At 40.2% G+C, this 72,089-nt stretch overlaps 1 protein-coding gene across 1 annotated transcript; it reads left to right on the top strand.

Moving 5' to 3' along the window:
• The first annotated feature begins 15,040 nt into the window (after window positions 1-15,040).
• lrp5 (low density lipoprotein receptor-related protein 5) lies at window positions 15,041-68,553 on the top strand. The gene is made up of 29 exons (XM_080874365.1): window positions 15,041-15,309; window positions 31,548-31,748; window positions 31,912-32,128; window positions 34,652-34,720; window positions 34,888-35,016; window positions 37,625-37,821; window positions 37,962-38,093; window positions 45,133-45,221; window positions 45,307-45,525; window positions 45,889-45,977; window positions 46,329-46,500; window positions 53,723-53,939; window positions 54,044-54,197; window positions 55,461-55,596; window positions 55,757-56,001; window positions 56,718-56,902; window positions 57,820-57,968; window positions 58,555-58,732; window positions 59,140-59,336; window positions 59,554-59,759; window positions 61,270-61,460; window positions 62,295-62,504; window positions 62,593-62,718; window positions 63,175-63,411; window positions 64,747-64,857; window positions 64,958-65,197; window positions 65,287-65,429; window positions 65,509-65,606; window positions 65,882-68,553. Exons 1-29 carry the CDS (start codon window positions 15,225-15,227, stop codon window positions 66,201-66,203), a joined length of 4,944 nt encoding a protein of 1,647 aa, XP_080730491.1. The 5' UTR covers window positions 15,041-15,224; the 3' UTR covers window positions 66,204-68,553.
• The last annotated feature ends 3,536 nt before the right edge of the window (window positions 68,554-72,089 follow it).

The following is a 72,089-nucleotide window of genomic DNA, read 5'->3' as shown; positions in this document are numbered from 1 at the left end:
CTCCGGCAATAGCCGGGCCTGGTCTTACCTCAACACCTAACCAGCCTGTGCCTCATGGGATTGGTGGTGCCCCTGCCCAAATAACTCTCTCCCTAACAATGGGAATCCCCCCACCCACCAACTTTTCCTAACCCTAACCCCTTTGACCCCCCTCCCCTCCTCCCCCCTCCTAACCCTCACCTAAGGGAACCCTATAAAACTTAGAAAAAAATTTAAAAAAATTAAAAAGATGGAGAAGAAAGTCACATTAAAGACATAAAGAAAGTTAAGACAAACAAAGAGGGAACAAGTGACACAAACAAAGAAAAAGAAAGTCACGTAAAGAACACAAAGAAAGATAAGAACACTTAAAGAGAATAAGGAAGTCACGTAAAAGACACAAGATAATGAATAAGAAAGTCACGTAAAAGACAAGAAGGAACAAGTGACACAAACAAGAAAAACTGGAAAGGATATAAAGGAAGGGGGTGCCATTAAAGAGAACATAAGAACACAGGACGGGATGTCTAAAATGCAGGGGGTGCCATGTAAAAGAAAGAAAAAAACATAGAGAAAAAAACAAATGAACAAGGGGTAAAGTTGAAAGACGAAACACAGAGAAAGATAGAAAAAGGGAGAGTCACGTAAAAACTGAGAAACAGAAAAGACAAAGAAAAGAATTAGAAAAAAGAAATGTCTGAAAAAAAAGGGGCGGAGACAGCCCAGTATAAAAGGCACTGAGTGGCAACAGAAAGACAGAAACAGAAAAGAACACAGAGAGACGTTGGGCCAGCCTGAGGAAGGCTATACCCAGCCAAAACGTCGCGATGGCCCAACGGCAGTGCACTACACCCGCTAAGGGTAATTTTTTGAATAGGGGGCACCGTTCCCAATCCCATTGATGGACCGTGCACCTCAGGCTCCGGCAATAGCCGGGCCTGGTCTTACCTCAACACCTAACCCTAACCCCCTAAGGCACAATACAGCCGAAACGTCATGACCAATTTAAGACGACACAGCTACAAGATGCAGCAGGACTTTCATGAAAGCCTCCACTCTTTGCTGCTGTGGCTCGCTCACGCAGAGAGCAGATGCTACGCAGTGGACATCGGCCACCCAGACACGACTCTCACAGCGCTGCAACAGCACAGCAACACCCTCACTGCTCTGCAAAAGGAGCTGCAGGACAGGCAGGCTCATCAGGCCTCCCTTCAGACTCTGTGGTCTCAGCTCCAGCCTGAAGACGGCACAGAGGAGAGCAACGAGGCCCGGGAGAAACTCCACGTGACGGGGAGCAAGCTGAAGCTGCTCCTGAAGCAGGTGGACGGCGACCTCAGCAACCTGCGGCAACGTCTGGACTGTGAATCTGCTACAGCCGCCCAGTGTCAAAGTGTTTCTCAGGAGGCTGCAAATTCAAAGAAAGGCTCCTCCACTCAAAGAGAGAAGCGGGAATCGTCTCCCCCTCGATCCTTCTTCTACCGGGCCCTGCGTGCCGCCTTCCCTCTTCAGCTCCTGCTGCTGCTCCTCCTGCTCCTGCTCCTGCCCTGCCTGATTCCAATGTCGGAAAGTGACTCCAGCTGCACTCTTACCAATAACTTCGCCCGGTCCTTCTACCCCATGTTGCATTACCCCAACGGCCCACCGCCCACTTGATTGTAATATCCCTCAGGGCTCTATACTGGCCATTTGTGGCCACTTTGCTGCGACGGCTCATTGAAAACTCAACCCAAGACATGGGTAATTTTTGGAAACGCCGGGCAGGGTCTCCACCTCCCGGCAAGAACCCTCGGCCCCCATTGATGGACAGTGCCCGTCAGGTCCATTGTTGGCCTGTTTCAACCCAATCCCTAACCCTAACCCTAAACAGAAAAACAAATAAGAGGGGAAGAAAAACAAATAAGAGAAACAGAAAAACAAATAAGAGAAGAGGAAAAACAAATAAGAGAAACAGAAAAACAAGTAAGAGAAAGAGAGAAAAGAAAAAACAAGTGTGAAACTAAGAAAGAACAAGTGAGAAACTAAGAAAGAAATTTTGAAAAAAACACAAACAGAAAACCTAAAAGTGGGAGGAGACAACACAAGTATAAAAGCCAAGAGAGGCACACAGAGAACAAACAGACAGAAACATATTGGGCCAGCCTGAGGAAGGCGAAACTACGCCGAAACGTCGCGAAGGCCCAATAAAGTGCACTGAACCCAAGATATGGGTAATTTTTTGAACCAGGGCAGGGACACCACCACCCAGCCCCATCGATGGCCCGTGCACGCCAGGCTACCAGCTTGCTGGTGGCCTGTTCCTTACTTAACCCCTAACCCTTCCGGCATAGCCGGGCCTGCTCTTTCCCACACCCTAACCCTAACCCCTAACCCCCCTAACCCCAGGGGGGGTCCCCTAAAACACAAAGAAAAAGAAACAAAGTCACGTAAAAAACCAAGCAGGAAACAAGGAAAGGACATAAAAGGAAGGGGGTGCCAAAATCATAAATATGAATAAAGATCAAAGGACGGGATGTCAAAACAGCAGGGGGTGCCATGAAAAACAATAATACAGAAAACAAGTGGAGAAATGAAGAAAAGTAGACAAAGAGAAAGTCACGAAAAAACAAACAGAGAAAGAAAAGTAAGAAACAAAGATAAAGACAAAGAAAGACAAAGAGAAAGTCACGAAAAAGAAACAGAGAAAGAAAAGTAAGAAACAAAGATAAAGAGATGAAAAGTAAGAGAAAACATAAGTACAGTAAGACAAGGAAGTCACGTAAAGAGAAAAACAGTAAGAAAAGCAGTAAGAATTTTTAAGAAACATAGTAAGACAAGAAAGTCACGTAAAGAGAAAAACAAGTAAGAAACACAAGTTGGAAACCCAAGAGTGGGAGGAGCCAAGAAAGAGTATAAAAGCCAAGAGAGGCACAGACAAGACAGAAGTCAAACAGACACAAGAGAACACACATTGGGCCAGCCTGAAGAAGGCACAGATATGCCGAAACGTCGCGAGGGCCCAATGATGTACAATGCGCATACACCCAAGATGGGTAATTTTTTGAAACAGGGCAGGGACATCACCACCCAGCCCCATTGATGGCCCGTGCACTTCAGGTTGCCAGCTTGCTGGCGGCCTGCTTATTTACACAACCCTAACCCTACCCTAACCCTTTGCCCCCCTCCCCTTCTAGCCCTAACCCTAATGGAGCCCTAAAAACCTAAACTAAGAGAAAGAAAGACAAGAAAGGTCAGAAAAAAAGACAGAGTACATAAAGGAAAGGATTTACAGGAAGGGGGTGCCATAAAAGAAAAATACAGAACATAGGACGGGATGTCTAAAGAGTAGGGGGTGCCATTTAAAGAAATATGTGAAAGAATAAAGAAAAGAACAACAGAAAAACAAAGAGAAAGAATAAAGAACAACAGAAAGAATAAAGAAGAACAGAAAGAATAAAGAAAAACAGAAAGAACAACAGAAAAAGATAGAAAAAGGGAGGGCTAAAGCAGAAAAAACTGAGAACAAGAAAAAAACTAAGAAACAGAAAAAGTTAAGAAAAACAGAAATGAAAAAGAAGAGTATAAAAGGCCCAGAGTGGCAAAACTGAACACAAGAGCGGGTGGGCCAGCCTGAAGAAGGCTAAATTGAGCCGAAACGTCGCGATTGGCCCACCACAGTGCACTACACCCGCTTAGGGTAATTTTTTGAACAGGGGGCACCAACACCAGTCCCAGTGATGGCCCGTGCACTCAGGTTCCGGCATAGCCGGGCCTGCTCTTTACCCAAATCCTAAAAGGTAAAAACACTAATTTGGCTTTCTAAAACTAAATTCGAACTGAAAAAAAGTGGGAGGGTATAAATAGAAGGGGAAGGCACTCTGCTCATTCCACTCCAAACCATCGGACAGAGCAGACCTCTGAGAGCAAGCCTGTTTTTCATTTTTTCTGTGTGTGCCTAGGCCTGAAGAAGACCTTCACAGGTCGAAACGTCGCCACATAGGCACACAAATTCGTATTCATTTGGCCTATTATAATTTAAGAGACTAATCCGAAGTACTTACTTTTAGTCTTTTAGTGAAACACGAGGAGCTTGTACCACAGTCTCAAGTATGACCAGACACATTTATTGATAAAGTATGGTGGATCGATGATAAGGAGTGATCTGAGTCGGACTCGGTCAATAAATATACCACCAACATTTATTGTTTACTGTTAAGGAGTTTGGTCTGATACAACTTTATTTTAAATGTATGAACCATTTAGTTTAAGTATATATTTTTGTTATGGATCATTCTCAAAAAAGAAAAACTTCCCTTTGATGAAAATCCTTTAGCAGTTGTTCAGTTCATGTTGAATTGTCTGAATTTAAACCCACAGACAATTCAACAGGTAACCATCTCTGTATGAATCCTTCTCTTTTCTTCTGTACAGTTTCTATGGTTTGTCTTTTCTCTCTCTTTTTTTTTTTCATTTTGGAAAGTACCTTGTACTTTTTGAGTCAGCACCCCAGTCATGATTCTAAGTGAGCTGAGCTGATACTTAAGACTATGATGCAGAATGCTGATTGGTTGGAAAGAAGTGGCATTAGAACTGTCCTATATGCAACACGACATCAGTCATGGCAGTTTTAAATGGCTAGACTGGCAGTGCCAACTGTGCCAAGCAGCTATGTACAAATATAAAAAAAACATTGGCTCCCTATGCATCAGAGATGTTTCAAGCAGCTCTTCTATGATCAGCACTATCTACACAGGAAGTCGCATTTGCAGTGGAAAACAAAGCAAACAAAATAAACTGGTACCAAGAAATTAGTCAAGTTACAGCAGTGGAGTTGAAATATGCTCGTTGAATAATGAATTTAAATAATAATGTATTTTAATTACAATTTTGTCAGTCTTATACCCAAGTTTCTTTTGTCTTTGTTTTTCAAAAACTTTTTCAAATTACATATACCATCTTAAATGATTATGGAATGGTGGCCCTGGATAAGGAGGGTGTATGGATCAGACTGAGGTCTAAAATAACTTGCTTTTTTTCATTTTTGTTTTAATGTGCATACTTTTCAGAGTTGTCTGAGTGGCATGATGTTCTGCTGTGAGCTGAGTGAGAGTCTGAGTAAAAGATACCACATGTGAAAGAGTTTTATTTAGAAAAGTCAGTGTTTACCTCAGCCAGCTGGGAGCCTCACCTGTTCCTTGTTACCCACGGAGAAAGCGAGAGGTATTTGTTAGACTCAGCTATATTACTCCTAAGCCTTGGACTTGGGCAGAAAGAAGAATGCAGACCTATGCAGAGACTGTTTTGATATTTGTAGAGCAGTGTGAAGTCAGGCCAGCGGCTGTGAGTTGCAGGTGACTGCTGAAAGAAAAAATATTTTATTACTGCATTCCAGCACCAGGGTGGGTGCATAGAAATGGAATAAACTAGATGGGATGCAGTATGCTTTTTAAAATTACTATGCAGTACGAGCTGTCAGCATTTACAAGGTGACACTGAGTGCCAGGTGACTAAAGTGCTGAATACCCCACATACTGTTTACATATAGGGAGTTTCACTCGATTCAGAATTTCTTTGGAACTTCATTTTTCTTTTTGGATAAAAAAAAAAAGTTTAATGAAAACATACAGTCAAGCAATCACAAAACCAAACTAACCCACATTATCCCAGCTTGATATTACAATGTTTCAAAGTTTCTAATATGTCAAATATTTACCTTTCTTGCCTTTTCTCAGACACAAAACGTTGAACATGATAAAAATTTCTTTTTTTTCTTTTTTTTATAGTGATAGGAAAAGCTAGCTGTGGCTGCTATAGGCTGACACATTTTACTCACTAAAGAATAAAATCCTAATCCTTATTACCCAAGACCTGTTTCAGTTCCAAAAATGCGTCCCTTTGTCCCAAAAGATATTCTGTTCATGAGGTCATTCATTTGTCCCAGACATTTCCCAACAGATTTGTATATCTTGCTCATACATGATACTCTGAGTTACCTGGCTACACTTGAATTAATAACACGGGGGCTCTATAAATAAAGATTATTTGTATCATATTAAAATGATGATCGCAATAAATTTTAGGTTCGCCACATCTTAGTTTGCACTGGTTATGTCTGTTGCTGTACAACAGCCTTTAAGATGATCATTAATTCATTTGACTTCAGAGATGGAAAGTTAATAAAGACAAGAGTTGAAATGGTCCTTCTCTCCAACAGAGGAAACATATGAGTGGGTAGGACAGATTAATCTAATCTCAATATGACAAATATTTATCTGTAATGAAGGGAAATTTGCAAATGTGGTTCCCTTTAATATGAAAACAACAATGAGAACATGTCAAGATATGCTTTTTCTAAACCATCGTTGTACAACAAAGCAACACCAGCATTTGATGTGACATTAGGAGCCTTGCCTGGAGTTGGATTCTTTGAGTAAGTCCTTATAAATTCTCCTTAACGTGTTTCCTTCACCTCATGATGTTTTCCATCAAGGTCGAGGCAAAGTTATTAAGAAAAGATCCATCAGGGACTGTTTCTCCTCCGCCTAGGTGTCTTCAGGAGCACCTCAGGGATGTGTCCTCTCGCCACTGCTCTACTCCCTCTACACTTCAGACTGTGTGGCCACCCATGGCTCCAACACCATTGTGAAGTTTGCTGACAACACAGTGGTGTTGGGTGCCATCTCCAACAACGATGAGGCGGCCTACATGGACGAAGTGAAGAATCTGGCATCATGGTGCCAGGACAACCACCTCCAGCTGAACGTCGGCAAGACCAAGGAGCTGGTGGTGGACTTCAGAAGGAGTCAGCACAGAGACTACAAGCCCAAGACTATAAGAGGGTGCAGTCCTTCAAGTATCTCGGTGTCCACATCTCCTCAGACCTGACATGGGCTGCCCACATTCAGGTCCAGACCAAAAAGGCTAGGCAGCGCCTGTATCACCTACGACAACTGAGGAAGTTCAGGGTCTCTCCAAAGATCCTCAGGATTTTCTATACAGGCGCTGTGGAGAGCATCCTCACACAGAACATGACATCGTGGTTCGGGAACAGCTGTGTGAAGGACCAAAAAGCTCTCCAGAGAGTGATCCGTACAGCAGAACGCTGCTGCAGGATTGCTCTCCCCCCGCTTCAGGACACCTACACCAGGAGATGCCGGACTAGAGCAGCGCAGATACTGAAGGACCCGTCCCATCCAGGCAACAAACTGTTCCAACTTCTGCAATCTGGTAGAAGGTTCCGCATCTTCCGGGCAAGGACAGAGAGACTCAAGAGGAGCTTCTATCCCCAAGCCATCCGTGCCCTAAACACACACACCCGCCCTCTCACATCATCTATAATTGACTGAGACAGGACTCTCTTCCAGACTCTCTCTATCTATCTATCTATCTATCTATCTATCTATCTATCTATCTATCTATCTATCTATCTATCTATCTATCTATCTATCTATCTATCTATCTATCTATCTATCTATCTATCTATCTATCTATCTATCTATATCTATGAATATGAATGTAAGAAGGAGGGAAAAATGAATTTGAGAAAACAAATGAAGCTTTTACCCACTGACACAGGAGATGCACAGGGGACAAAAGACACAGTGGAAGACAAATGTATGTACATGGGGGACACATTATGACACAGCTGTGAACAGGGCACAGGTACTACCTACTCTGTATTCCATATTCTATGTTACGAAAGCTGCCAGCCTCTCTACATGTGCTTGGAAAGACAGAGGAGAGAAACATGTGTTTTGAGTTTTCAGAGCCTTTAAAGTGAAGAGCCAATTGGAGCAGAGAAGCAAGGTACTGAGAAAATAGAGAAGAAATGAGAGCGTGGCTTAGGTTTAGGTGTGTTTGAAAACCGAGAGCTATTCTATTGTTTGGAAAACAATATGTCCCCAAGTTTCCTTCTCCTCTTGTCTATTTTACTGACGCAAAGACCGTATTGACCAGAATAATTCATCATTTATTTGAGATTTTTCATTGTTGGACTGTGTACTCCTCCTGGAAGATGTTAGGGAATGTCATTATGTTGTGCAGATATACAGTATGCATATACAGCATGGCTTTGGGGCCAATGAGCAATGGATGAGAAGTTAAGACATATAAAGCTCCATTCGCATTATTTCTTTTTTCTTTTGCAGTACAAACACTGACACACACAGTTTGTAGTTAAATGTACAGTAATCTGAGGGCACATGCACGATTCATGAACATCAATGCTGCTGTCACAAAGGTCCATTCTATTGCTTTCGATATGAAATAGAAAAGGCTGGAATTTGTACTCCTTTTCTTGCCTCACCGATGATAATAAAGCTTTAAATTGTAAATGAACAGTGTAAATACAGTACTTTTCTATTCTTAACTTCAAATTTATATTGAGAATTTGAGCATCAGCGCATCTGCCATATTTCAGTCATGACAGATGGCTGCCCCTCCCTGAGCCTGGACATGCCGAAGGTTTCTTCCTGTAAAAAGGAGGGTTTTTTTCTTTCCACTGTTGCCAAGTACTCTATCAAAGGAGCTAGTTTGATTGTTGTGGTTTTCTTTAGTATTATTGCAGGATTTCTACCTTACATCATAAAGCGCTTTGAGGCAACTGCTGTTGTGATTTGGTGGCATATAAATAAAACAGAATTGAATTGTCTACTGACGGTTCCCATCTATCCTATCAGAGTCTGAAACAAATCTACAGAGAAAAACATAAAAACTGCAACTATTCAATTATGTGATATTTCAATTTTTCCTTTTAAATGGGACTGCAATTTTGTTTCTGCATGATTATTTGCTATTGTGTTTTAAAAAAATTTTTGTTTTGCCAAAATATTGCAAAATTTAAGAATCTGCTACAGTAAAGTGTACACTTTACTGTACATGTGTGTCCTCTGCAAGAGTGTGTGTGTGTGTGTGTGTGTGTGTGTGTGTGTGTGTGTGTGTGTGTGTGTGTGTGTGTGTGTGTATTAACAGTTTTTTAACAGTTGCAGTATATCCGCTTGTAAAGCGATTACAGTTTTAGTTTAGTGTAACTAAATGTTGAATGTTAACCTGTGCAATGTTTTTGTTTTGTAGACTTGTCATCCAGCTGTTTGAAGTTGTTTTTTAAAGTCATATATAACTAAAAAATAAAAAATAATCTTTGACAAAGAGAATAGCAGCCACGCTCTATGTTACAGATTTGCCAGCCTTTTGGAATTACCAGATACATTTTTTAAATATTTGAGATCTCAAATATTAAAATGCAAAGTGTATGTTTGCTGGGGTTTTTTTTATCTTAGCTTTTATGGCTTAAAATCTGATTTGGGGGTTTAACATTAACTGGCATTAAAACAGCATAACAAAGAAGCCTGACAACTTTACTCAGTCATGTTTCTATACAGCCTGATTTTGATACTGAACTCCACTTAGCAGATTTTTTAGAGTGTACTTTGCCCTTATCACAGTATAAACATCTACTCAACCAGAATAACCTGCTGGTGCCAATGTACAGATAACAAATGTTAGCTACGTATCTTAAATGGGATTTTGTAACAAAGAAACACTCAGAACTTACTACTACTAATATTTACATTTGTTTGAAGATCTGAAACATTTAAGTGTGACAAACACTTAAATGAAAGGCAGGATACTCTCACAGAATTGCACGTAGTTCTTTTTGTGTAATCTTTGAAGGAGCTTTTCTAAACTGTCTAAAAGAAGTTCTTTGAGAGTTTGCTTTTCTTTATTCATCATTTCAAACTACAAAAAAGTCAGCTACTTAGAAATGCTTTTGGAGTTCTTTCTGCATATTTATAATGTTTGTTTGTTTTTTTTAGGGTCCATTCTAAGTTGTTGTGATTGTATCGTGGTTCACATCTACCAGATTTTACTAACAAGAATGACTTTGTCAGTAACTAAGCTATATGCCTGTATTTGCTGGGAGGGGTGCCTCTATGGGCTATAGATCCAATGTCATGTCCTAAATTAAAACATCTGACTCTAAGTTGCATAATGGAAGGAGGCTAAGGAGCTTGCAAAGAAAAGCGTCTGGACTTCTTTAAGTTACTTGAAGACGTTTCACCTCTCATCCGAGAAGCTTCTTCAGTTCTAAGGTCAAATGGTGGAGAGTCCCAGATATAAACCTAGTGGGAGTATCCCCCCACAGAGGGACAAAAGGACCCCCTGATGATCCTCTAATCGCCTGAGCCAAGGTGTGAAACTGGGTGTGGGTCCCAATCAGCCGGTGTGGCTTTTCTTTGCGAGCTCCTTTGACTATGATGACCTGGATGACTGAGAACCTTCACAGACATACTGGAAGGGAGCCATTTACACAATCTCCACTATTCTTGTGTTTGTGTTGTAGATGAAATTTAGACCACAGTTCATAAACAGTGAGTGCCGAAATCCTATTGAGTGACTACTTCAGGAAGTATTTTTTTGCATTTACAATAGTGCATGCTATTTGCTGTGGTATAATAATAATTGTTTTGGAGGAAGGAAGGTTCAGGGTTTAAGTAGTCATCATCATGGGCTCATCCGATTAGAATGGGAATAAGCAGTCATCTATCATTTGCAGGTTTTGTCGTTTTATTGAATAAAGGGGTAAAGGAAAGACACACATGGACTGCTATCTCTCAGCTGCCACCCCATGTGGGAGTGAAGAAAGAGTGAGGGGTAGGTGAGTGCAGCCCTTATATAACGAGTGACAGGTGAGTGCAATTAAGGCCAAGCACCACACCCAATCAAAGGTGAGGAAAGAAACAAGGTGCATCTGGTGAAGTGAATGTGCTGAAAGGTGAGCCTTTACAACAATAATAGTAATGTATACTTTATTGATCCCCGTGGGGAAAATCCTTTCCGCATTTAACCCATTCACTCAGTGAAGCAGTGGGCAGCCACTGTGCACCTGGGGAGCAGTGTGTAGGGACGGTACCTTGCTCAGGGGTAACTCAGGGTAGCCGTTCAGTGGATTCAAACCCCCGACCTTCCAATCCTGGGTCCACCACTCTACCTACTGAGCTATCCCTCCCCCGGGGATGCCAGTATGCCAGCTAACAACAGCTGCACAACACAAGAGAACCGTCCAGTATCTACAGACACATAATGTATAATGTTGTATACAGCCTTTATCTGTTTTTTTTACATTTCTTAAGAAACTGATATTGCACCTTTTTTTAGTGTGATCTGGAAATGATTTATTGTCTACTTCACTGATTTGACTGAATAAGCAAATCCATTATTAATGTAATCAACAATCAAAGACATTATTTAGGGGGCACACAGTTTTCATCTGTCTCTGGTTTGGGTGGCTAGTAACAGCAGCACACAGTACAAATGCCAAGAACTGATAATAATACGAATAATTGTCACACTCTTTTATGATCACATTTGCTGATGATTGTTTCATACAGCAGTATACCATATAGCACAGGCATTTTTACATGTATTTTTTAATGAAAATGACCTTGAATCTAATCAAATAGGATGTGTAACATGGGCCTTATCAAAAACTGTCTGCTTCCACTCACTTTTTATGTGACTTGAAAACATGGATTTTATTGGTTAAATGCTACAAGTCTTGTTTGCAAACTTTACAACAGACCACTGGAGGATTTGGTCTGGATTGGTATTTGATGTTTCTTTTTTTTTTTTTTTTCACATCAAGAAGCCACCTTCGTCTTTATTAATAAAATTGTTTGGTTAATACAGATGCTGTAGCTCAGAGGGAGTCAGTGAGCTGAAGTGGATGAACACTCCATGTAATCTTAAACACCAAGCTGTGTGACTGCAAAAAACAAAACAAAACAAAGCAAAAAAAAAAAAAATTAAATAAAAAAACAAGAACAAGAAACCTTGTGTAGAGCTTGGGTTGGGAAGAAAAAAAAAGGGAAAAAAAACAAACAACAAACATCTGTAGTGTGAAATCTTTTCCATATTTTGACATATGTTACATTTCTTTTCATTTACAAAAGTGCAAACAGATCACGTTCAGATCTACTCAATATAAGACATGGCGCGTGGGACTCAAACAGCCGCATTCAGAGTAGCAAAATTTATGTCATGGACCTCGGTGCCATCAGTCCAGCTACACAGTAACAGGAAAGGGAATTTAAACATTTCTGTTTTGTTTTTTTCCATATAATGGGAAGATTCGCAATACAAGTCCTCGGCAATGGATATTGTTATGATTATGGCACACACTTTTTGGTCCATCCTCAGACACAGACATTGTTTTTTGCTAAATGTTTAAATAGTTGTTTTTTTCGTGTGTGTTGATATACAATGTGTACCGGTGTGCCTCCTGCTCCACCCCAAGTCTCTCACCCTCCCAGTTCATGTTGTCATCAGTTGAAAGTCATACTGTACAAATGTCAAAGGGCAATCAATAATCAGAGTTTACAGGAAGTAGTCTGGGGTGCGGCGAGTGACGTGGGGCTCCCCTCTGCGAGGCGCTGGATCAAACTGCAAGAAAGAGTATTTTAGGGTGTCGTCTAGTTCCATGATTGCCGCCTGGTTGCCGCAGCGGTAGCAGTAGTTGGGAGCGAATATTTGATGTTTCCAAGCCATAAGTAATAATCTCAGGCTCAGTGTATTTTTTTTTTTTGCATGATTATTTGTTATTGAGTGATTTCCATAATATTTTTAGATAAATATTATGGAAATCACTCAATAACAAATAATCATGCCGTTTCTGAAGTTAAATGTCTTTTTTTTTTTATTACTTATGGCTAATAATCTCAGAAATTACAGAGTAGGTAGTACCTGTGGCCTGTTCACAGCTGTGTCATAATGTGTCCCCCATGTACATACATTTGTCTTCCACTGTGTCTTTTGTCCCCTGTGCATCTCCTGTGTCAGTGGGTAAAAGCTTCATTTGTTTTCTCAAATTCATTTTTCCCTCCTTCTTACATTCATATTCATAGATAGATAGATAGATAGATAGATAGATAGATAGATAGATAGATAGATAGATAGATAGATAGATAGATAGAGAGAGAGAGAGAGAGAGAGAGAGAGAGTCTGGAAGAGAGTCCTGTCTCAGTCAATTATAGATGATGTGAGAGGGCGGGTGTGTGTGTTTAGGGCACGGATGGCTTGGGGATAGAAGCTCCTCTTGAGTCTCTCTGTCCTTGCCCGGAAGATGCGGAACCTTCTACCAGATTGCAGAAGTTGGAACAGTTTGTTGCCTGGATGGGACGGGTCCTTCAGTATCTGCGCTGCTCTAGTCCGGCATCTCCTGGTGTAGGTGTCCTGAAGCGGGGGGAGAGCAATCCTGCAGCAGCGTTCTGCTGTACGGATCACTCTCTGGAGAGCTTTTTGGTCCTTCACACAGCTGTTCCCGAACCACAATGTCATGTTCTGTGTGAGGATGCTCTCCACAGCGCCTGTATAGAAAATCCTGAGGATCTTTGGAGAGACCCTGAACTTCCTCAGTTGTCATAGGTGATACAGGCGCTGCCTAGCCTTTTTGGTCTGGACCTGAATGTGGGCAGCCCATGTCAGGTCTGAGGAGATGTGGACACCAAGATACTTGAAGGACTGCACCCTCTCCACTGGAGCTCCATTGATGATAATGGGCTTGTAGTCTCTGTGCTGACCCCTTCTGAAGTCCACCACCAGCTCCTTGGTCTTGCTGACGTTCAGCTGGAGGTGGTTGTCCTGGCACCATGATGCCAGATTCTTCACTTCATCCATGTAGGCCGCCTCATCGTTGTTGGAGATGGCACCCAACACCACTGTGTCGTCAGCAAACTTCACAATGGTGTTGGAGCCATGGGTGGCCACACAGTCTGAAGTGTAGAGGGAGTAGAGCAGTGGCGAGAGGACACATCCCTGAGGTGCTCCTGTGTTGATGGTGATGCTGTTGGAGAAGCACCTGCCCACCCTCACCACCTGAGTTCTGCCAGTGAGGAAGTCCAACACCCATGCACACAGACGGCTGTTAAGTCCCAGATCCCTCAGCTTTGTGAACAGTCTGCAGGGCACTATTGTGTTAAACGCTGAACTTTAATCACCAAACAGCATTCGCACATAGTTACCCTGTTTCTTGTCCACGTGGCTGAGGGTGGTGTGCAGGACGTGGGCGATGGCATCCTCTGTGGATCTGTTGGATCGGAAGGCGAACTGCAGCGGATCTGTGGTGTCTGGGAAGGAGGAGGAGATATCGTTAGACTGGTGTACGATATTTCTTTAACTAGTCGATGATTACATGGCTTACTTGCTTTTGCGTTTAAAACCAAGAACATTTGGGGACGACTGAGGTATGCTGCAATACATCCTGGAAGTCAGTTTGATTAATAAAAAAAAATGCTTGGAGTCCAGACAAAAACAAGCTAGAGTTCTTGCTTAATTTGAATGGTTGTTTGGTTACTTTAATTTACAAGGTTATCCTGTATCAACATCAGTGTATTTAAGAAGGGCATCATATTCTGTCATGACTGACAGGGTGAGGTTTGTTAGAAGGTTTTGCTGTCACTGTCCCTACTAAGGACACATTTAATGATTTTTATTACTTATTAACTGGATAATTTATTACTTATGAATAACAAAATCGGCAAATCCATTAAAAATTCCTGTAAGTGTAGGCTAAAATGACCTGTTGCAGCATGTCTTTTTGCAAACCTATGAAAAAAAGTCAGCTTTATTTCCAAAAAAATCAGTTGCAGCTGATATTCAATCAAGTGATTTTTTCATTTGCTATCATCTTTAATGACGTGGATTATTAGCATACACAGAGAAATCCAGGTTATTTTAAGTGTCTCGCCCCACTCGACATAAACAACAAGTGGAAGGAGTCTCTTAACTAGTAATTTCCTTTGTTTCATCCTAGTTTTACAGAGGTTCACTTCATTTAAAAGTCATACTTTACATCTTGTTTTAGAATTTCATGTGCAGGGACATAAAAGTCTGTCCTTAAAGCAACAGAGCAGCGTTTACTCTAACTGCTGTCCAACATCTGATATTTCTGACATTTACACAAAAGTCAAATTAGTAAGAATAAAAAATGGGACAGGCTCGTGTTGAGTGACGTAATTCCACGCCCGCCTGCCCTTTCTCTCAGTGCGCGAGCTCGAGAGTCCAAAGTATAAAGTAGCGCGAGCGCCTTAAGTGGGACGGGGTGGGGGGGAATGTAGTCGATAGCGGAGGACACACAGAAGCGCACACTCCTGCATGCAGCCACATCTGGCGTTACAGTGGAACACAGACCATATGTGTACATGTGAGCACTGAGGAGTGGAGGGCTTCACAACTCGACTGAGGAGTAAATATAAGAAAATGGACCCGGAGTTATGGATTTAAAGTGCAGAGGACTTGAAATGGGCGGTCTACTGCTGGCGTTGCTGCTCTGGAGTTGCCTTCTGTCGGCGGTTGACGGTACGTTTACTTTTTGTTCACAACATGGATCCTCAAGAAAGGTGGAAGCACGAAAGCTGATAAGAACACTGGTGAACACGGTCCGAGCCTGCCGCGCATTTGTGCACTTCACTGCCCTCAAATGTTACCACATTTGGTCAGTCTGAGTCTAGCAGCGATTTCTTGTGTCAAACTTTAGATTTTTATATCCCAAGGGCAAACCAACACAATGGAAGTCTTTAAACTTTGAATTGGTGTTGGCGACACGCTCTATGAGAGGGATTGTGTAACCAAACGGACCCCTGCTTTCCCCCTCAGTTTTACAGCCGTCACAGTTACAGGAAAATAAATTAACTTTAAAGTCAGCCTGGCTGTTTTGTCGGGCCTCGGTAGCTCCATTCGTGCTCGGTGTCGGATGTCAGCCAGTCTTTCTTCTGTAATGGTGCAAATACGCCGGTATGTTTATTTGAGAAAGAGCACACCAGAGAACCAGGCAAACATTTTCCAATGAGGATCGATGTCTTTATAAGCATTCCCTTCTCCACCGCCTGAATTGCGCTATTACTATTTAATCGCCTGAAACGGCTCAGCGAGAGGCGGAGCTTAGTTTTCTCTCATATGGATACATTTTTGCAGGTCCTGGTGCTTTCTATGCGGCCACTTACAGCTCAGGCATATTATTTCATGCTCCAATACTTCATATAAAATTAACTTCTAAAAACTCTAGCTCCCTTTAAGCTCACTCAATTGTTTTTTTTAAGGTACAGATAAGACCAATTCCAGATTTGTTGATGAAAGTTGCAATCTTTGATTTTCTACTTTCCGTCAGTGTCACCGGGCCACTGACTCAAAGCTAGTTATAACTTTGCATAACAATAATTTACATAAGAAGAATGACCAAAGTGGAGGCTATCTCTGACTTCATTCTAACTTAACAGTTTGAGCTATATGCCGCACCTACTCATCTATTTTATCATTACAATTTTACTGAGTCAGCTACTTCATGTCGTCACTGAGCTGGTTAGCTGGTCAATTATGTGTTAAAAGAATCTTACTGGTTTTACTACTCAAACAAAGAGCATGAAGTGTAGTTGCTGACTGTGTAAATGTATATTATGAGGTTCAAAAAAACAAAATGTGTCCACAGTATTTGTGTTTGTTGGATTGTGTATAGCCCTCAAGCACACAATAGTGACATTTCTTAAGAACTTATCGTTCTTAATCCTTGACTAGATAGTAGATAATAGAGAACCGACTGAAAGGCACTGTATTACTGACTCTTCAGATTTCATCATTCCTTTTTATGATCGCTAAGTAGCTCATACGCTTTCTCTGAGTTATTTTTGATAAACCTTTAACCAAACACAGCCAGAGAAAACGCAGTAAATACTCACTCATTACTTATTACTCCAACTACTGCCAACCTTCTAGTAGTAAGTCCTTCATGATTACTTTACAACTGTGGTATTAGGTAAGGAACAATTCTCAGCTTGAGAGCTGGGTGAGTAATTTTCTTTTCTTTTAGTTTTCACTTCACTTTAACCGTAGAGAAAGCACAGTGCTTTTTATTTAATGACATGTAGCTAACAGCAATAATTATTTTAAAGGTTAGGGACTAAAAAACAATGTCGTGGTTTAATAGTTGATAGAAAATAAAATAAATTGCGGCAGTATATAAAACATGCATTTTATATTATTCATCTGCAGCACTTAAATACTACAAACTTGTTAATGCATCCAGTAAACTGCTAATGAAGCCTAATTTGTGAGCAAAAAATAATTCTTTAAACACATTTTTTTTACTAATATTTACATCGTTTTCATTCAGTAATCTTTCAACAGAGGTCCTCTAATTCTGTTCAAGTATGTTTAAGTTGTATTTTGCTACTTTTTGCCTGAGCACCACTGTGTCATTGTTATAATTTAACTGTCCTCTTATTTAAAGTGAAGCATGTTTTGTTAGGACTTCAGTTTTTTCTTAACAGTTTTTTTTCTAACAGCACAGTAGGCCAGTTGAAAAATTCCTTAGGCCTGTTGTACTATTTTCAAATGAAATCTTTCACACACTTTCAGCTGTGTCATAAATGGTAACAAAGTCCAACAAGAACCTGTTGCTCAAAGTAACATATTTATCTTGTACCCTTGAGAAAGCATGACACTATTCATTATCACTTACAGTTGAACAGAGTAATGTCAAATTAACCATTAACCATAAGAACATTCATCCAAGTCATGTATATGTTTCCTACAGATCCACATCTAGGATGTATTTGTATGTGCATGAGTCTATGCCTTTCAAGAAAATCTCTCATCCTGAACTCAGTTTCTCCGGTTTTGGGCTTCAACTGTCCTTGTTTAGCTCTTTACCCTTGGTAACCATGAACCCCTTCACCACCTGCCGCAGGTTCTTCTTAGTGTGGTGCTTAGCGGATTTCCAGAGGAAAACAGTTGGAGCTGACATACACAGAACCACAGGATGAGATCCTTTCTGGGAGGCCACTGAAAGACATAGAGGACTGCCACAATAGCAACATTAGCTACAGATTATGTAAGATAATATACCTGGCTGGCCACCCAGGCATAATAAGTACACTCCAAGTGTAGGAAACACTGAGATAGCTTTGCCTGTTAGGAACATAACTATTAATATGGTGATTGACAATAGAATATAGCAATATTTATACAGAGTATCAAGCATTCCATAGTTAGCATTTTGCAGCACAGCAGTGATTGTGTATTAATTCAGTTCAATTTTATTTATATAGCACTAGATCACACCTTGATAATGATGAATTACAGTAGTAGTAGTAGTTGGGGGCAGGGATAGCTCAGTAGGTAAAGTGGTCGCCCCATGATCGGAAGGTCGGCGGTTCGAATCCACTTAACGGCTACCCTGAGGTACCCCTGAGCAAGGTACCGTCCCTACACACTGCTCCCCGGGCACCTGCTTAGTGGGCTGCCCACTGCTTCACAGAGTGAATGGGTCAAATGCAGAGAAAAACAAGTAATTTCCCCATGGGGATCAATAAAGTATCCATTATTATTATTAGTCCAGCCTAAAACTAGTTTTTCCGCATCGCCCTGAGAGAGGAGATTTCTAATGTTAGAGATATTGCACAAATTGAAGAAAGCAGTCCTACATATTGGTTTAATATGTGCAATGAAGAACAAATCCTGGTCAAAAGCTACTTTCAGTCTTTTCCTCACAGTGTTACTGGAGGCCAAGGTAATGCTGGCCTCCAGTAAGCATGTGGTTAGACACCATGTTTCTAAGATTTTTAGGGACAAGTACATTAACCTCAGTTTTATCTGAATTTAGAAGCAGGAAATTAGAGTCTATCTAGGTCTTTATGTCTTTAAGACATTATTTCAATAATTGGTGGATGTTATCAGGCTTCTTGGTTGGGTATCATCTGCATAGCAGTGAAAATGTATGCATTGCCTTCTAATGATACTACCTATGTGAAACATGTATAATGTAAACAGAATTGGCCCTAGTGCAGAACTCTGTGAACTGCATAATTAACCTTAGTATCTGAAGAGGATTCTCCATTTACATGAACAAATTGGAGTCTTATACATACGTATAATTCCGATCACTGTGGTGCATTACCTTTAGTCCACTGTAGGTGCAATACCATGCAAGTGTGTGTATGCTGACAGGTATCCTTATGAAACTGTAAGAAGAGATGAATGGCACTCATATCTGATGTTTAAAATGTTTTAGTACGGACCTCTGCCTGCGCTGAAGCAATTCAGTTCAAATCAAATCAGTTTTATTTATAAGGTGCCAAAACACAACAGCATTCGCCTCAAGGTGCCTTATATTGCAACGTGAAGACCCTACAATAATACAAACCAAAAACAGCTAAATCCCAGCAGCAACAATACAGCTACATTTATAATACTGTTGTTCTCATTCACATGTTTTTTGTGTTTCTGTTGTCAGACATTATGACAATATTGGATGGAAAATGAAATGCTGCTGTAATTGAACCTCATAAATGCCACATGCTAACAAGTTACTGTGGCACAACATCGAAACTGTTTTATGCTTAAGTTGTGAGGATAAAAAGCGGATGATCACAGTTGAAAACAGCTAGGCTGTGTGTTTTGCCAATATTCACAATTAATATAAAGAAGCTTTCAGGCAACAACTTTGGGACCTCTCTGGTGTGGCATACATCAGGGTTTTGCAAATCCACACTTTAACACCAAACTCATGTTCTGAGATTTACAAGTTAGGATATGCTTGATCTGTTACTACTAAAAAGTTGATGTGATTTCCAGCCTTGCAAAAACTCACTGAATGAGATGCATTAGAATATGAGAAGGGAAGGGAAAATGGTTTAAGGGTAGGAAGGGAAATCTGAGGAGCTAAACGTGAGGAGAAGGGGTATGGTAACAGCACTGAGGAGGAATGAAAGTACTGGGTTTATAATAATAAACTTTATTTATAAAGCACACTTAAAAACCAAGGGTATGCCAAGGTGCTTAACAAGTAAAATAGAGTATAGGAGGAGGATAATAGAAATAATAGAAATTAGAGATGGACCGATCCGATATTACGTATCGGTATCGGTCCGATACTGACCTAAATTACTGGATCGGATATCGGAGAAAAATAAAAAATGTAATCCGAGCCATTAAATATCACGAAAGCACCTCGCAAAACTTGCAACACGCCGTAACTCACCTCAGAACGTTAGCAGTCGGAGCAGTATGCATCACGTGATAGAGCAGCTGTGGCATGCCGGACCTGTTGGTGGTCTGGATAGCATTTGGAGCTTCGCTAGCAACCTGGCATTTCATCTCCGACAAAGTTATCCCCGAGAGAAGTAAAGCAAGTGTGTAAGTCCATCTCTGAATGTTTGTAAAGCATTCCCACGTTAAGCTTAACAAGCGACTGCCTCTCGCTCTCCGGCTGCTACTTCAATCGTGAAACTGCTTAAATGATCAGCTGATCGGCTTTTCTGTCGCGAGTCCGTCTCTCTTGTTTGTTTTTGGCCCACTTTGCACCAGAAAGAGGAAACCAGCGGCTGAACAACAGCAGCACGTTTAAGCTTGATAAGCTGTTGTTAGAATTTATTTAATATTACTTTCTACTCGAGGATCTTTTTCTACGTAGCTGACGCTGGTAACTGTGCAGGGGCGGATCTAGCAAAGTTTAGCCAGGGGGGCCGATAGGGCATGAACAGGGAAAAGGGGGCACAAAGACATACTTTTCTTTCTTATTCTCATTTAAAATGTCGAGCTTTTAATAAATAATTATCTGACACCCAAAGTTTTAATTTGATGTAAAATGAATAGAAGTCAATTACTGTATATAGTGACTATTAAGTCTAATATATACCCTAGTAAGCTATAGTACTTTTTACTTTGGGAAGGTACCATCTGTGCAGTCTGCAATTTTGTTGAAGAAAGATGTTGAATCTATTTAATATTTCTTGAAAAATAATTGATTTCTGTGCATTTTTTTTCACACTGCATCAAATTAAGGTTGATTACGTCGATTAAGCATCATGAGGTGGCGCGTGAGGGGTGGTTCCTTATTTTTTATTTATTTATGTTTGTTGTTGCTGGGAGTTGGAACCCTATTAGTTAGGTTGCTTAATATTTACGCTAAGTACTCTTTAAAATACCAGAATAGGGAGGATGGTGTAGGTTTAAGTTTATTAGATTGATCAGTATTGCTGAACTATGGAATATTTTTTTTGTATACAGGTATAACAGAATAGCTTTAGTGTAGTTGTTGTTTTAAACTTGAGTATGAACTTGCAGACTTGCAAAATGCAGCAAGATATTTTAAAAAACAGTTTTGTTGATTAAAAAACACTATATCGGATTCATATCGGTATCGGCAGATATCCAAATTTATGATATCGGTATCGGTATCGGACATAAAAAAGTGGTATCGTGCCATCTCTAATAGAAATAGGACCAAAGCAAGTACTAAATATGCAAGCAGATAACTGTCACTAATACATAGGAAAGCAACAGGTACAGAGCAAACAAGAATTTAAATGAGCATAAAAGTGCGTGATATAAAATCATAAAAGAAATATTAACTAGAGGGAAAGGCAAGATTGAATAAGTGGGTTTTTAATCGTGATTTGAACAGTGCAATGGAATCAGATGCGCGGAGGTCGAGAGGAAGGGTGTTCCACAGTACCGGGGCAGCCAGAGCAAACGCACGGTCACCCCGAGACTTCAGTCGAGATCTGGGTTGGGTCAGAAGTAGTTGAGTGGCAGATCTGAGTGTTCTAGCAGGAGTATGTGGTTTGAGAAGTTCACTAAGATAACTTGGCGCTAATTTATTAATAGTTTTGAAAGTAAGAAGTAATATTTTAAATTGAATACGGTACTTTATGGGCAGCCAATGCAGGCTAGCTAGGACAGGGGTAATATGGCAAAATTTCCTGGTACCTGTTAAAAGGCGGGCTGCTGCATTTTGGACTGTTTGCAGTCTAAGAAGAAGAGAAGAGGGAAGACCGTAGTACAAGGAGTTACAATAATCCAACCTGGAGGTCACAAAAGCGTGAATAAGCTTCTCCAGGTCCTCATGCGGAACATAATGCCTAGCCTTAGAGATAAGGCGCAGTTGGTGGAAGCTAGATCTCACTACAGCAGACACTTGCTTATCGAGTTTGAGCGAGCTATCCAGCAGTACACCCAAGTTACTGACATAGTCACAAGAAAAACTAGCAAAGGAACCCAGGGCAGCACAGAGTTGGGCACGAGGGATTTTACTGTTGAACACCACAATCTCAGTCTTCTTATCATTTAAAACGAGGGAATTACTCAGGAACCATTCTTTGACCTCCCGCATGCATTCTTGAAAGTAGTGCAGGGACACAGCAAGGTCGTCAGTAAGTTCAAAATAAATCTGTATGTCATCGGCATAACAGTGGAAGGCGATATTGTATTTTTCAAAGATTGCACCTAGAGGGAGCAAATACAATGAGAAGAGAACAGGGCCTAAAACTGATCCTTGAGGCACACCACAACAGACCGGAGCGGAGGAAGAGGAGAAGGTGCCTAAGTTAACTGATAAGGATCTATCAGCGAGGTATGATTTAAACCAGTCGAGGGCAGTGCCTCTAATACCCACAGTGTGCTCAAGTCTTAGTAATAAAATGTTATGGTCTACCATATCAAAGGCCGAAGAGAGGTCCAGTAAAACTAGGACCATAGAGCGTCCAGTATCAGTGGTTACAAGAATATCATTAAGAACTCTAAACAACGCTGTTTCAGTGCTATGCAATGGCTTAAAGGCAGATTGAAATTTCTCAGCAATATTGTTTGTGTCCAAGTACGCCTGGAGCTGGGAGAGAACTAGTCTCTCCAGGATCTTGGACAAGAATGAAAGCTTAGAGATCGGTCTATAGTTTGAAAGGTCATAACAGTCAGAATTTCTTTTTTTAAGAATCGGGTGGACTACAGCATGCTTTATGACTTTTCGTGTTTGCATTAGCCTGGTTGGAGACTCTATGCTGTTTGGATTTTGTAAAAGCCTGATGTAACAAATGGAGAGAAAAGAACAGCGGGAGAAGTAGGTAGGACGAAAGAATGAGAGAGAAAATAGGAAAGAACTCGCACAGGTGGAGACAGAGGAAGTCTGTGGCAGTCTACCTTGATTTCTCTGGGGTCCACTCTCTAACACACATGCACACACTAACCATGTTCCCCACTCTTATCATGCACATTTTTCTCGTCCCGATTGGGGAGGTGTGAAGAAAATCTCTTCCTTCCTTTTAGCCCTTCACCAAACACACAGACGCCTTTGTTGAGATGGGTTCTGATAAGAAGTAAAGTGAGGGGGGCCTGCTGGCTTTCTCCAGGCAGAACAAAACAGGAGAGCTGAGAAGTTGTGTGTGTTCATTTGTGCATGAGCGTGTATGCATGGAAAAGAGTTCAGCAGTGCATTGCCTACTCCTTCAAAACTTCTTTTGGAGCCCTTCTTTGTTTTCAAGCCCCCACCCCCAACACACACACACACACACACACACACACACACACACACACACACACACACACACACACACACACACACACACACACACACAGGCATACCCTGTCTTTCTCAGGACTTCTATGACTTGACTGACACTGGATTCATAATGTACTGATTCAGACTTAACACACACTGCTGGCTGTAGGATCACAGAGAGACTTGGTCCTTACTTGGAATCTGCCACAGGGCGTTGGCATCTTATAATATAAATAAACAGTTTTCCAGTGATGGAATCATCAGGAGATTTTTGATGCCCTGCACCTTTAGTTTGATCCTACTACGTAAAGTCATGGTGTAGGATCTTTCAGAACTTTTTATTAGGGGTGACAGTATAAAAGATGTATGTAGCTTTTGGGCCTGAAAGGTAAAGCTAGTGCAGAAGTACCTTAAACCTGCCTGTTGTATAGAAAAAGTTAAATAGAGGTCTTTGGGAAAATAGATCTTTAGAGACTTTCCTGATGAGTTTACGGGCTGATTTGCTGTTTCGGAGGAGGATTATCTGGGGTAAAAATTTAGTCAAGATATAGCGTGGTCATTACATTAAGTGTTCTTCTTTGGGTTTTGGCTGCTCGCTTTAGGGATCAATACGGTGGATTCATTAGATCCTATTCATAGCATCCTCCTCTGTTACACCAACCCTCTGCATAACATCCTTTACGACATCCACAAATCTTTTTTTTTGGTCCTCTTCTTTCCCTCCAGCCTGGCAGCTCTGTATTAAAATTCTTTTCCACACATGTCCAAACCATCTCAGCCTTGCTTCTGGAATTTTGCCTGAATCCACTCAACCTGAACTGTCCCTATGACATCCTCATTTCTTAACATTAGAGGTGGCAAAAGTACCTTCATTCTGTACTTAAGTAGAAGTACAAATACTAGTTTTAAAAAAATTACTTTAGTAAAAGTTGAAGTAATGTTCGTTACTCAAGTAAAAGTAAAAAAGTACAGGCTGTGAAATGGACTCAAAGTAAGAAAGTAGTATTGTAGGCAGCTTGAGTCAGAAGAAAAAGAAAAACATATTTTCTGTTGCCTACATTATAGAGGGTGACTTTGCCTCTAAACAGGAAAATGAGCACAGTCACGGGTTACAGTGGGATTCAACCCTAAAATCAATTGTAGTGGCTCAGCGCAAAGAAAAGAATCACTACTCACAATAATAAAAACTGAGAGCTTCAGTAGATTTTGTTAGTGTACAAGCTGTGATCAGCTGACCTGCTGCCCTTTGTGGATTTATAAACTTGAACCAGATGTCAGCAGATGTTTCATGAGTTGTCCTGGCCAATTTCCATTCTATGTACTAACAGTACACTGTTTATGCTGTCTTCATATTAGACAGTATACAGCTGGTATGAAGCATCATCAGCTAAAGTTCATATTAGCCAATGCTACATTTCATGTAATCAAACTTTAACCACGACCGCACAGCCACTGTGCACCAGTCCAACACACTGTTGTTTACTTTAAACCCATCACAGTACAGCAAACTAACCTGTTCATTCTGCACTAACCTGCAGAGTATATTCATGCAATCTTTAAATAATACAGTTAGTCTGCCTTACTGTTTTGCAACATGTTTCACAATATGAAAAAACACAATTTCATATATACAGATGCAATATCTGATTTACCGATCACAACCACATTGACTTCCTCTTACAATCATGAGCTCTTCACAATAAAACAGAATACTTCAAAAAGTGAACCATATGTAATGCAAATGCTCTTTTAAACTTATTAAACACATTATACTAATATTAAAAAAATATCCCCAAATTTTTCAGAATGTAAAAACGCCTGAAAGGAAGCAACTCGAACTGACCTCTGGCACATCTGGGCCAAAACTTGGCATTAGTATCCCTCTCGCTCAGTGATTCTGCGGGTTAGGTTCACCTCCCATTTATGAAGCACATTGAGGAAAATAAACAGCTGAATCAGGAGTTCATTCCAGAAATGTACCAGGATGTCAGGAATTACATGTGGGGCGATCGTGGCTCAAGAGTTGGGCGTTCGCCTTGTAATCGGAAGGTTGCCGGTTCGAGCCCCGGCTTGGACAGTCTCGGTCGTTGAGTCCTTGGGCAAGACACTTCACCTGTTGCCTACTGGTGGTGGTCAGAGGGCCCGGTGGCGCCAGTGTCCGGCAGCCTCGCCTCTGTCAGTGCGCCCCAGGGTGGCTGTGGCTGCAATGTGGCTTGCCATCACTGATAGGTGGATGACTGGATATGTAACGTGCTTTGGGGTCCTTAGGGACTAGTAAAGTGCTATATAAATACAGGCCATTTACCATTTTACACTAGTGGACCCTGGTGGCAGATCACTCAGACAGACACAGCTGCAGTGAAGGCAGGTTTATTTACAGTGAGGATGAAATGATAAACAGAACACTGGAATGAGAACGAGAAACTCGAACTGTTTGCCACATGTTTACTGCAGTCTTGGGCGAGGTATGTAAGGATGGAGACTGAAACGGGGACGGCTTGGACCAGTGGCAGTGCAGGTGAGCAGGGAGGCTGAGGTCTGGAAGAGAGGAACTGAGGTAGTACGGAAAGGTAGGCAGAGATCACAGGCTGAGAATAGCTGGGCAGTGAGCGTCACGATCCGTGAATGTCCTGCTAATCAAAGTTCTACATAATAGACAGTTGACGTGTTACCACTTAAGACTGAGACAATAATCCAACACCTGAGAGCTGTCCAGCTGCTCCTCAAATAGCCTGCTAGATGACGCATCGGAGAAACCCCCGATTTGTTTATAAAAAAAAGAGACTAACATAGTTAACAGTGATAGACAGACAAATCTCACAACTCACTATCAATATTGCTGTTTTTTTCTTTTGCTGTCAGTCGGTTTTTGGTTGTTGTTTTTTTTCTTGTTTCGCAAGTACTTTCAGCTAGCAAGAACTCTCCTTAGAAAATCCAGTTTTTACTTTTTACTATTTCTTCTGACTTTTGAGAATCAAGATTGTGAATGCCACTCAAGTTCTTCCAAATTAAACTCACTTATCCATGTCTTTGTGGACCTTGTTTTGTGTACTGGTGCACAGTCATGTTGGAACAGGAATGGGCCATCCCCAAACTGTTCCCACAAAGTTGGGCGCATGAAATTGTCCAAAATGTCTCGGTATGCTGAAGCATTAGGATTTCCTTTTACTGGAACTAAGGGGCTGAGCCCAAATCCTGAAAACCAACCTCATACCATTAACACCAAGCTTTACAATTGATACTATGCAGTCAGACAAGAAGACAAGTATCATTCTCCTGGCGACTGCCAAACCAAGACTTGTCCATGTGAATGCCAAATGGAGAAATGACATAAAACATAAGTTTTACTTGATATTTATTCATAGATCCACTGACCTTTGTTTCCAGTAAACACAATTCAGGATCTAATGGAATATTAATCCCCATAATATTGGTGGTACTATAAAGAGTGCAGGAAAGAGTGTACCCTTGTACAAAGCCAGATTCAGTGGTGGAAGGAACCACCTTCTACATCACATCTAAAACACATTTCTGAGATTCCAGGTTTGGATCTGGATCTACAGTTGGTGAAGGAAGTTGTAATGTGACAATTCAGCTATTCCAGCATAAATCTGATCACAGATGGTCATCAGTTCTTATGCTTAAATCTTTGTTTAAATCTGACATTGCATGAACCTGTTTAGGTTCATGCAAACAGAGCTTTGGACTCTATAATAGAGAATATGCTTTGGGAATACATTTTTGTTCTGTCTCCAGTTGAACAAGTTTACTTGCTGGTTTCATGCATCCAGAATTTCCAGTCTAAGCATTTTGTGAATGTCATACCAGATTTGAATTAAGTGCAACAGATGTTATGATGATGTTATCAGATTTTCTAGGTATTTGTCAAGTACGGTCCTGTGGCAGTCAGGATGAGGACCCAAATGCAGGACTCAAAACTTAAAATAATTAACTAAGGGAGGCAGCTTTAATTAAGGGACCATGACACTATTAACCTAGATATTCATTTATAAACAAATTCACTGCCAACTTTCTCTTTCAAAGAATCCTGATCCATCTGAGTCCACACACGGATCTATCAGCCTAAAAGAAAGATGAGATAAATTTCAACTGAGCAATTAAATAAACTTTTTTAAAGTTGGGTAGTTGAAGCCTCCCCATATTTATGATCCCAAGTTAACTTTTCAAGGGAGACTCTTAATGATTTACCCTTTCATAGAAACTGTCTGACATAATTATTGATTCTTTTGAAAAAAAAGAAAAAAACCTGACTAAAAAGAATTTTACAGTCTTGGTAAAATTTAAATTTTGACACAATTAACCCTTCCAATCAAGTTAATTTGCATTCTGAAATACCAGTGGAGGCATTAACCAATGTCTGTAGCCTAACGAGGAACTTACCAGGGTAAGTGTTTTTGTTTCTGTGATCTATTTCAAAGCCTTTTATATCAGGATCCCATCTGATTGACCTTATCAAAGGCTCAACAGCTAAAACAAATAGTGCCGGAGACAGAGGACAACCCTGTCGACTTGACCTGTTCAGCTGAAATCTGTGCATTAGTGGAAGCCTTCGCCCGGGCCTGAACAAATATGGCCACTCCAGTCTGTCAGAGGCTTTTTGGCATCATGAGTTACTGCTGTACTGGGCTGTACTGGGATTTTGAAAGATGGACACTGTTAAAAAGGTTACATAAATTGTTAGATAGTGAGCGATTATAAATAACTACATTTTGATCCTGGTATATCAGGCGTGGCAAATACTTACCAAGCCTGTTAGCCAGTGCCTTAGAAGTGAATTTATAGTCTGTGTTCATAAAGAAATAGGCGATATGATGTGCATTTTGTTGTGTCAGCAGCCAGTATGTTGAAATTCCTTTACAGGTTTAGACATTGCTTTGTTCAATTCTTCTATTGTTTGCATTTGCATTATATATTTTTAATACTTTTTGTTAATGATATTATTTGACCTTTCAAATATGCTTTTAATGTGTCTCATAGTATAAAGCTGTTGGGAGCGGAAATGCGATTCATTTCACAGATTATTTTAATCTGATTTCTAATTAATTACAAAAAAACAGGTTTTTGGAGAATTGTGGGATTTTAAGGCTGTCTGTATAAAACAGCTGTTTTTCCTGGAATCACGAGCTGAGTGGTCAGACAGGATCCTGGGCAGCTGTGGATTATCCAGTGTTCTGTGGAATAGTTGTGTTGACACAAACAAAAAAACGATCTATTCTAATATGGGAATTACGCAAACAAGAGCAGAAAGCCACAGTTATTTGGAATAGTTTTAAACTGGATACAGTTGTAGTTGATTTGTCCAAAATATGAAGTAGAAAAAAAGTTATATCATTCCGTACCAGTATGTTTTTCTGACCTTCTGCTATTATCAGAAGAATATCTTGAAAAAGGAACTATGATCATAACTGGGTTGTATTAATTTAGGGGGGGGGGGGGGGGGGGGGGGGGGGTGTCCATTGTTCTGAATAAATTTCACAATTAACTAATCAACCAGAAGGGTCAATTAAAGTTTCTTTTATTGTCACTGGAATATTTTTATTCATCAGTATAGCCAGTCCTCTGGCTGTAGAATGAAATGAAGATGACATAACATGGCCAACCTACTTTGTTCTATTGCAGTAAGATGGGTTTCTTGCATAAAGGCAACATTAATTTACATTTTTCTTAGCTGGTTTAAAACTTTCTTTCTTTTAACTGGTCCATTCAGCCCGTTTACATTAATACTAACAAAGTTTATATTCTTATTCATCAATAACAAAAATGAAACTCCTCAGAGTATAATAAGCTCTCTGAGAGTCCCCCATAAATGTAAAAAAAACATCTCCTTTAGCAAAAAAGCAACAGTAGGAAAAAACAGCACTCACTCATAGGATTATAAGAATGGCACTCTCATTCTTACGGCTCAGCCCTGTGTGTTTTGAGGAAAGAATAAACACTGTTATAAAAATTACTTCAGTTGTTATTTCAGCATGTATAGATAATTTTCCAGCACATTTCTTTCACTGAGGTTACCAAACTGGAAGTTGGTCTTTAAGTTATTGTTTTGGTTTTCTTTGTGCAAAATAAATATGTGATAGAGAAAACACAGTTCAATGAAACTGTAGGAGTAACCTGTGTTAAACTTTGTGTTGCTTAACATTCATTTCATTCATTTCCAGGTTTTATTCCAACTAAAAAACTGCCAGTGTGTTGAAAGTCACTTAAATGTATCAGCTCTCTGATTCCCAGAGTTATCCCTGTCCTCGTCCATCTGGGGGGCCTCGCTCTGCTTAGGTGTTTTCATACATGAAATCCTACCTCTGTTAGGAGAATCGCTTCTGGACATTATCCACAGTTGTCATTTCTGACATGTAGCAAACAGCACCGCTTCAGACTTGTTTTCAGTACTGGAAGCACACTGTTTATGTCAAGGGTGTAGCCTGAGTGTGGATGAGCATGGACACGTGATGCCCACTCACTTGATGTGAATTGCTGTAATTTCCTGTCATTTTGTTTAATGTATCTGTTTCATTACTGTTACAGTAAAGCTACCTATTTCCTCTCTAGTAACATAACAACGTTGTGTTTGAACTGAATATTTTAAAGAATTATTGGTTTGATTAATCAGCAGTGTGTTTCAGCATGAATGATAGGACAGGTCGCCAGCCTGTCACAGAGACAGACAACCATTTACACTCACATTCACACTTATGGGGAATTTAGAATCATCAGTTAACCTAACCTTACTAACTGCATGTCTTTGGGCTGTGGGAGGAAGAACCCCCGCAAACATGGGGAGAAACATGCAAACTCCACACAGAAAGGCCCTGAACTCGAACCCGAATCTAACGCAGACCTTCTTGCTGTGAGGCAACAGTGCTATCCACCGCACCACCGTGCTTGCTTTTACCTATGTAATTTGATTTCAATAACACCAGTAGAGACTACGTTCAGCGCTCACTTTGGGGCGCCACAACAGGTAGAGCAATATGTTTGACTTGGCAGATTTTTACATCAGATACCCTTCCTGGTGCAATCCCTGCTCGTCCTGGAACTGAGAGCTTTAGCTTGCTAAGTGAACGTTTAAACCATTGCCTTATGGAGACACTATGTTTAATAAAAGCAGTACCATGTGTCTTTTAGGGCTTGGGTATTGTTTCTGGGCAGCGTTCGTACTAACAGAGGCAGACTGGCTTCGTTCTGTGGGATTATAGGAGGCACGGTTGTGCCAAACCACAGCGTAGTAGCTCTGCCACCCTGCCTGGCCAAAACCACAGGATTCCCCAGAGGCTCTGTGGCAGCTGCTGTGATCACTACTGGCTTCAACAGTGGGAGGACAACATCTCTTGAGTTACTGAACCGCGCTAACAAAGACATGGGTTTATGGAATCTGGACCCTGACATTTGCATACTTACCGCATGGTTGGGACAGAGTGGGAATGCTTTCTTGTACAAACATTTTTCTTATATTGCCCTGGTTTGTTTTATGTTCTATTGTGAACTTGACTGTGTGTGGGTCTAGAATCAGCACTGTGCTCAGTGTCAGTATTTATCTGAGAATAGGTTTGTTTTTTATGTATATTTAATTCTGAGCTCAGAAAAGGATTGTAGTTCACTGGGCATGTGAAAGACACCACTGTGTGTGTGCCGTGCAGAGAGGAGGAGAGAACAGTCAGCCAGTTTACACATATAAAAGCAGACTGATTAGAGAGTCAGTAGAACTGTAGGTACAGAGAAAAGGCTTCCGCTGGTGTAACACGTGCTGGAACTGCAAAATAACCCCCAGGTGTGCGTCTCTGCATTAGAGAAGGTGGAGAGTGGTACCGTAATAATTGCATAATGCATTAATTTCCCCCTCTGCTGATCTTATAGGAGACACGAAAGGTTAGAGTATGGAGACTCCAAAATGCATTTTTCCCCCAGTGCAGTAACTCCCTGAAATGAGTGTTTGTCAGTCTTTTGGATATGTTTCCCACATATTTCCAGTCTGTACTTGGTAAAAAGACAAAAATGAGAATATTCAGAAGAAATAAAGCAGCATTTTGTTTGAAAAAGTTTATTCATTTTTTGAGAGAATTGCCGTGATATCAATTGAAAGCTTTAGTCAGATTGCTAGAGGCAGATCCAATAGCTGTTTTGTTTTTTTAGCAAACCAGTGAAATTTAATAACTGTTCGAATATAAGCATCTTTGCGTCTCTGTATGAAATAACATTGTGAGAAATCTGAGTGATGTATGAAATGTTACATAAAGGATCTTTTCCATTCCAGGGTCACCGCTCCTTCTTTTTGCCAATCGACGTGACGTGCGATTGGTAGATGCAGATGGTGTCCGAGGGGAGTCCGCCATCATCGTGAGTGACCTGGAAGATGCAGCAGCTGTGGACTTCTTGTATTCTGAACGCCTGATATTTTGGACGGATGTCAGTGAAGAAGCCATCAAACAGACTCACTGGAATCAGTCTTCTAACTGTAAGACTAGACACTGTTTACTTTTAATTTTTCTACTTGGTGAGGACTTTCTCGTAAAAAGCTAAAATAACTATTGCTGCATGTGTTAATGATTTATTGAAATATACACCCTTTTTCATGTAACAGTTTCAACTGAGTTTGTTGGGGTTTTTTTTACCTACAGCCCTTAAAGAGGCACTGGGAACAGGCCAGACTGTGGTAGTATCAGGGTTAGACAGTCCTGATGGGCTGGCCTGTGACTGGTTGGGTAAAAAGCTCTACTGGACGGACTCAGAGACCAATCGCATTGAAGTGGCCAACCTAGATGGAACCTCAAGAAAGGTGTTGTTCTGGATGGACTTGGACCAGCCCAGGGCTATCGCTCTCAACCCTGGCCAGCGGTAACAAAATACACACAGAAATGTGCAAAGATGTGTCTGACACCATTCATTTTTTGTTATTGAATGGATCAGATATTGGGTGGGGTGTAGGCTATGTAAAATATCCTCACAATCAAACCACAGACCAGATTCTACATCAAATTAATAATTGGGTGTAAAACTGATATGGATATCAAAAATCTTTTTTTTTTACATTTTATAACCTAGTTTCTAGTTTCTTGGCTCTACTGATTCTGCTGATTTGATCTCTTATAGCTCATGTTGTCCTCAATGAAACTGGAAAGCTCACTAATTATTATAAATGCCAGTAGAAACACTTCAAAATGTAACTACTGTTGTTGTTACAGGAAAAAAAAAAAGCTGTACTATTTTTTATGATTATATTGACCTTACAATCAGTGATGATGGAAAATGAGTCTGGCTGGCTGAATGAGTGACAGGGCAAGCTGAACACAGAGATAAACATGTTTAGGGCACTAAGAAATAGCAATTCATCTAAAAAAACAAACCCTAAAAACACTGATACAGTGACAGTGACACAGTTTTTATAATTTTATATCTATATGCTACCACAAATATTCCGAGAAGATGAGGATCATTCTTTAACACACTGGGTTACTGAACAATTGAGCTAAGGGCAACTGAAAATGTTGCTGGAAATGCTGCACATACCCAGATTAAAAAAAAAAAAAAAAAAGACAGGTAGGCAAAGCTTTCTTATCCAAAGAGTAAAGAGTAAAATTGTCAGAAGCCAGTGGGGTCCCAAATGTACACAGAAGGTGTTCTTCGCCTTTGTTCTTTGGCTGTAATGTAAGAAGTCACAGGGTTTCCAACCCAGACAGGTTGTGTCCCATTTAGGAGCTTTATGGTTTGCACTTTACTTTCACTGTTTTAATAGGGTTAAGAACCAAAACCCTTGTACATTAGACATTGAGTTTCAATGGAAATACCTGTATAAATAAAGGTTAAAAAAAACCCCTGCTAAACGGCGCCTTGTACATACAATTAGGTCCTTAAGTGTATGGATAGTGACACTGCTGTTTTGTTTGTTTGTTTTTTGCTTTTGCCTTTAATTCAAGGGGTTAAGAACATTTTTTATGAACTACAGCCATTTTTATACAAAGTTCCCTTTTCAGAGGCTTGTTTTTAATTTTTTTTAATTTTTTATTATGACTAAAAAAATGAAAAGCTGCCGTGGTCAGTTTTGTTTGCACCTGAGAACATCAGACGACACATATTATGTTGCAGGTAAATTCAGCCTGACTAGAACAGTGGTGTTTCTGTGTTGGAGTTTCAGGCCAATGTTTTTCATTATAAAGAAAATAATCATTGGTGGTGTGAGAAAAGATGAAACTCAAGCAGGTCGATTAAATTCTTAAGAAGCATCTGCATTCACATTACAGTGCCAGTGAAATGTTACTACAGGTGGGGTCATTGAATCTGTAGTATATATACAGTATATATATGGAATCATATTTAAAAAAACATAAAAGACAACATTGAGATGCAAAGACAATATTGTATATATACACATTATTCCCAGATTTCTCATTTCAATTCTTTAGCTACAGTTGCAGGAGTTTAAGAATAGTTTTTGCACAAATGGACTGGCTTTTATAATGCTTTCCTAGTCATACTGACCACTCAGACTTCTTCAGACTGCAAACCACATTTAACCATCGATTCATACGTGCCTTTTAGTTATTATTACACTTTATCTACCTCGCACCCAAGGCCATTTTAGAATAACCACATGACCTAAGATGTATTCCTTTGGAGGGAACCCCACATTGTCTCAGGCAGAACATGCAAACTGCAGATTCAAACCCAGGACCTTGTTGCTGTCAAGCAGCAGTACCAGCCGCTGCGCCACCATACCACCACTGTGAGTAGCATATAGATATCAAGTCAGTATAATAAGAACAATTACTAAAACAGATGAAAAGTACAAATTTAACTTTAGTTACTTAACTTTAATTATCCAGTATTACTATCCAGTATTAGTATTAGTATCTGTGAAAGGGAAACTATACAAAACTTGCACCTTTCCTGAAATTTTTCTTTATGTAACTTAAAATGTAAAACTTTGTTCCATCAGTGGTGGTTTAGATTAAGCAAAATAACTCCAAACCCTGACACTAAAAACATATTTCAAAGATGGGATAAGGTCCTGATGGAGCTCAGGATTTTCCTGTTACCAACAGAAAGTTTATCATTTAAACCAAAAAGTTATATTTGATATCATCCACCAACAAAAACACTTTTCCACAGCCTTCTGGATGACCTGTGTACTACAGGAGACTGGGGAATAGATGCTAATAACCTCTAGCACAGTACTCATTAACTCGTATTACACAGATAAAACATCACATGTTGAGAAGTTGTATAAACGTAAAAACAAAAAACAAACTAATTAACTAATTAACTAAATAAATAAATTTAAAACCCCCCAAAAAAGAACAAAACCATTTTGGTTTTAATGTTATGTGTATGAGTGATATATTTCTTTGCTCTTCCCCTCAGCTACATGTACTGGACAGACTGGGGGGAGGAACCCAGGATCGAGCGTGCTGGCATGGATGGCAGCAACAGGTACGGTAACTACATAAGACTGCACTCAGATCTTCTGTGTTTACAGTAGTATACTAGTTGTAGTTTTACTTTTGTAGTGTGGACTTTTTGTTTAGATGTGTTACAAAAAAGTCACATTAAAATGTTTTTTTTAAATCTCAATTCTAAGCATCTCTGTCTTGTATCAGGAGAGTAATAGTGAATGAGGACATTTACTGGCCCAACGGTCTCACCATAGACCTGGTGGAACAGAAGTTGTACTGGGCTGATGCCAAACTCAGCTTCATTCATAGAGCCAATCTGGATGGATCAGCACGGTATGCAGCTTTATGTACATCTGCGTGTGTGTGTGTGTGCGTGCGTGTAAAAGACTGTCTTAGAATGAATTCAAACCAAGAGTGTAATGATGTATGCTTTTCCTCCTTCCTTTTCATTCAGTTCAGTATATGGGGATCCATATACTGTAATCCAAAACCAAAAACATTACCGCATACCCTGACTGTTGTTCTGGTCCACTGGTAAAAACTACACTGCAAAGACAATAAGCCAGTATAACCAAATCCCCTTTTGTTGCCTCTTACTGAGTACAACTTTAGAGTGGAATAGAAGCTAGCCCCTCTGCAGGAGACTGGTTTCAAACCAAGCTTGTGCTGTGAGAGGAGCCCAGTTATATCAAGCCAATATCTCTCAACCCCATGCCCTAACCCTGCAGGAATTCAGAGAAAATAGCACTTTGTTGGCAGTAGGAAGGAAAAACTCCCTTTTCACAGGTCGCAGCAGACGGCTGCTCCTCCCTGGGCCTCGTTCTGCAACTTGTTGGGCGAGGAGAGGCAGACAGGACAGATGCACTACACGCATTAGGGGTTAAATTACAATGTACATGGTAGAAGATAGAAGGACGTTTGAAATACTATAAGTACGCTAATGGTATGTAATATATTGTCATAAACTGAATTTTTAATGTTTCTTTCCAGCTGTCTTATCTACATAAAATGCATAAAGAGGTGCAGGAAACAAAGAAAGTACTGCAACTTTTAATGACAGCAGTGTGCTGCAGCATGATGACTCTCACTTAGAGCAGACATGAAAGCTAATTCAAATAAATTAGATGAACATCACCAATATTTTTTTTTCAGTGTATCTTGCCAAAATTAGAAGATCAATGTTTGAGGATGTCTTAAACATATACATTCCCTGTCTGTCTTATCACTGGTATTTATTGATTCTTTGTACCAAGGTATCAGTATTGAATTGGAAATAGAAAACCCTAGCTCAGTGTAGCACTGATTTGAAGCACTATTGACATTTTATGTGAGAACAATATTTGTCACCGTACAAGAGAGATGAGATTTACTGATGTCTTACTTCATATAGTTCTTTCAGTTGTCAACAGTCACCTATTATGACAGTATCTCTTTAATTAAGGCAGAAATAAAACATGATTTTCAAAATTCTTAATCAGGATCAAGAATAAAAACATCAACGATCAGCAAATAACGCTTTGAGTTTTCACTGGGAACAGAAAAATGGAGGTGGGAAGTGAAAAATAGCTGCACAGACCGAATAAAAAAATAGATGGAATAGTCCAAGACAAACAGAGCTGTGGTGTGCATTCCCCAGTCAAAACACACACACACACACACACACACACACACACACACACACACTGCATTTTGCTCACAGCTCAGGATTTTCTTTTGTTTCTTTTTCCTTCTATTGGCCTTTTTTCTCCACATATGCTCTTTAACTCTTTTTCTCTTTTTGTTTCCATCCAAAAAACGAATGTACCAAATAGTGCAGAGTAAAGCACATATAACTGATAGTTACTATATTATATTACTGATAGTTAGTTAGCCCACCAACATTCAGTCCATCTGTAAAAGATTTCCAGTTACTGACCTTTTAAACATAGTTAATGGAATTCGACCAGATGTACCAGAGACTGGGAAAATGAGGACTGGAAAAAACAAGGAGAAGGAACTAGACAAACAGACATACTTTCTTTAAGAGAAACAGAAAAAGTGCTCATCTTAATTTCCTGGTTTGATAAAATCCTGGCCATCCCTGAACATAGATCCTGGATTTTTGTGTGTCACAGGATTTACCAGCACTGCTTTGGATTGATGATGTTTCTGTCTAGAACAAGCCAAGTCACACAGGCCTTTTACTTGTAGTAACTGTAGAACTTGTAGTAATTATCAGTGGATAATGTTTGTCTGCAAATCAATATCTGCTCTCGCCCTCAATTACATACAAAAGCTGGACAAAGCTTTGAAATCTGGAGTTAGTTACATTTTTCCTGTTTCCTAATGCACACACACACAAACACACTCAGGCATGTAACTAAGAATGATGACTGGTTACAGCCAGTTCTTTGTGTTTTCTTTATATTTTTCTTTACATGATTGTGTTTCAGAAATGAAACATTTATTCCTTATCAGTGATTCCTCAAACACTTCTCCAATCTTAGTTTTATGTAGTTTTTTTATATTAACGATGGAGAGAGTGAGTGAGGTTGTACCTGAATGTGGTTTAGATATTTATGTTCTAAAGAGGACAGTTTCATTCCTACGTTGCCTCCATTGAACCAAAATTTCATTTGTACACAAGAGTTTGCAGTTCTAAGAATCCTTTTCTTGTCTGTGGTGTTGAAAATGGTTTGGCTGAGCATTTATATGATTTGAGAAATATAATCCTGTGAGTCACTGGTAAGATCGGTTAAAGTGTTAATGGAAGTGCAGATAAATTTGCAAACATGAATGCTAACACAAATGTTGATTTTTAAGTACATTATAGAGCAAACAAAAAAACCCGATAAATCACGTTGTTTATATTTATTCATTAATTCCCTGTATCAGCATTTCAAAATGCATTTTTAATGACATGAGTAAACATAAATTAATAAGCTTTCATTTCATCCTGCAGGGAAACGGTGGTGGAAGGCACCCTGACCCATCCTTTTGCCCTAACGTTGTCTGAGGAGACATTATACTGGACCGACTGGCAGACTCGTTCCATCCACGCCTGTAGCAAACACAGTGGAGACAAAACCAGAGAGATCCTCAGTGGGATTTACTCTCCCATGGACATACAGGTTCTGGAGCCCTACCGCCAACCAGACAGTACGTGTTTCACTGTTTTACATTTGTGTTTGTAGATTAGGTTTGTAGCTGGATAATTCTGGCCAACTTTGATCTACTTTCTGGTAATTATTTAATGATCTCTCTGCTTATTCTCACCCCAACGTGTATTTTTGTTGCAGTCCAGACACCATGTAGTATCGATAATGGAGGCTGCAGTCACCTCTGCTTACTCTCTCCAGTTGAGCCTTTCTATAGCTGTGCCTGCCCCACTGGCGTGCAGCTTAAACCAGACAGAAAGACATGCAAACCAGGTATGGATCATTTACATTACTATAACCTCAGAATAAACCAAACCTTGTCTTCCCCTGTCCATGTGTCAAAGTGTCCTTGGGTAAAATACTGAACCCCAAGTTACCCCCAATGTGTCCACTAGAGAGAGAGAGCGAAAGAATGGACGTGTAGTTAAAAGTGCTTAGGTACGGATAAAAACATGTGTTTTTAGTGCTCAAATTGAGTAGAAATGGGCTAGTCTACTTACCATTTGTTTTAAAGGAATGGCTCTATTCCTTCAGTTTTAGTTTTTAAGTTTAGTTTCTGTACTGGGTCTGTTTGTCCATTTTCTCTGCTCTTTGGCATTCTTTATTTTTGTTTGGGGTGTTTGCATGTCACAGGGGAACCAGGGGGTAGGGTAGGCTGCATTTTTTAAAATCAAAAATCCATTCCATTGTTGGTCTGCATTTAGCTGTTTAGCACAGATAAATCCAGTAATTTATTGTGAAAAACTCAGTATGCGTGCCGTGCACAAATAAAAAATAACGTTTTTTGGGGTTTTTTGCAATGGTAGTTATCAATAATAGTTGCTTCAGGATAGATATATTATTATATTGTGACTCCAACACTCAAACAGTTTCCTATTGCAGGAACATTGTGCCAATGGGGAAGGATTCCCTTTTAAAAAGAAGAGACCTTTGGCAGAGCCAGGCTCAGAGGGGAAAGAGAAGAGGGAAAAAATTAAAGCATAGAGAGCTAAGGACAAAACACAAACTACTGGAGAGAGTAGACAAAATGTATAAATATATAAATAAAATTAATTCCATTGAACTGAAAAATGATGTATTGTGTTCTGTAACATAACTGTGGACTTTTCTGGTATTTCAGGTACATGAGTAAGTTATTGCCTAAAAAGGGTTTAAATGTTGCTCATGAGAAATTAGCATATGTGGAGGAGTAATGTCATATTAATGAAGTTCTAGATAAAAGTTATAAAAAATAAAGTTAATCAGAATCTGTGACATAGCAAGCTGTCTGTAAGTCTGCGAAATGTAGTAAAAAGCTCAGAGAATGGTAGCAATGCTAGCAAACCGTTTAAATAAAAACTTAATGCCATGATCAGCAACACCATGAAATTTTACTGAGTGGACAACAACAAACGACTTCTTTAATAAATACGTGATTGTTTTGAATATGTTACCACAAATGAAGGGCAATTAATATATAGTGAGTATAAATTATATAATCATTAATTACATCTTCATATCTGTGCTAATCATATTCAGTCTAGAGCAGGGGTCACCAACACGGTGCCCGCGGGCACCAGGTCGCCCGCAAGGACCACATGAGTCGCCCGCGGGCCTGTTCTAAAAACAGCTCACCATAACAACTTACTAGTAAGCTGCATCTATTTTTATTTTTTCTTGCTATTTTTTTTTAATCACAATTGCATTGGTGTTAATTTGTTAGAGATAATATATTAAAAAAAAAGAAAAAGAAAAGAAAAGAAAAAAAGAAGGAAGAAAAAGAGAAAAAAAAGAGATAATATATAAAAAAAAAGTTTATTATTAAATATTAGATCATGATCTAATATTTAGTGCTAGCTGGTCTCCACGGAAACAGTTGCCGTGAAGACCAGCAAAGGCAAAGGTGAGGAGATGAGGAAAACATGGCGGAAAAAAGGAAGAAAACATATAATTTTAACAGTGAATGGGAGGAAGAGTTCTTTTTTACCACTGTGAAAGATTCATGCGTGTGTCTCATTTGCGGGGCAACTGTGGCAACGGCAAAGCGGCACAACGTGGAGAGACATTTCCGAACGTGTCACACAAGCTACCATGCTAACTACCCAAAGGGCAGCACACTGCGAGCGGAAAAGGCCCGCGAATTAAAGGCAGGTTTGAGCAAACAGCAGTCTTTTTTCACGAGACCGGTGAAAAACTCTCAAAAAGCAACCGAAGCCTCATTTAGAGCTACACATTTCATGATTAAGAAAAAGAAGGCATTTTTAGACGGGGAGGTTTTCAAAGAAGCAAAGATGATAATTGCAAAACTGTGCTTAAAGACGAGAAATATGGAAACGATGTAATCTCCACTCTCTCTGATGTCCAGCTGGGGGCAACTACAATTGTTAGAAGAGTGTCGGCTATGTCCGGGAACTTGGCCAATCAGTTGGATCAGGATCTGGCAAAGTGCAGTTGGTTTAGCATCCAGTGTGACGAGTCCGTGGACAGCAGCAGTACAGCACAGCTGATGGTCTTTATCCGGATGGTATTTGATGGTTTCTCCACAAAAGAAGAACTTCTGACACTACTGCCGCTAAAGACAACTACGAAGGGAGTTGACATCTATAACGCGGTGAAGGAGTTTTTCGCGAAGAAAAAGGTACCGTTGGAAAAGCTGGTATCAGTGACTACCGACGGGGCTCCTGCTATGATCGGCCGACATACGGGATTCATCGCTCACTGTAAAGGTGACACAGAGTTCCCAAACTTCATGCATTACCACTGCATCATTCACCAGCAGGCGTTATGCGCAAAGGTGATCGGCTTCGAGCACGTCATGACTCCCGTCGTGAAGATCATAAACAGCATCCGCTCCAGAGCTAAACAGCACAGAACATTCAAGGTGCTATTGGAGGAGCTGTCAGCTGAATATGGTGACCTGCTACTACATACGGAAATCCGATGGCTCAGCAGGGGACGGATTTTGCTTCGTTTTTTGTCACTTTTGGGTGAAATCCAGGAGTTCATGCAATCCAAAGGGGAAGACACATCTCTGCTGGAGGACACTGAGTGGACACTTGACCTTGCGTTTTTAACAGACATTACTGGGAAACTGAACCATTTGAACTGTGAGCTGCAAGGCAAAGGTAAGACTGTTGCTGACATGATAAGTGCTTTAAATGGATTTAAAGCCCAGATGAGCATCTTCTCTGTGCATTTACAGAGAAAAAAGGTGCTGCACTTTCCCTCTGTGCAGATGGTGCTGAAAGACAATGCTTCTGCATCTGAGACTTTTGCCAAAGTTGCAGAAAAGTACACTCAAGTCATAAACTGACTTGGTCAAGAGTTTGAGAACAGGTTTTGTGACCTTGATCAGCTTGAGCCATGCATCTCATTCGTTTCCAATCCTTTCATGAATGTGGACACAACATGCATTGCTGAGCAACTAAGTTCAATGTTCAGCTTGGATGCTGGACAGGTGGAAATCGAAATTGTAACATTGCAAAATGACGTCCTCCTCAAAGCCTATCAGGGTGCACCAAACTTTTGGTGCCTTGTTGACACAGAAAAGTACAGTGGTGTTTGCACAGCAGCTATGAAGGTTGCCAGCCTGTTTGGTTCAACCTATCTTTGTGAATCAGCCTTTTCTGACATGAACTTCATCAAGAACAAACACAGAACACGCCTCTCCGATGCACATCTGCAAGACTCACTCAGAGTTGCAGTGTCAAGTTATACCCCAGATTACAACACACTGGTGAACAGCATGCAATGCCAGGTTTCCCACTAACAGACAAAGAAAGCCATATTAGATGTTCTCAGTGGCAATTTGCTTTAAAATGCTGCCAATTTGGTGAAAAGTTCTGTAAAATTTGAAAGTTGATTTTTTGTATGTTACATACATACAAAAATAATGTATGTCACAGTGCATGATTTGTTAAAATTTGTTAGTGGTAAGTGAAAATGTTGTAGAAGTGATCACTTCAAAATGTAAATACTTGCAGAGATATATAGAAATAAAGCGTTGCATATTGATATTTATGTTTCCTACCTTGTTTCCTACTTGCATTCAGTGTTGGGAAGGTTACTTTTAAAATGTATTCCGTTACAGAATACAGAATACATGCCCCAAAATGTATTCTGTAACGTATTCCGTTACGTTACTCAATGAGAGTAACGTATTCTGAATACTTTGGATTACTTAATATATTATCGTGCTTTTTACAACAACGTGAATGTACTATTGCTGTGTGATTTATTACTGTTACTGAAGGTCCGTGACTCCGAACTGTAGTAAAGGGACCTCTGACTAATACGGCGGGGTCCCTGTCGGCTCATAGCCGAAAAATAGCTTTACTTTGTTGTGTGGGTCAACTTTTCTTGCGAGAGACAGAGAGAGGCGTTGAAAGACTGCTCCAACGGAACTTATTGTTTTCGGAGGAAAACACGAACACGGTGTACAGTCGAGTCTTAATAGCTTACTTACAACTGGGCTCGTCAGGCACTCTTCTTGGCTGCAGTGGTTATTATTATATTTACATGCTTCCAGCTCCCGTTTTTCCTCGACGGCAACTCGTACCTTTCCACTCGCCTTTTTCTCCCTCCTCGCGCTCACAGACACATAACGTGTATGGCAGTGCATTCTCCCTGCAACACGGACTATACTGCCCATGATGCTACATTCTTTAGAGCTATGCTTGTAGCATTCTGCCTGTTAGCTTAGCACAACAACGAAAAGGCGCTCTCTCACCCAGGAAACACACAGTCGCAGAGAGAGAGAGAGCGTCGCCCTGTAACCATGGCAACCGTAACGCTGCCGCCTGGGACGAAAGAATGTAGCTGTCAAACAAACCCAAACAGTCCTGACCCGCGACAAAATGAAACAGGAAAGTACCGCAGTGTAATCCATTTATTTCAACAAAGTAACTGTATTCTGAATACCACCTTTTTAAACGGTAACTGTAACGGAATACAGTTACTCATATTTTGTATTCTAAATACGTAACGGCGGTACATGTATTCCGTTACTCCCCAACACTGCTTGCATTCTTTATAATTATGGTGAAAAATAATTAACATAATTAGTGTCCGTACATAGATGAATATCATTAATTATTAATGATAACACATAATTAAGTTAAACTGAGGAAATTTGTCATTTGAGAAGTGTGTGTCAAACTGGTAGCCCTTCACATTAATCGGTACCCAAGAAGTAGCTCTCACTTTCAAAAAGGTTGGTGACCCCTGGTCTAGAGTAACCCAGTTCTATTTGTAGTTTCCTAGAATAATTAGTGTGTACTCTTGCCGACCCCATTTACCACTGCGTTTGGTGTGTGAAAAGTGATGCAGAGTGGGGAGCATCAGCTAGAAAACAAGTAAAATGACCAGTAAAATGAACCCTGTAGTTTAACAGTTAGCTGACCGGCCACCATGCTGATTCCCATGAGGCTAAAACAATAGAGCTTTATTCTATAATAGCACAACACTGTATTAGAGTTTTCTGTGTCTGTTAGGCTGTGTTATGGGAATGTATTAAATTTGAATGAAGCATGCCAACCAATCACTTAGCCACTGTTGACAATAAAAACAACAATGCCCTATTGTGTCAGGCTGCAGTTTGTGTGTCTGTGGGTGTGTGTGTGTGTGTGTCTTTGTGTTTTTGTGTGTGCTTCTAATTTGTTTTGCTTGGCTGGTTAAATTGAAGGCGTTTGTTATTGCGCTGCCTGTAGAGTGTGTGTGTGTGTGTGTGTGTGTGTGTGTGTGTGTGTGTGTGTGTGTGTGTGTGTGTGTGTGTGTAAGACTGTTTGTTAGGGGTCTTTAAGTGTCTCAAAATGAAGTCAAGCGAAGAGAAGAGTGGAATCACAGATGCTGTCCCTCCTTTCTCTTCATTCTCTTCCTTTATTTATCCCGCCTTGCCTCAGACATTTAAGTAACGATGAATAACTCTCATTGTAAAATCTGATTGGTGCCAAGGCTGAGAGATGCCAGATTTTGGCTGGTTGTGCAGCTGAAAGAACACAGATTAAAGCTTTTGCTGACACGTTGGAGAAGTGTGTTTTATATGAGCTTATATTTAGGCTGACATTTGGAGGCCTCGAAAATGAGATTTTACTTCTTAGAGATTTATCCAGATAGAGTAAAATTCAGCGTGGTGTGTATTTTGTAACGTTCAGTTACATATTTTTATTGTCTGTAGGTTTTGTAATTTATTTTACAGACGTGCTGTACAGTAACTGTTTTGTCTTATGATTTGAGTGAATTGATTTGAAAGATAAATCAAGTAGGAACATAGAAAGAAACACTTTTAACTTTTTATAATCCGAGCACCTCAGAATCAGACGTGTAAGACACAAAGAAAAATAGTTAATTGTCTCCCATGAGGTGAGTTTGGCTCCTGTTAAATCAATCAACAGCCAAGCACAGTGGAGAATCCCCCAGGATAGCAGAGCCCTTTGTTTCCAGACTGGTTGGAGTAAGGAGGAGGCAAGAAAACTGATAATAGTGCAAGCTTGGCTCAGGCTTGAAATCTTTTTTGACAACAGACAGATTTATATTGGGCTGTGGGCTTTGGCTCCAACCCAGATACCAAATACTCCAACTTTTGTTGGTTTGTTGGATGGCTTCTTGATATAAATGTTTAAATAACGGAGGCTTTGGCAAATGTTAGATTTTCCAGATAGGACAGAAATGTCTGATGGGTATTTGTGCATAATAACTATGACTAAACAGCAGATTAGTCCTACATATGCAGGATAGAAGCCTCAAGCTTAATGCCATCTCATTGTCTTAAGATACAACTACAGCTAATATTATTAACAATATTAAACATATGTTTTTTGGATTGGGGGGGTAGGAGTTGAATTTTAAAAGTTCTTTGAATCCATTTATAAAAAGCAAAATTCTGGTATCAATTTCCTTCAAGAGTCATCTTATTTGATGTCAGCGGTTATTGTGGTAGTTTTCAATGAAACAGTGTGTAGTGTCCAAGTTAGAAGGCAGTACATAACATGCTACACAAATGACTTGAACTGGGATTTTTGCCATTGTGCTGCTTTGTCCTTGTGCATGGGCGACATGCAAGAATGTTTTGGGTTTGAACCCTGGCTGGGACTTTTTTATGCCGTTTGCATTTTCTCCCTATGGTTGCATGGGTTTACTTCAGGTACGCCGTTTATTTCAGGTTCAGCTTCCTCACACAGTCCAAAGACATACATGTTAGGTTAATTGAGGATTCTTTATTAGCCGTGGATATGAAGTAGATGGAGTGCTTATAGTATATAGAATACATTGCATTATTTCTATAATGTAATAATAAATTACTAATTACTTATTAATAACTGTCTGTCTTGTTTAGGAGCAGAGCAAGTTCTGTTGCTGGCTCGACGGACGGACCTTAGGAGGATATCACTGGACCTGCCAGATTTCACAGACATAGTACTGCAGGTAAAAAGACATAGGAAGATTGACTGCTCCTGAATTACCTGAGCTAGGGTTCCTGAGGGTCATTGCTGTTCCTCTAATTATGCAGGTTGATAACATTCGCCATGCCATAGCTATAGATTATGACCCAGTTGAAGGTTATGTCTATTGGACGGATGATGAGGTTCGGGCCATTCGACGATCCAGCATTGATGGGAGTAATGCCACGATGTTGGTTACCACGGAGATCAACCACCCAGATGGCATTGCTGTAGATTGGGTTGCCAGAAACCTGTACTGGACTGACACGGGCACTGATCGGATTGAGGTATATCTGATTTGTTACATTAGAGATTTTATTAGATTTTTCAAAATTCACTATGTAAAACTCTAAGTACAGTTTACTCTTAGGCTGCATGGTTTATATTAAAAAGAATTGAACACAAAAGTCTAACTGGGTCACTTGTAATGCCTGTCTGCATACTTTTGGATCTGTGTGAACCGATTACCAATCAGACTTTTGAAGTTTATGCCTGTGCAATTGACAAGACAGCTTCTGGTGATTATTACTCAAAAAGAAAAGACTATGAAATTTTAAACATATATGCAAACAAACCGTTTGAATAAATCTAAAAAATATGTTGCATTGTCGTGTTACATTTTTACATTGGAATGTTATGTGGTGTTGCAGGTTACCAGGCTAAATGGAACCTCTCGGAAAATTTTGATTTCTGAGAACTTGGAAGAACCCAGAGCCATTGTTCTGGACCCTGTTAATGGGTGAGTACTTCAGTTGGCTCTCCCACCTGAACACAGCTGTCATCCGACATACAAAAGTCGTCTTATCCATATATTAATCCAAATTCATGAGAGTTTATAACATGCAAATCAAAATGCAGTCCCAAGTGTTCCAAGTTGGGAAATATTGATTTTGATGTTGAAAAAAGCATATGGCCTAACAAAGAAAGAAAGAAAAAAAATGTTTTATATCATAACATTAGATTTTACAAATAATTGTCTACCGTGAGGAATGTGAAATTTCTTTTGCAAGCTTCAAAAAGAATACCTGCCTAATCTAATATTCTCCTGTCAGTGGAACTAAAATGTTTTTTTGTCTCTTGTTTATTACAGTTACATGTACTGGACTGACTGGGGTGAGCATCCGAAGATTGAGCGAGCCAATCTGGATGGAACAGCCCGGCTGGTCTTGGTCAATAGCTCTCTGGGCTGGCCCAATGGACTGGCTATAGACTATACAGCAGGAAAACTTTACTGGGGAGATGCCAAAACGGATAAGATAGAGGTACGTTCAACAGTTGTCTTTTTCCAGATGAGTGTCAAATGAAAGTAAAATTTCTAGCCTTTACAGAATTTTTGTTCTACTCCTTGTCAGTTTAATTTCAATTCAGTTCAGTTTTTTATATAGTGCCAAATCACGACAACAGTCACCTCAAGGTGCTGTATTTTGTAAGGTAAAGACTCCAACAATACAGAGAAAACCCCAACAATGAAACAAGAAATATAACAGTGTAACAAAGCAGTCCTACATATTTTTTTAATATGCACTTTGAAGAACATATCCAGTTCCAAGATTCCTCATAGTGTCAATGGAGGCATTGCCATCCAGAGTAAGTATCTGGTTGGACTGTCCTGATCAGATCAGGACAGTGCTTTAACCTCCTAAGACCCGAACTCTTTCACGACATGCATTTTTAATTTCTCTTTGATATTTGGATATATTGGGGCCCGATGAATGTAAAAACAAAGAATTACCAGATTTTTTTTTAACCTTATTTTTGTTTTTAAGAAAAATAAGAGCCGCATATGAGGATATTTGTTTAAAAGTTTGATAGAACAGGAGCAGTATAATGTCCTCGTAAGTGATATCAGGCCCATGTAGAGCAAAATTGAGTATTTTAGTCTAAATAATCCAAAATGTGATGTCCACATATGTGGACGCCAGGTCCTAGAAGGTTAAAGGTTTCACCATTCTTTTACACTTTAACTGTTTTAACTGATTATGGATTGTACCTCAGGCATGTGTGTGTATATGTACTCCTGTTGTGAAAAGATAAAAAGTGTTTCTACACTGTGGAGCAAGAATCAAGTCACCATAATGCAACCAGCAAATTTTAGTGTGATGACCACAAGAGGGTTGAATAGTAGTTCTGCTTATCAGGAGATTAATATCATAGCATGTAAGCTCCTCTGAAGTGTTGGAAACATAACTGTTAGCGGTTGTAGCAAGCCTACCAAACAGCTGAAAGCCTAACAGCACATAGCCTTTTAGCTTCTAAAAGAGAGAACGACAAAAGGCCTCGGCTAAGTGAAGAACTTCTCTAAGAACACTGGAGGAATGCTCTCACTCCCTCAGGTTCCCTCTCTTTGCTTCTCTTCTTTGCCCCCACCCCCACCCATGCCCCTCCTCTGTCTTAGTGTTTTCATCTCTTTTTGTTGAAGAAATCTGACTCCCCCTTCGCCTCCTTCTTTGTGGAAAAAACCCCTCTGAAGTTACCGCGCTGGCCCCCTCCTTTTGAAACGAGCATGTGTTCATGTGAGAAAGCGTTGACTGATGTGTTGCTTTCTCAGCACACATGCATAAAACGGCTGCTTTGTTGTGATTATGCAGATTGACTGTGCGTAGCGCCATTCAGCCACTCTGTTGAGCCATATGGTTACTACTTGTGGATATGTGTGCCTGTGTTTTTTTTTGTGTGTGTGAGTGAATGATGTGGGACTCAGAAAATGGGGAGGTGTATATAGTGGAATTTCCCCTGCTTAAGGCCCTGCGCGGTTTTTTTTTGTTTTTTTTTGAGTAACAAGTCTAGTGTCACTGCTTCATGCTGTATAGAATGAGAGAATGTCAGGGGTGTTACAGCCGGTCAAATAAGGATTGAACACGTCACCAATTTTCTAAGTCGATATATTTGTAAAAGCGCTACTGACATGAAATTCTCAGCAGATGTTGATCGCAATCCATCCAATCCATACATGCAAAGAAATCAAATGATAAATTATGTGTAATGATGAGAAATGACACAGGGAAAAATTATTCAACACACTTAATGAAATTTATTTAAACACCGTACAAAAGGCTTTGTTGGTGATGACAGCTTTAGAACGCCTCCGCACAGCCTAAACAGCCCCACACCATGATGTTCCCACCTCCAAACTTCACTGTTGATGTGGTGGTTTTGGGGTGACGTGCAGTGCCTTTTGACCTTTGACCTCCAAACACGGTGTGTTTTATGGCATCCAAAGAGTTCAGTTTTGGTCTCATCTGACCAAACTTCTCCCAGTATTTCACAGGCTTGTCTAAATGTTGTCTGCAAACTTTAAACATGATGCAACATGCTTTGGATTCTTGGATGGTGAGCGTGCATATAGGCCATGGCTCTTGAGTGCATTACTTATTGTTTTCTCTGAAACAATTGTACTTGCTGATTCCAGGTCATTCTGTAGCTCTCTACAAGTGCTCCTTGGCTCTTGGATAGCTTCTCGTAATTTTTTTCACTGCTCTGTCGGAGAACCTGGTTGTGATCGGTTTGTGGTAAAATGATCTTTCCACTTTCTGATTTTGGCCCCAGCAGTGCTCACTGTAACCTTCAGAAATTCTTGTGTGTCAAGTGCCATCTGTATGTTTTGCAACAATAAGGTTGTGTTTCTTGTGTGACACACATGACACATTTTTACAGGCCATTAGTTGGGACTGAACCAGCTGATATTAATTTGCACAAATGGCAGGATTTCTAATTACTGATGGATTTCAGCTGGTGTCATGACTTTCTCTGCTTTTTTGCACCTTTGTTTCTTCGTGTGTTCAATACTTTTCCCTGAGTCATTTTTTCATTATTACAAACAACTTAATTTATGGACATCTATGGTTTGGTTTCTTTGCATGTGTGGATTGGGTTGTAACCAACATCTGGTGAAAAGTAATGTCAATAGCACCTTTAGAAATATATTTACTTAGAAAATTGTTGACATGGTCAGTACTTATTTAACCTGCTGTATATGTGCCAAATCTCTCTGGGCTGGCCAAATGGACTGGCTATAGACTAAGCAACAGGAAAACTTTATAGGGGGAATGCCAAAATGGATAGGATAGATCTATCAGCAGTCTATATATTTCCCGATGAGTGACAAATTAAAGCAAATTTTTAGCCTTTGTGGAATTTCTGTATGCCTCCCATCTGCTGGTGTGCAACAGGTCTAACATGTTGTTGTAGTTGTTTCCCCCCCAGATGTGTGCATAAAGTGTTAGAATAGATAGAGACATGGTACATCACGCTTTCCAGTGAGGACATCATATTGAACTAGGGCTGCCACAAACGATTATTTTGATAGTCGACTAGTCACCGATTATTTTTGCGATTAGTCGACTAATCAGATCATCATCCATTGGACGTACAGCTTATTGCACCAGCAGCATCTGGTCTTATATAACTATCATTAGCTTACAGCTTGAAGTGTTTGTGCTAACTAAAAATAAAGACAAGATGGTAGTTTATTAATTTTTAATGAAATTTGCAGATTGTTTCGGTGAAGTTTAATAAACTCCTTGCTTTCTAAAATATAACAGGACACCGGAGTATATTCTCCAGCATCTCACACTTCTGATAATCAGCTGTCTGCTTGACAGTTTTAGCTGTGCAAAAACTATACCTTTAATCTCAGCCAAACCGATTTACTCAGGAACAAATAAAATACTGAAAAAAGCCAAACAATAACATTTAAGTTATCTAAGTGACTTATATATGTTTAACCTGACTAGCGAAAGACGGCGGTGGGTTTGAAAACGATTTGCCGGGAGTCCGGTGTTCTCACGGCTCTAGTTAGCCTTGCCCCCGCCTAGCTAACGAGCTAGTGGGTAACAGACGTCTCTGAAAACGTCGGAGCGCTTTTGAAAATATGTGGTGTCTTGATAAACTGAGCAGATATTTGAGGTTTACACAGCTACATTCTCGCCTGAAAATATGTTAAACGTTTATTTTGTGACCCAGAAAGAATAATAAGAGTAAAGTTAAAACTAACTAGCTGCCGCCATTGTTGACAACTGCGCTGGGCTGCGCTATGAATTCTGGGACACAGCTTCTTCTTCTTCGGGGTTTAACGGCAGCTGGCATCCTTGTACATGCAGTGCTGCCATCTTCTGTTTTAGTCCGTTATTACACTCTTAAATCCTACTACTCATTCCTGCGTCCTTTGTGATCTTACAAAGCTTCAAACGATGCGTCGACTATTAAATTAGTCGTCGACGATTTTAATAGTCGACATAATCGTGACTAGTCGACTAATCGTGGCAGCCCTATATTGAACATCTGACTGATAAATATTCTTATGTATTCCTGTCAAAGTCTTTATAATCTGGTTTTCTTATGTGTGTAGTTCAGTGTAGTGGAACTTCTAATAGCTAGATATATGCCAAAAGTTGGAATGAAAAGCTTTGGAATAAGACAGTATACGGATCGTATAAGTAAAGATTATTTTACCAGACTAAAGAAATTAAGGCTTAAAACTAGAGTGAAGTCAAATGTGCTCATCTCTACTATGTTGGGGGAAAAAATCAGATCATACCAATCAGAAAACGTTAGACAATCAGTATTTTATGTGAATGCAAGTGCAAATTAATTAATTAATTAATTACGATCAAGTGCGCTCAGGGAAACTAACCAGTCACAGAAGTGCTGATGACACATGTAAGGAAGTCGTTAAAATCACTCTTGCGTTTTCCTTTAGTGCTTCTGTTTTCCTGGCAGTTTTTTTTTTCACATCAGCATCAATGTTGGACCAGACATTTACAGTGAATGCATTGGTAGTTTTTTTTGCCTATGGAAAACACTGCTTGTGTCAAAGCTTTTGTGGTGTGGTTTGTGATTGGTATAAGCTTTGTGTCTTCTTTGGTTTTTTGTGTAGATTCTATTCATCCTGGGTCTGTCTTTATGTTTATCAGAGAAAATCCACGTGTGAGCGTCTGTGAACCATCCGATGCTCTGATGTCTCACTGTGTGCTTGATGAGACCTTGTTACTTTTCCGCTAGCTTTCTTTTGCCCCCTCTTCCCATCCCCCCCGGACGTCCATCAAGAAAAGCGACATTCTCACACCCAAAATGAAAAAGATGAGAAAAAAAATCACATTCCCAGTGCATAATTCTTCCTGAAAAAGTCAGTGGAAAGAAAGAGTGAGTAAGAGAGGACGAGAGAGGAGATAAAGGGAGTCTCTCTGCCATCTTTTCACTGGGATGTCCATGTCTAATTGTTTCACAGTGATAAATGAATAGGTTTTTTTGTGGAGGGGTTAGGAGCCTGCCTTGGATCAGAGGCCCATTAAAGTGAATGTTCTATTTATTTCTGTTTGCTCACCCCCTCGGCCTGTGAATGGATATTTAAATGAGTATTCATTAAACAGATGCCCGTCACAGCAAAACACTCATTCTAATTCTGCTTTTTTCTTGTGTTCGAAATATATATAAAAGCAGGAGCTGAAAGGTAATACTGACGACTAAATTTAATTCAAATTTGTAGCAAGTTTTTCAGTCAATGTATCATATAGTCTGTACTCCTTATTTTCAGTTTGGAGTCTGACAAATGTTGAATTATTGATGTGAAATAAGAATTATTGATGGCTAATCCAATGATGAACAGTAAAATGATCATGTTAGTGTCATTTCAGCCAGAGATTTTTAAACTTGAGCTGAAGGTACACCAAAGGGTACACCTGCACATATATCAGCCCCCAGATGTGTTCCTGTGTGATCTGACAACGCATACGTTTTTGACAGCCTCTCTGCTTCGTCTTGATCAAGCACAACCTAGCAATTATTTTGCAAGAATGTCAGTGGTCCTGTAGTAAATACTTTGCTTCCACTGCCTTATTATGCATGTTCGCACAAATCAACACAGTCTTGCTGCCTCCAGTTGAGATGCAACACACTTTTAAACAAAAAAAGTTTCTGTTTAAAGTGTTTTCTTGTTAGGTGTCTGATGTTACTTTAGCCAATATGTGCAGAAACTGTGCAAGTGCTATCCAAACTGTAAACAGAGAACGTTAACCTTCACAGTAAAATTTTGGTCTGTTGGAATAGAAAGTGCCTCAAGGCGACTTTGTTGTTATTTGACGCTGTATAAAAAACCGAATTAAACTGAAGTTTACTACTTGGGAAAGCGATCAACCAACCTTTCAGGGAATACACTCTTTTTCCTGGCAACCATAGATTGTTTGGGCGTCGCCAACCAGCCTTTAGGCCATGGACTTACTCTAATCTAGCCTGCGTGCTTGTAAGCATCACTGGTCCAGTTAAAGGCATTAGACTGGTGGTTGGTGATCTGCACTGGTGGTTAGTTAGGGGAAATGTGAATTAATAAATCATTCCCAAAGTTTTGTGCAGCTGTATGTTGCAATAATGTACGGTTGTTCCAAAATCCCACAGCATACCTGGACCCCATTTAGAAACCAGTGAACTGTAAACTTTTTGCTTGCTTGTAATTAATTAGAAAGTGCAGTATGTTCCTCTGTTATACTGGATTTTGTTGTGAAAACAAATGCTTAGTGTAAACGGAAGTGTGAACACGGTCATGTACTCCCCAGTACTTAATACTGTGTGGCCTAGGCTGTAGTAAGAAAGTACATACCAGAACAGCAGTTACCTTTCATAAGCTGGCCTTCAGTCTCAACATAGATCATTTTCTTTGTGCTACAACTTGGCATTAACAATAGCCTATTATAATCTCTTCAGTTATATTGAAAACGGTAGATCCCTCCCCAGCTCCAGGCTTTACTCTACTATGCTAAACCGCTTCCCAGCACTCATTTTTAATATATCTGTCCACCATGCTCATAGTTTGCGAAATGTCTACCATGGCACATTAGAGACCTTGTAGTTAACATGTGACCAGACACACATGCACACACACGCTCGCAAACCTTCATGTAGACTGCAAATGACTGTAGTGTGTCTAAAATAAAACCCCGTGTCTATTTCAGTTGAGGCCAGTCCAGTAATAGCACAGGCGGTGAGGAGGAGGGTTGGACACAAGTTCTAATTGCAGCCTTGTCAATTGTAGCTCTCAATTTCTGCTTATAGAAACACACACACACACACACACACACACACACACACACACACACACACACACACACACACACACACACACACACACACACACACACGTGACGTGTCACCATATTGTTAGGAGCAGGAAGGGTTTCACCTTGCCAGCAGTGTTTTCTTTGGCTGCTACAACATGCGTCAAACTCAAATCCCACTCTTCAAACCTCTTTAACTAATTATTCTGCTTGGCAACACTTTGGTGAATGGTTGATGGTTTTATATGGACCAAATTCTTTAATCTATATCATTTGTGTGTTTTACATTTAGTTAAAACATGGACATAGACTCTATTTTCACCTTTAATCTATAAAAACTAACTATAGGTTAGGATGATGACAACTGTAAGGATGGATTAAAGAAGCTGAGCTTTTAATCTGCGCTTTTTTCCGATCATCATTTCTGTTTCTGTTTCAGGTGATCAGTGTGGATGGTAGTAACAGACAGACTCTACTAGAGGACAAGCTGCCTCATATCTTTGGTTTTACTCTATTGGGGGATTATATCTACTGGACTGACTGGCAGAGACGGAGCATTGAGAGGGTCCACAAAACCACAGCTGTACGAGAGATCATTATCGATCAGCTGCCAGATTTAATGGGGCTGAAGGCAACTAAAGTGACAGAGACCTTTGGTGAGTAAGCTTATTTTCCTCTGAGTTCTGTACATGCAGCAACAAAGCGGAACTTAGAAAAAAAAAAATCAAATGGCATATAAAAAAACGTTTTTTTCTTTTAGGTACAAATGGATGTGCTGGTGATAATGGTGGATGTAGCCATCTGTGTTTCTGGCGTCAGCAGGCTGTCAGCTGTGCCTGTCCAATGGGGATGGAGCTCCTCTCAGACCTCCAGACCTGTGTGGTGCCCGAAGCCTTCCTGCTCTTCACTAATAGGTCTGTCTGCCTTTCAATCAATAGCATGAAATGCCCTGCTGCTCTTGTTATCTGTAACTGGTGCATATTACAGTCATTCTGTTATTATTATGTCAAAAACAAATGACAAAAAAAACAGGAAAAGCTCACAAACATGAATGGCATAGGGGATTAGCATTCTCCTTACCTGACTGTAGTACTTCAGTTTGGGTTTAGGCTTCAGTCCTGAGAAAGTGTCTGCTATCTCAGACATGATTTAGTCTAGTAGGTGCTTTGACTTTGCTGTGTGTCAATCTGTGTCAGTAATTCTGATTATACAAGCTTATAACAGCTGCATTTTTCATTCTTTTCTGTATTTGAAGGAAGAGATACACGTCAGTTTAAATCAATCCAGCTGTCTACACAATGGATGCAGTTTATTTTAATGCTTCAGATCTGTTTTATTCTGTTTTTATACGTCTAACTTCACTGTGTCTTGGAATGCGAGTGCTTTCAAAATGAGGGTGAACCACACTCAGTAGTGTGCCTGAATGCGCCATCTGAAGGAGGACTAAAGTGGCTACTTCTTGGCAGTCTGTGCAGACCTCATGCTACAGTATTTGGTTTCAAACAAATTCAGCTGATTTTTTTCTTTTTTCCCCTGAAGTGTCATAAGGTTTTTTTGCTGGGGGGGTTCTGAAGATTTGCTGTATTGCAGCCGTCAAATTTCTTTCATCTTTTCCTACACTGTTAAGCACTGTCCAACTGTAACCTCTTACTTTTTATAGTTTTAGTATTAACAAATGGCTCTAACACAGTGAGGCTAGAGCAGCTATCACAACATGCATGCATCAGTGGGGAGGACGTTTCACTGTATCAAATGGTAGTGGACTGTTTGGTGGCCTGAATTAGAGACGGTGAACACAATACTGAGTACTAATTTTTTATGTATCAGGGCACAATAAAAAAAATCATCTGGTCCTTACCAGGTTCTATAATTGTCTAAATGCACCCCACATTTATACTCTCGCATCTTATTATCTCGTGTTTTTGTAAATGTCACAAATGTCACAAACCTGAGAAATAGGAGTTTCATACTGTTGTAGTGCACCTTGAACAACAGTAGGACATAAGTTTGAAGTTTTATTTTGTTTCATTCTTTCGTTGTTTGATTTTTAACTTTTGTCACCTTGGACTTGACCTTGGAAGACTTTGACCTCGGGCTTGTTTCACCATCAGCCTTGAAGGTGAGAATGTAACTTGCACGGGAATTTTAGGGATTCTTTTGTGTTGTTTTCTCCTCAGGGACAACATCAGGAGTATTTCTTTAGGTACCAACAGCAATGATGTGATCATTCCTGTGACAGGAGTTAAAGAGGCCTCTGCTCTTGATGTTTACGTCTATGAAAGAAGAATATATTGGACAGACATACAGGCAAAGGTATGTTTTGCAACAGAAATGTCCTGATGTGTTAGGGTTTTTTTTGCATCAGATTAAGAGAAACTGGGAATTCTTCACTTCTATCAGTTAAAGGAGAATTTGCTCTTTTTCTTTCCTGTTGTCTATCTCTTACTTTGCTCTCCGCTCGTTTTCCTGCCAGACAATCAGCAGAGCCTACATGAATGGCAGCTCTGTAGAACACATTATAGAGTTTGGGCTGGACTACCCAGAAGGCATGGCAGTTGACTGGATGGGTCACAACATTTACTGGGCAGATACAGGCACTAACCGCATTGAAGTGGCCCGGTTGGATGGCCAGTATCGACAGGTTCTGGTCTGTAAGGATCTTGACAATCCTCGATCATTGGACAACCCACGATCACTAGCACTGGACCCAGCCAATGGGTAAGACCATACAGTTTTAAAAATACCTGATATATTGGCCCAGTTCACTGCTGTGGATATAAAAATTCCTCCACTATTTCATAGTACAGGGGCGTTACCAGGTGCCTGTGGCCTATCTATCTATCTATACAATCTGCAGAAAAGTCTGTCATTTGATTTTCTACATTTTATTAATGAATATGTGTGTGAGACGAATGTATGTCATCAAACAAATGGACAGTCAAATAAAACAACATTTGCATCCCACTGCCTTCTCCTCAGTTACCTTCAGTTTGTGAGGGATGGTGCTGTTAAACCTGTTTATTAACAAACCTTGCATTATTACATTGTATGCAGATCACCCCAAAACATACTGATGTGCCTGTGTGAGTCTTTCTGTTTGATTGTTAAGTACGTGTGTCAGCATGCCAAGTTGCTACACACTTGGTGATGGCTTCATGCTGTCATGGGCCAGACCTTTCAACACACTTGCCTGGAGCCAGCTGATGTCATTCCATGATCAAATATTGATAACAGGAAAAACAAAGTTGTCTTCTTAAAGTGGAAGCGTGTTCCCTGTTTGGATTAGATTAGCCAGTTAGATAAATAATGTACCCAAAAAACAAAAAGAAACAGATTTTAATAAAACCACCAAAAGCTTTTACATCCTTTTACGTTCAGATGTGATTACCTTGGTCATGTGTATCACAAGGCATAAGAGTTCTTTCTGTCTGCAGCTACATGTACTGGACAGAGTGGGGAGGTCGGCCACGCATAGCCAGAGCCTACATGGATGGCAGCACCATCACAACCTTGGTGGATAAAGTGGGCCGTGCCAATGGACTGACCATTGACTATGTAGACCATCGTCTCTACTGGACTGACCTAGACACATGCATGATTGAAAGCACCAACATGCAAGGTTTGAAAACACACACCAAGAACTTACCATGGTAATGATTCACGGGAAAGAGGACTTAAACTTTCAATAGTCAGCAAAAATACACTGTAGCAGCAATGAGGCAAGCAAAGTCCAAAAACCAGTCCATAAAGTTAGATAGACGATCTAGTAGGAACACGAGTACAACAAAAGAAACTGTTGAGGGTGGGGCAGACCAGGGGGAAACTAGCAAAGTAGCACAGTTGCCAAGAAAATGCCTTGTTTAAATATCAGTGTTACCTAAGGCCTTTTTATGTGTAGTTTGCATGTTTGCACTGTGCCTGTGTGGGTTTCGTCCTAAACACTTGGCAGTGCTTCACTAGAAAACTTGCAAAGACAGAAGGCGAAAGTGGCAGAACTGTGGAGTGACCAGGAATTAAGAAAATGACCATATTTTCCAATACTTGTTGAATGGGTCAACTCATCAATTTGTTTTCCTCCTCATATTCAGAATTGTATTTTTAGAGCCTGCTGGACACAACTTTACAATTGTTTATGTGTTAGTAATTTTAAAAGCAAAAGATTAATCACTAGCTTTTTCTAGACAATTTTTTTTGGTTGGCAGCCACTGAATTCCAGTGGCTGCTACAGACTTTGTGGGATATTGCACAGAGTAAAATGCTTTTGTATATGCACAGAAAGTTTCACTTCATCTTCAGGGCCAGTGGAGAGTGTAATACCAATATACAGATACATACATACAATTATATGTATGTAATTCCCTTAGGCACATTGCAAACTAAAGAATTTGTCTTATAGTCTGTTAGTTTTTTCCTGTCTAATCCATAAGGCTGCTTGGTAAATTTACACAAGAAATTCTTACAGCAAAAAGAAAAAAGTATTGATTTTAGGGCTTTTATGAGTTTTCCTGTGTTGTCCCAATTCAATATCTTCTGCAGGCCTTCAGAGAGAGATCATAGTAGATGACCTCCCTCATCCCTTTGGTCTCACACAGTACCGCGATTTTATCTATTGGACTGATTTTAACCTGCGTAGCATTGAACGTGCAGACAAACGCAGCGGATACAACCGTACTGTGGTGCTGCAGGTATGAAACCACTTTAATTATCTAAACAATGTGTTCATTTTTTACATTAATATAACAATTTATTATATAACCAAGACAACACAAACAGACAAGAACCAAACAACTGGAATGAAAAGAAACTAAACAACACTCTGACCCATTTATTCAAAGCCACAGTTTACATCAAACTAAGCCAGTCCACTTTCCACATCCACAAGCCTTCTCAAATAACCTCATGTTTAGAGCTGTTCTATTATATTCTATTCTGTTCTATTCCATGGTTGTACTTTAAAATCTTCTCACTAGATACTTTCTATTTCTTTTAAATATTTTCCCACATTATACCAAGTTTCAATCATATGTTTAACAACTGGATTGCTAATTTGTGCTCAGTTGTTTTGTTTTGTTTTCCAAATGACCTGCATATACTTGGACACGGCTCATTTTAAGACCATAACATTTTTTTGTATTCCTAATAAGGAAATGTAATCTCATTTTTACTGTGGTGCATTTAACTAGTGTATTTGTTTTTTGGCACTGCTAACTTGTTGTTGGTCCTTTCATATTCCATCTGAAACTGCTGAGCTTTAACACACTGTTTCCTCAGGGCCAGCTTGAGCTGATGCTAGACATCCTGGTCTTCCACTCTTCTCGCCAGGATGGCACTAATGAGTGCACACACAACAACGGCAACTGTGCCCACCTCTGCCTGGCCACTCCTGCTGGTGCCCAGTGCCGGTGTGCCTCCCACTACACCTTGAACCCAGATGGACGAAACTGTAGCTGTAAGTACAGCTGATGGGAATCACACATATACACAAGTAAGAGAGAGTGCAGGCTAGTGGCTTGAACAGAGTGTCAATGAAAAATATGATCATTAAAATAGTTGCTGGTGTTATACGACTATGCGTCTACAGTTAGGACAAATGGAACAGAAATGACTGAAAGTAAAACGATAAACCTCGGCCGCTTCTTTCTCAACAGCCAACAGAAAGACTGTGAAAGCCAACATACTTTAGTTGTTTCCCATGAGTGTAGCTCCTCTAGTGTGTGTGTGTGTGCGTGAGTGTGAGAAAACTTTGGCTTTCTTTTGCCAGAGAGAACATGGAGTCTTTTCACCAGGCACACCCTTTCTCTACATTTGTTCACCCTGTTAATCCCACACCCCTCTCTGTTGTTTCTCTGTCTGCAGCTCCTTCAAGTTTCCTGCTCTTCAGTCAAAAGGCTAGTATCAGCAGAATGGTTTTAGGAGAGCAGAGTCCCGACATCATCCTTCCTATCCATGTAATGAGAAATGTTCGAGCTGTCAGCTATGACCCGGTGGAACGACTGGTTTACTGGCTCGATGGGCGACAGAATATACGCAGAGCCAGAGATGATGGGGCCATGGTACATCCACATCACCCTCTTAAAACACATACTCACAGCATTTGACACCATTGGCTGTTTTTGTGGAAAAAAGGATAAATAAACATTGACTTAGAAATTAGAATAGAATCATGATTAAGACCTTTTTATTATATTATTTTCATGCTTCATGTGACTCAAAGTGAATGTCAGAACAGGTCAAATGTTGACCTTATGACCTTACTGTGTTTGTTTTCAGTCGTCAATGATAGTGAGCAGCACTGCTCAACCAGTGGACAACCAGCTTCATGACCTGAGCCTGGATGCCTATAGTCGGAACATCTACTGGACCTGTGAGACAACCAACACCATCAACGTCAAGAGGATGGATGGTCACACTGTGGGCGTGGTCATCAAGGATGACACAGACAAGCCAAGGGCCATTGTGGTCAATGCTGAGAAAGGGTAAGCTCATTTTTGTGACAGTGACTCTACTAAGCTCAGTTGGAAAGATTGATGGTTCTAGCTGGCAGAGGTTAAACCATTACTTAAAAGCCATCACTTGACAGTTATCTTAACTAATTATAAGCTAATCTCCAATATTGTTTTTATCTCATAAATGATTGAAAGAGTGGTTGTAAAGGAGCTAACTAATCATCTGTAGAGAAAGAGTTTATTTGAAGAGCTTCCGTCAGGTTTCAGAGCTCATCACAGTACACCTGTGCTTGTCCTGCTATAAATCTCAGGGCAGCGTTCAGTGCTGTTGACCATAATAATTTATTACAGTGAGTAGAGCATGCTGTGGGTGTCAACGGTCCTTCAGTGGTTTTAATCATATCTATGTAATAGACTCCACCATGTAAATGGAGTAAGTAAGTAAGTAAGTAAAATGTATTTATGTAGCGCTTTTCACAGATGAAAATCACAAAGTGCTTCATAATACAATGAATGAAAGTCCTGAGAGATGAGAGTCCTCTTAACACACACGTTAATTATGGAGTCCTACAGGCTTCCACGCTAGGACCATTTCCATTATAGACAGTACACCTCTCTCCATTTAATCATCAGTTACAGAGGAAAATGGTGACTCAAAAATGCTCATTTTCATGCCATTTCTGTTGGCAGGCTATTTCAAACATGCTGTTTATAAGCAAATTTTAAGAAAAAGTTCTGTAAAGTCAATTCAGAGTTTTATCATGCAAATTGCTGATTTGGGGCATTTTCAGTCTCGTTTTTAAAAGACCAGGAGACCATGATTATTGTTCTTCCCGAACTACATTCACAAATCAGCCAAGGAAAGTCCACCAGTCATAATTTTGGTTATATAATGTAATATAATATTTGGTTCCTCTTTGGGCTTTGACTTGCATGTGACATTTGTTGCATACTCCTTTTCCAATTAAGGAGATTTTCTAAATTGAGAGCTGTAGTTTTTTGGTTGAACAGGAGAAAATTGCTCTTGCATTTGTAACTCCGCGGTTCTGTTTACCAGCTTAGATAAATCACCTCTTTCTCACCTCCTGGCTATACAAAATGCCATGGGCAGAATTCTGCCACTTTTTACTAAGTCCACTCTTACATTTCCTTCCAACACAATGCTGCTCGCAGTCTTCAGTTGCAAGCTCAGAATCAATTGGCTTTTCCTCGTATGACAATGAAGAGTGAGGGAATAGAGCCTTTCAGTCTTTAGCACTTTGGAAGTTGGACGAGTTTCCAACTCCAAGTTTATTTAGCTTCCTCTGTACACTGCTTAAATTCATTTTAACTGTTTTAAATGATCAGTTTTCTTTTATTCTATTTTATTCTGTTTAACGTTGTTTTTATATCAGTATTAACTATTTTTATTACAATTTATTGTGATTATCCCTATTTTTTTTTTATTTTGCTATATAGTGCTTTGAGACTTCAGGTCCGTCAAAGGTGCTTTATTAATAAACTTGAGTTGTACCCTGCTGACACATGTCCACTTCTACAGGTACATGTATTTCACCACAGTGCAGGAGCGCTCAGCTAAGATTGAAGGTGCCAGTTTGGATGGGACAGAGAGGGAGTCTTTGTTCACCACTGGTCTCATCAGACCAGTAGCTCTGGCACTCGACAATAAGCTGGGAAAACTATTCTGGGTTGATGCTGACCTTAAACGCATTGAGAGCAGTGACCTGACAGGTGAGTCACCATAAAAAGAAGTAATTTATATGAAAGAAATGTTTTCATACACATTTGGATAAAACAAAGAACAGTGCCAGAATATGACTCAAATATTGCCTCACAGTAAATATTGAAAATAAAATAGAAATATGAACAAATATGAAACAAGGAGAGATCATTTGGAAGTAGTGAACAAGATTTATTGAGATAGAGAAATTCATGTATTTGGCAATTAGACCCAGATGACCCATCATGGCAAAACAAAATCCCAGTGATGATCAGATTTAGGACAGGGCCCCTTGGAGTGTAGACGCTGGTGGTGGTGAAGATGAAGACTGAGGCTTGGATAGTGCGCTGGCTGAGGTGTCTGAGGTGCAGATGGGGATGCACGAAAAGTCAGAAAGGGAGAATGAGGGAGAGCACAGATTTAAACCATGCGCCATTGGCTCACACAAGGCGGGCGAGTAGAGTAATGTTGTCAGTATTGTGATTGACGGCGTGGGAATGCAGTAGTTGTGTTTACAACAGAAAAGCAGATGAACACCCAGGAAAGCAGGCAGATGAATGATTACAGATGTTCCTTATTGAACTTATGCATAGGCTTCATTTACATTGCTCAAATATATCACATAAGTGGTTATTACTCCAAGCTTACTGTTCCCATCCCTGAGGTTGTCCACCAGAGACACTGACACATTTAGTTTGGTGGCAATGAGTTGTCGTTAATCAATATTTTTATTTAGAGAAGTGAGGAAAAAACAACGTAGGGTTGTTGGATTTTACAAACTCTCAATTATCATCACCAGGAAAAACTATTTTCTTGTTCTTATTATATCATTGCATCTATCCCAGGAGCAAATCGCATTGTCCTACAGGACTCAAACATTCTCCAGCCTATGGGGCTGACAGTGCTGGGTGACCATCTGTACTGGATTGACCGTCAGCAGCAGATGATTGAAAGGGTGGACAAACTTACTGGAGATGGGCGCACACGCATACAGGGACGGATATCATACCTTACCTCCATCCACGCTGTGGAAGAGATCGACCCACAGGAGTTTGGTACTGATCTTTCCCACAGAACTATTAGCTATATTAGTGTGGCTTTATGGTTTGGCCTTTGTATCAATGGCTGTTTTTCTTTCTACAGCGTCCCACCCATGTTCTCGTGACAATGGGGGCTGTTCTCACATCTGCATTGCTAAAGGTGATGGAACACCTCGCTGCTCCTGTCCCATGCACCTGGTGTTGCTGCAGGACCTGCTGCACTGTGGAGGTGAGCAACACAGTAACAGCACTCAGGTGCCTTTTCATTTCTGGGTGGAGAATTCAGAGAAGCAGACATGTCCGACCTGCATATCTGATTGAGTTTCAGAAGTACAAGGACATTCAAGGCTTTTTCTTCTACAACTCCAATTCAATAACTCTTTGTGTTTTAGTTATACTGTTGCACAACAGATTAATACAGGCAGCAGAGAGGAAGCAATGCTGGTTGTAATTACTCTAACAGTGACAGAGGTTATTTATAGGAATGTTTAAATGTCTAATGACACACTGTACATACACTGTATATACATTTGCATGCATGTTCACTCCTGTTGTTTAGGTTTTGTCCCTCTTAGTCTGAAGGGTCTAATCTAAAGTTCAGTGCTTCTCCCTTCCACAGATAATTGTGACTTGTCTCTCTGCTTCATTCTCTTCCTTATATGTTGTCTTCTCTGTTTTTTCTCAGAGCCGCCTACCTGCTCAACAGAGCAATTCACCTGCTCCACAGGGGAGATTGATTGCATTCCAATGGCCTGGCGTTGCGACGGCTTTCCAGAATGTGAAGATGGCAGTGATGAAGACAACTGTCCCATCTGTTCTACATACCAGTTCCGATGTGACAAAGGAGGCTGCATTGATGCTCAAAGACGCTGCAATGGTGAATTGGACTGTGCTGATCACTCTGATGAGCAGGACTGTGAAAGTAGGTTTACACGCTCAACTCAGGCACAGATGTTTGCAGCATTATGCATGGAAGTTTTGTGACTGATAAATTAGGTTTTACTTTCAGTGTTCTTTAGGATGCTTGATATTTCTACTAAACAAATAATAGCCTGAGTTTACCTATGAGTCATAGCACCAAATCAAAACAGCAGTTGCCTCGAAGCACTTTCTATTGTAAGATAAACCCTTACAGTTATGAAATGTATAAATACTCTTTATACGAAGTTTCTAAGTCATTTTTTCCTCATTAGGACCAGAATTGTCGTGGGGTTAAAAAATCATCCTCTCTACGTCCTCTAAAGCTCTATCAGTGTATATAGTTATAATGTTAAAGAACCCATAGGACTGTACTGACCAAATAGTGCACTTCTTTCTAAAAAGTTTCTGCTTTTCAAAAACTGTTTTATAAAAACGTCCTTTTTGATAGAGTATATAGTTAGGGCTGGATCTTGTGACCTTACCTCCCTCTGCTGTCTTCTCTTTAACCTCACCCCCAACTGTTCACATCAGTTGGCTCTCCATGTGTGAGCCTGGTTGAGCTGGAGGTTTCTTCCTGTTAAGAGTTTTTCCTTACCATTCTTGCCAAGTGCGTGCTTGGAGCATTATTGGCTCCTCTTAATGCAGATTGTGTTTAAATTAAACTACAGGGAGAATAGAAGACTATTGCATTTACAGCCACAGAAGCCTGACCAACAAAAACAGCCAGTTACTAAAGTGACTCCTTGTAGTCTTGCATTGTTGTGTTTGGTCTAATGAGTAGCGCCAGCACCAAACAGCCATTTTTCACATTTTCATACAGGCTCACAACTGCCGCTTAAAGATGTCTGCGGTTTTTTAAACTGCTGAAATTTCAGTTGCATAGATAAAAACAATAAGTCAGCGACACTGTTCGTGTCTGTCTTGGAGCTCTCAGTGTGTTTATTTTCATCGATCTGATCATTCATAGAATATATAAAGAGCATCTTCCCTGGGTCTCCTTAGTCACAAAACCAACCCACCTACTTTTTGAAACGTCACCCTTCTTTTGTTGATTCTCCACTGCTGGATTTGTCTGTTTGCAACAGAAATATTTGCAGAGGTTCCACGTATGTGTTCTGCTATCTTGTCCACCTCATATTTGTGTTGCATTCAGTAACAGTTCCCCCCATGCTCGGTCTAAACAAAGAAAATTTCCAATCACTGGCATATAATTTTCCATCGTTCTTCTTCCTGTTGCGTATAAAATGTACATAAATGCGACAGCTTTTGGTTTTATTGTTTTTTTAAACAAAAAATGCCATTGAAACATCTTGCTACGTTTCCTCTTCTACTCCAGCTATCTGCCCTCCCAACCAGTTCCGCTGTGGTGACAATCAATGTATCACAAAGAAACAACAGTGTGACAATTACTCCGACTGTCCTGATGGATCAGATGAGCTCGCCTGCGGTAAAAACACTGAGATATTCAAACTGCAGAAACATGGCTGTATATTCTCTGGTAAACTTCCCGTCTTACACTGTATTCTTTTTTTCTTGTCCATGTTCAGAGCATGTGTCACCTCCCTCCAGTGGCATCCCTAGCACTGGGCCCAACACTATCGGCCCAGTTATTGCCATCATCCTGCTCGTCTTCATCATCGGGGGAGCTTATTTTGTCTGCCAGCGTGTGGTGTGTCGACGATACAAAGGCCCCAGTGGGACTTTTCCTCATGAGTACATCAGCGGGACACCCCATGTACCTCTCAACTTCATCACTCCCAGCGGTTCTCAGCATGGTACCTATCAAGGTAAGCTGGAGCACACAGCAGCAGTGCTATGGTTACACTGCTACTTATCAGCACAGGTGTTAATAATACCTGTAAACTATTGTGTGCAGGTATCTCCTGTGGGAAGTCCATGATGAGTTCTGTCAGTCTGATGGGCAGCAGCAGCAGTGGAGCTCCTCTTTATGATAGAAATCATGTGACTGGAGCTTCATCCAGCAGCTCTTCATCTACAAAGGGAGCCTTCTATCCTCAGGTACACACACACACACAGTGCACAGGCTGTTTATGGTTTACTTTCCGGTTTACTTACAGATTTTTGTTCTGTTTTGTAGATCCTGAATCCTCCTCCCTCTCCAGCCACTGACCGCTCTCTCTACAACACAGAGATCTTCTACTCTTCCAACAGTCCATCTACCACCAGATCATATAGGTCATACAGTCTTATCATTGCCTATCTCCAAGCACACACATGCCAGAGATGCAAGTGTCTGTCATGTGTGTGTTTACCAGACACTTGCAAACTTTATGACACTGTAATTATTTTACTGGGCTTTGGACTTCCTCCTCAGCAGGAGACGTTCACATCTCCTGCTGTTGATTTTGCGATCTTTTTTTTTTTTACTTTTTTCGGTTATTATGATGTAAACAAAGATTAATTGTATGTAAACTGCAATGAAAACTAAGTTTGTGTCATCTCTCCTTCAGACCCTATAACCCGGTCCGTGGCACCGTCCCACCTACCACTCCCTGCAGTACCGATGTTTGCGACAGCGACTACACTCCCCACCACCCGCCGGCTGGGCTGGGGCTGTCAGTGGGTCGCTGGAAGGGCTCTGGCCATGGCAGCCAAACCAAACACAAGTACTACATGGACCTCAACTCAGACTCTGACCCATACCCTCCACCCCCCACGCCCCGATCCCAGTACATGTCAGCTGAGGAAAGCTGCCCTCCATCCCCTTCTACAGAGCGTTCCTACTTCCACCTATGTCCCCCTCCTCCCTCTCCCTGCACTGACTCTTCATGACCCTCAACAGCCTGGGACCCCTGTGAGAAAGAAAGGGATGAAGTCAGCTAGCTACGAGAGCTTCATATCAGCTGATTAGGCTGATATGCCTTATTGGTCCTTTTATCATTCCAGTCATCCAGGAGTTCTCAGGGTGGCCATTGTCTAATCTTCCAAATGCCCTGCTTGAACATTCACTCTCATGGAACAGGTTGAAGGTTCAAGGCTGTCCCTGCCATGCCTCAGGGCATTCCCTCTTTAAGTTTCATTCCATGGAATGAAGAAACCTTCCTGTGCTGGGCCGGTTTTGGGTTTCCATCAGTCCAAAAAGGATCCTGATTTCTCATGCTACTTCCTCTTCAGCATGCAGTGACCTCACCAATTGAGTGTGAAAACCACAGATCCAGTGCATCCAAAAGACCACCACCTCATCTCCCCCAATCTTCACAGATCTGTCTTGTCCTTCCTCACAGCATCTGTGTCAGCAGGACTGTATATACTGTAGTGTTAAAAATCACATGAACAAAACAAAAAAAACAAACAACAAATAATGGAAATGTTTTTCATACTTTATTCATAGTGGGTGATCCCCAGCTTGACAGAAAACAAAGGACAGTGGAGTGAGTGAGTGTGTGAATGAAGGATGAATGAATATACAGGAGCATACAGGCATGTGAAGGCTTGCTAGGTGAATTGGAAAAATCTGATGACTGATTTATAATATGTACACTAAAAAGTGACAGAGTGGATGATCACAGAGGTCAAGTCTGCTTCTTTTCCCACATTGTGTTCCTCCATTCCAAACTTTCAATCCTCCATAGCTGAGCCCTGTGCCTTGTGAAGAAGTAGAGCCTTCTCCAGTCAACAAAGCGACTGCTAACAGTCTCTTCATTGAGTAAAGTCACCGCCTGCCTGCAAACACCAGACGAATGCCAACATGTAAAGCTATTGTAAATATGTGTAATGAAGTCAGTGATTGAGTTATGAGAAATTAATGCTTTTTGGTGTAACTAAGAACCTCTTCCATCACTTTTTCTGTATTCTCATCATCCTGTTTACCAAAAATATGTTTGCTGCTATTGTGTACATACGATATCAGTTACTATCATTACACAGAAAGGCCAAAATTGCCACTCTTATACTGACAGTAGATCGTGAAGCTACTTTACAGTTAATAGCAAATTATTCTTATAGCCATGTTTGTTCTTTGTACTTTGTATGTAGATCATTATGTATGTCTCTGTGTCAGTTGAAATGTTTGGTTTGAAGGAGTTATTTTTGGAAGGAGGTTAAAAGGTTGAAAACCTCCATGCTTCAGATGACTCTTCCCTGATCTCCCCACAAAGTCTTTTGCGGGTTTTCGTACAATGAACTCATCACTGCATAACCTGAGCTTGAAGGATGGTTTAGATGCTGTGAGTCTAACACACACAGTTTGAAGCATTCTGAGTAATCCCGAGCACCTCGAGGCAACTGTTGCTTTAATATGGAACTGTATAAATAAAATGTAATTAAATTGGATTAAATTAAACCAAAGGTAGCAGTTGCCTCAGGTTAGACAAACTTTCTGGCCTCTGAGCTTTGCCACATTTTGTAAGATAATAACTACTGGAGAGATTTTGAAGAAGTTGTCTATTAGTAGTCCATTGAGGATGAAATCTCGAGACTTTGCTGACCCATTAATCTTTGCTCGTTACATACAAGAAATTGATGTCGTAGTAACAGCTGGTGATCATGCTCCTAAAAGAATGAACAATTTTAAACTTACGAATGACCTGTTTTAATTTGGTTGTGTCCTGCTTCAAAGAAAGAATTTTCTCCAACGATATTTCATGTTGATCCAGGGGGCACAACTTTATTCACTCCCTATAGGAATATTTGGCACTGTTACCGTAAAGACTATAGATTGGCACGAGAATTAACCATTTTCAAGTTCAAAGACAGATAGTGGGTCAGAAAAGTGCTTCTTTTAGCAGTCATCAAGGTGAAAGTGTCCTTTGTTGCCCCTTTGTGCCTGGAAGAAGTTCACCTGTGTTAGATGAGTTAGAGGGAAGTGCAGTTTGGCAGCACTTTGTAAAGGTCAGGAATTGCATGGTCTTGGAGTAAGCTTTGTTCCTGTTGCCTGATTAAATTATCTCCAGTCAGGTGACATTACAGCTAAAATAGATTTCCAGCTTAGGTAGCTGAAGTTGGGTGCTTTTTTAGCAGCACAACACATTTATGTTGAGGGCTATAGGCCCTGCCTCAAACCACTGTGTCAGTAAAACCCTGTACTTGTTGTCTCTGCTAAGAATGCTTTGCGTAATTTACCCTTGTGACATTTTTTGTATCAAAAGCATTTTTATATAATAAAGGTTTTATTTTAAGGAAAGTTTTGTCTGAGGTTATTCAGTTCACTTCAGTTCAATTTTATTTATATAATTTACAACAGTCGCAGTTGCTTTATATGAGGTGAAGACCCTTCAGTTTTGGAGAGCATCCCAGCATTCAGATGCAGAAGGTGGGAAACAAGATCTTCTGTACAACAGGAAGGCAATGTGGCAGAACCAGAATCAGGGAGGGGAAACCATCTAAGGTTTGGTTAATGGAAAATACAAAACAGAAGCACACAGAAACTACATACAGTACAACAAATGCAAAGCCCATGTGGGCTTTTTTACCTCTGCATATCCTTTAAAGCTCTTTGGAGGTAGATACAGTCAGAGGAACCAGAACACTGTGTCTCTCTGAGCTGCTGAGGAGTTCAGCTATAACAAGGCAACCACTAAATCACATACGGTCACAATGCTTTAAAAGAAATCATGGAAAGAAATGTATAACTTGCTCTAACATGTAGATGTTAGAAAAGAAAAATCATGCAGTAATTGCTTCCAGTCACTGCTTTTCTGAAGAAACAAGGAAATGTACAAATAAAAAGAAAAGAGGGCTCGTCCGGGATTTGAACCCGGGACCTCTCGCACCCAAAGCGAGAATCATACCCCTAGACCAACGAGCCTCCGATTGTAGCACCTGACCAGACGTATTCATAAGGCTGTTCGGCCTCGTGTGGCGAGTGCGACACCTATTGGTAGATATAGTAAATGAACTCGGTCCTTGGAGCTGTGTATGTTTTTATCTCTGCTCATTGATTTGTCCATCTAAACGTATTTAAATAATACAATTTTACATATAACAAGAAAGCTATACAATATACAATATAAGGGTAAATGACATTGAGTGCAAACCAGGCAGAGTAGTGCAAATAGGCAAATAGAGAGAGAGAGAGAGAGAGAGAGAGAGCAATGTAGTGTAATGTAGTTGGCTGCAGATATGATGGAACTTTGTTCTGTATATCATGTTGACTTCTGTTGACTGAGCTTCTTCCTGTACCACTGCTTGAAGGAAGTATCATCTAGAAACTGGGAGTACATTTTAAGACCACCGCTGACACAGAGCAGTGCCCTGGGTCAACCTGCGATCCAGTATATCCGCTTCATCAAGAGTCTTCCTCATTTTATCTCTCTGGAAAATCTATGAAAAATCTCTCTTTAAGTATTCTTAGGGCCAGTGATGTTTCATCATATGAACCGATTTGAGCAGTGGTCATGTTTCAGTCATGTAGGCACTCTCGACACCTGGAACCTCTGGAAACTGCAACTCAGGAATGGCGTCACTGATTGATCCTGGATTCCTGGTTTATTGAGCTTTCTTTGTGTTTGACATTGCAGTGACGATGTGTTTAAAAAAAAAAGAAAGAAAAAAATAATAGGGGGAAATCCTTTGTTATATTCTACCAGAACGGAAGGGTATCTGAAATACCATATTCATGATAAAAACCTGTATTCATCTGACAGTAATAGTTTATAGAAGCTGTAGATTTAAAAAAAAAAAGAAAAAAGTTTTTATTCCAAACTTTTGAGGGTCTGCTAATGTTACAGCCCAGGTAATGTGCTGTGTTGTGCTGGGAATAAGTCTTGGAGCCGTAAATACAGGACTCTAAGAGAATGCATGTAAAAGTTTAAAAATACTAAGAGAGAAACAGCAAACTGGTCCAGTGAAGTTAGTCCAGCTGGTAGACAGGTGTTGAGGGCTGCACAGAGGCAGCAAGAGGTGGAGCCCAGCATTCAATCTTATATCATTTTTTTGTTTTTTCTCTCCCTTTATTCTCCCTGTGTTTGCCGCTCTGTAATTACACCAGCTGCTTGGGTTGGTTTTCTCTTTCTCTCTGTTTTCGCTCCCTCGCACCTGACATTATTTTAATGCTCGCTCTACTCTCTCCTCCTTTCACACTCCCTTTTCCCTCCAAAAAGATGCTCAACCTGCCGAAATACCACACAGATTGCAAAATGTTTTGTGCTGACTTGTTGAATATATCAGTAAAAGGGGCCTCAAAAATCACAGAATAAACAAATCCACAGCTGAACTGTAATTTGATCCTTTCTGCAATGATAACGCGACCTGCACTTACTTTTATGTGGGACCAGTTGTTGTGGTATTTTTACATTATTTTAACCTAGGTTTCTCCAAGTTTTTGATTCTTTGACATCCAAAGGTTTTTTCTTCCTGTAAGAAATGACACATGTTAGCAAGTCATTATGTGTTTTAAAAACATGCACATTTTTATGTACAGTTCATCTGCCACAAAACACCTTCCCTTTCATGTGCCCCAGTTAAACCCAGGTTTTATTTTACCAAGCTGATAAACACCTTCATGATGATTCATTTTTGTAGTCAGAGTCAAAATGAATTATATGGCACATTTAAAACAACAACTGTTGACCAAGATGCTGTACATTTAAGATCATCCAAACAGATAATAATATAGACAATATGCCTGATATTATTTAGGAAAAGAAGCATAAAATGGGAAAATTTGAGTAAGAAATAAGACAAATAAAAGCAGTACAAACTCATTCTGATTTAAAAGCCAAAGAATAAAAGTGGGTTTTCAGATGGGTCTTGAAAGTGTCCAATGTTGGGGAGGTCCTGATGTGAAGGAGCAATTTGTCCCACAATTTAGAAGCAGTCACAGCAAAGGCCTGGTCTCCTCAGTGCTTTAATCTGGACCTTGCGGCAGCTAGGAGCATTAGATAATTAAATCTTAAAATCAATTTAAAAACTCACTGGCAGCCAGTGTAAGAATGTTAGTTTGGGAGATATGTGGTTTCGTTTGTGTGTGCCAGTTAGTAACCGTGCTGGAGCGTTTTGGACCAGCAGCAGTCGGCTAACTGATGACAGACTTACTATTCCAAAAGTCAAGATGAGATGAAATGAAGGGATGGATATCTCTCTCAAAGTCTCTGAAACAGAGGAATGGCTTCACCTTTGCAAGTAGCTGGAGATGAAAGGAACTGGTGTTGATTCAATAAATTTGACTTCTATAGTACATATAAAATTGAGGTGATTCACACTAAAGTAAAATAGAATAAAAAGGTTCCTAAAACATTTTAGGAACATTTTAGGAACCCAACTTCCTACATACATTCACAATGTTTACATGAACTAACCCAACAGCAACCAATAGAAAAATCAGCAGTTTCCATAAGCTTACAGAAAAGACAGAAAAGCCGAGTCTTCAGCTTAGTTTTAAAAACTGTTACAGTTGATGTTTGCCTGAGGTCACTTGAACAGTGCCACAGTATAAAGTATACTTCATACTATACTAGGCTGCTAACACTGGAGTAATGTGATGGCAGATGGTCTGATTCTTATTTTCTTCATTCACACAAGTACTTTCTTATATGCTTTTGTGCTTTCTATCCATCACACATGCATCCAATGGATGCATTGGACAGCAGTATCATATCCATGGATATTTGGCATGCAAACTGGAGCAGCCAGTTCACCTCTGAATCTACTGGTCCACTCCACCCCTGCAGATGAGCCACAAACCACGCCCACAGTGGACTCTTCCTTTTTTTGTTGCAC

The sequence above is a fragment of the Rhamphochromis sp. 'chilingali' genome (genome assembly GCF_963969265.1).
Source record: "Rhamphochromis sp. 'chilingali' genome assembly, chromosome: 2".
Lineage (NCBI taxonomy): Eukaryota > Metazoa > Chordata > Actinopteri > Cichliformes > Cichlidae > Rhamphochromis > Rhamphochromis sp. 'chilingali'.
This window is presented reverse-complemented; position numbering and strand designations above follow the sequence as displayed.

Coding starts and splice junctions, on each gene's coding strand:
- lrp5 (XM_080874365.1), top strand. CDS start 15,225: ATGGATTTAAAGTGCAGAGGACTTGAAATGGGCGGTCTACTGCTGGCG. Junction 64,858..64,957: donor ATCAGATGAGCTCGCCTGCG/GTAAAAACACTG, acceptor GTCCATGTTCAG/AGCATGTGTCACCTCCCTCC. Junction 65,198..65,286: donor TCAGCATGGTACCTATCAAG/GTAAGCTGGAGC, acceptor TATTGTGTGCAG/GTATCTCCTGTGGGAAGTCC.